Source organism: Abramis brama (genome assembly GCF_963993115.1).
Source record: "Abramis brama genome assembly, chromosome: 8".
Lineage (NCBI taxonomy): Eukaryota > Metazoa > Chordata > Actinopteri > Cypriniformes > Leuciscidae > Abramis > Abramis brama.
Genome location: NC_139970.1, coordinates 7,098,585 through 7,159,532, shown reverse-complemented (window position 1 = coordinate 7,159,532; position 60,948 = coordinate 7,098,585). Strand labels below are relative to the sequence as shown.

The window sequence follows — 60,948 nt, the reverse complement described above, 5'->3', positions numbered from 1 at the left end:
TTGTATCCTATTTTCCGTTATTACAGTTGACTACGCGAAGTGATATGGAACTGTAATGCGGTCAAGACCTGCCTGGAACTACTTTAGCCGTGCGTTTCCCTGAAAATAATGCACACCTTAGAACGTTTGTCAACCAATCAGATTCAAGCATTCAACGGCCCTGTAGTATAATATGCTTTAAGTCAAACCATGTGTAAATTCATAAGTCGACAGCATTGCTGAGTATTTTCTCCTTAAAACTGCAGTGAACCAAAGACAGTCTCAAAAACACGCTTTGAAATCGCTGGTGTTTCTGACGTCACAAACTACCTTGTAACCAATCAGATCAACGTGTGATCATCAACCAGTGGATCTCTGAGCTGAGTGAGTGAGTGGAGGCGGGGCTCATTTGCATATTCATAGAACCACGTATACCAAATGAGGCAAGGGCGTCGAGTTACATTCAAGCTATTTTAAGGCATGAAGAATTTTTTTCAAGGAAACAAATTTTAAATATGTAATTTAGGTGATTAAAGATGAGTTTTAAGGGATAAAATTATTGATTACAGGAGGATTTTAAGTCAATGGAGCTCAGAGAAGGCAAGAGAGAAGACTCCCGCTGTAACTTCACCTGCGGTTGTTGCTGTTGGACACTGTTACTTTATAAAAAAGAGTGACTTTATGGGCCCTATCATACACCCGGCACAATGCAGCCCCAGGCACGACACAAGTGTTTTTTTTGCTAGTTTCAGTCCGACGCAGTTCTCATTTTCACATCCTGCACCACGTTGTTTAAATAGCAAATGCATTGGCGCCCATCTGTTCACCCATGGGCTGCTGGTCTGAAAACGAGGTGTGTTCAGACGCATTGTTGCTATTTTGAGGAAACTGCAATAGACTGTGCCATTTACCAACTGAAACCTGGTCTAAAGTCAATGGTGCAGTATTTTGTTATTTAAAGAGCATGTTAGTAATGTGCACCTATAGGCGGGTCCACAACGCTCGTACACACTGCTGATTACACGCACAGGGTGTAAATTATGTGCAGCAGCAAACAAACTAGCCAAATATTGAAAATAAAAGGATTACAATGCAAGAGATTATTATTGTGTACATAAATAAATGGTGGAATCCAGCTTGTCCCGTAGATGGTCTGTTTGCACGCTTTAACCTCTCGCACGAGCAGATCCGTTTCCTAGCCAGAGAAGCGTTCAGTTTTTCCGCTTGCAAATTCCACCGTGTAAATAGCAATCCGACATGGCGCGAGTGCAACTTGCTTTTAAAGGGAATGGGAGATGAGTCTATGGTTATCACAGTTATGTTACACCCAAAACACACACATTACTCATTAAGAGAATAGGGACGACCATTTTAGATCATGTGCCTGGTGCTCTGACCATTTTTCCTGCCGTAAACTAGCAAACGTGGATTAAGATACTTGCGCTGTGCACTTTAGACCATGGGCTTAGATTGTTAAAATAGGGCCCTTACATTCCTTATTAAAATGTTTGATTCATGTATGAGCTTTTAGACTGTGCAGGATAGAAATCAGGGTAATAACAGTGAATAGATGAAGAGTCTTATTCAGGTAACTGTATGGCCATTCATGACTAGTTAATCTTATATTCCTGCAGAAGGTAACATTTTAGTTTCCTACATATTACTGATTCAAAATAAATAAATAATTTTTTTCCCCCTTACTTCGTTAAAACATAACAGATGGGACCGGTATTTCAGGAAAAACTGACCACTGCAGATGAGGGCTTTTGATTTTTCTTTTCATTACTGTGTTAAACAGTGATAATTGCTTGTATTTTCAGACGCACTGTACGCCGCGTTGGCCAGCACTGTATAGACCACTTCTAACAATGCTTGCTTTCTTTTATTGTGCTCACTACGTAAACGATAGGCGATATGCCTGCTGTAATTATGTACAGAATTTGTTTAATAAGTTATTACTGGGACACCAGAAACGTATGAATACGCTTGGCATGGTTTTTGCAGTGGCATGGAGGAAACCAGATGTTGCTCAAATCGAAGTTTCATTTCTTGATCAAACAGTAAGGAGAACAACATGAGTCACTATTCATGTAATATTTTATATTGCAATAGACTCAAGAAATGGTTTTGCTGCAAAGATTGTAAAGCACATACAGCATCTGTATCACAGGAGGATTGTGTGACTGGTAATATTCATTTTATTTGCAGTTCTGTCATTTAGTGAATATTTGGTTGACAGCTTTTGACTTCTATTAATATTTCTTAATAAAAACCATGCTTTTAAATGATTGGCATTGAAATGTTTATGCTATTGTCATTTTTAATACAGAGTTCACAGACATCTCTATCTAAAGTAATTTACATTGCATTCAAGATTTACATTTATTTCATGCTTTCCCTGGGAATCAAACCCATTACCTAGGCAGTGCTCTACTGTTTGCTACAAGAATGCCAAGTATACAATAATATAAATGTAAAATAGGCTATAATAGTAAGCAAGAAGAGAAGCAGACTTAGAATTATCAAAACATGATTACAAAGATATAAGAATTTCCAGTATGCATGGTAGCAGTAATAAACAGAAAAAAAAGAAGATAAGTATTGTTACTTGAAAAGATCCTCATGATCGTCTCAGAGGAACATAGTAATTTCAAGCTACTTCAAGAAATGTATTCTTCTATTTTTTCTAAAAGCTTTGTTGCAATATCCAGTGCACTTCTAGCATTATCGAAGCTGAACTGCTTGTTTGGAATGTGAGGAAATGGGTGATAGTTCGGATACTGAGTTTTTTTGCCATCAACACCAAGTTCAGTCAGTTGCCTCACAGTGTTTGGTAAAGAAGTCAACTGTGAGCTGTAATGGGACACCTGCTGAGCAAGGCTAGTTATTGAGCAGCTTTTGGGATGCTCTCCACTTCTCCTGTACATTGCTGCTATCAGGGCTTTTTCCACAGCCTGATGCACCTTAAACAGACACCACTCTGAGCAATCTCCTCCAGTGGCATTGTGAGCTGCACTGATGTCACATTGAGCCTGTTCATACCAGCGTTTTGCCTCTTCTGTGTTTGGCCTTGGTGTTTCTCTGTGGTATGACCAAAAGTTATAGTGGCTTCTAGAGTAGTTATGATAGAACCTCTCGCGTCCCCTCCTGTGTCTTCGTGCCTCTGTGTTCCACGTGTCATAGAAATGTTGAAAGTCTCTACAGGTTGAGGATGTGCTATGTACAGTTTTCCCTTGTTGTACTTCCTCAATTCTTTTCTGCAGGTATCTGAAAGCCTCATGGGCTAGTTCTTCGTTGCCTGAATTCTTGTCTGGATGCCAATGGAGGTAGAGACGTTTAATGGCTTTTTGTTTGTCCTCACTTGACATATTCCAGATTTCATTTAAGCTTTGATCAATTTCTCTTTTGATCTCTTCCAATGTCCCTGGAAATACTCTTTTGGGTGGAGGCCTGGACATCAAAAGACGTTCTATATCTGTGCAAGTGGACCCTGTGTTGGGTGGAGGCCTGGATGTTAAAAGACGTTCTATATCTGTGCAAGTGGACCCTGTTGACACAGTTGCCTTCTTTTCTCGTTTAAATTGGTAAAGGTCAAGGGAGCTTACTTCAACGAAGTCATCACTGCCAACTTGTATTATATATCTGGCAGGAAATTGTCTCAATTGTCCCAGTGAATTATCTAGTCGGTTGATAACAATGACATAGAAATATTCATCAGATTCGTCCTTGCTGAAGCCAACATACTCTCCACTTTCAAAGTTGTTGAGGAAGTTCATATCAAGGCAGTCATGCCATTCTTCAGGTATGAGACATCCAGGTTTCGGTAAGGCATCATGTCCTTCCTCCTGGCCACTGTTATGAATGCCATGATTTGCCAATTTTTTCTCAACATCCTCCATGTTATCACACAGCAGAAGATGCCCAAGGACTAAAAGGCTTGAGGTGGTCAGACAGTTCTTTAGAAGAGCATTGATTTCTTTAGTAAGACACACATTAACTTCATTGACTACTTTAGGGACCATGTCATCATTGTGTTTCAAGTAGAAACTGCATCCATCTTTATTTTTTTTTACAAAAACATCTGTTTCAACCTTACTACCTTCAAGTGGCTCATGGTTTAACAGAAGTTCAGTTTGAAGAGTTTTGCAACAGATAATTTGAATCTTAGAAAAGATTTCTTCACACTTTCTTGCAGCTTCAGACTGTGAAACCCCACCTTTGCTGTCTTCTCTGATGAGACAGACTAGACCATGAAGAAATGCAGCAGAAGACAAGTGTTTGTCAAACCAGCCCCTAAATTCACATCCCCCTTCATCACAATATTGGAAACTTGTTCCCTCCAGATTTTCAGAAACTATATCCGAGAGAAATTTGGGGCAAACTTGCTGAGGAAGGAACTGCAACAATGTTTGATGTTCATAGTGATCATTTCCAAGATGACAGTAGTTTAATTTTTCCAGCAGTTTTAGCTTGGTTTCCAAAGGACCCTCAAGTCTTGCAGGCTGGAAGACTGTGTCGTTGAAAAACAAAGTGTTGGATTCATAGAGTCTTCCATCTGTTGATGGAAGATAAAGCGGGTTGTTTCGGAAACAGGTTTTGTTCTGTTCCTCTTTCAGCAGGCAAAACAGCTGTTGTACAACACGCTTCACAGTTTTCTGCCGATTTGCCTGAAGGCTGTCTTTGTCAGAACTATCAGAATAGATTTCTTGAAGAACAGTGATATATTGATTGATGGTGGGTCTCTCCTTTACACCGATCTTCTTGAGGAAGTCTTCAAATTTCATATACTTTGATGGAATGCGGTACAAATAAGGCCTAAACTCAAGATCATCATGTAGCAAAAGTGCTGTCTACTTTGACTTCACAAGTTTTGTCCCGTTTTCCACCAAGATAATGGGGAGGTCTGCGAAAAAAGAGGCATCAAAATGTATTGACTGAAGGTATGCATATGATCTGCTAAATACTGCGTTTCTTGTTTCCAACAATGTGTCAGTGTCACACTGAGACCTACAGATGTTTTTCAAATTAGCAGCTATTTGTCCAAGGGGTGGAGTCTCCAAGGCTCCGACATCCTTCATTTTCTTTATGTGATGTGAAGAGCAGAGTTCTGAAGGTAGGATTGGCATAGATGTCCATATCAGATAATGGTGATCATTGTCTCTGTCAATTAATGATCCACTGATTGCAACAACTTCCCTCTCTTGAGCAAAGGCCTTGTGATAATCACAAAGTTTTTGCTGAATTTTCACAGGAAATGTGAATTTAATGTTAGCAACTCTGTTCAGTAATTTAGAGTTTTTGTCAATACTCTTTGACAAAACAGTCCTAAACAGGAGATTTGATCTTTCCTTAAGAACATCTAGAGGACTGTTGCCTCTAATTTCAGATTCAATTTGTTTTGCAAACTGAATGATTTCCTCATCAGACACTTCATGTTTCAATCCAAGGTCCTTTAAGAGACGATGTGCTTTAGTTTGTTTACCTTGGAAATTGTCCCAAAACTTTTTTGGCACAAATCTCTCTTTTGGAAGCATTACCCTGTAGAAGGATACACTGTCATCATAAAAGTATGAAGCCACCCGAAGAGAGCCATGGATGTCTCGAATAAATCTGACGTCTCTCAATGCAGAGACAATCCTGGGGTCCACTGGTATAAATTTCAGTAACAACTGCATTAAATCAAGCAACGTGGCCTCTTTCATCATGTGCACAGAAGGAATAATAAACTGTACACAGAACTCCAGATCATCTAGAATCTGAATGCTTTGAATTTCTGACAATTCTAGGTTTATCCAGGTGTGCTTAAGGAAAATACAGTCACATCCATCGACATGGTACAAGTTTGGGAAATCATTCTGATGCTCAAAATTTAGAATGAATATGATTCTGTGTAAATCAATCCTTTCCCGTTTTCCTGTTATTGACTCAAAGAGGGGCAAGGACTTGAGCATACCCACATGTCCACTCTTCTTTCTGGAATCTCTGATCCCATTCTGTAAGAAGTGTTGAAGATCTACACATTCATCTTTTGAGAGCTCCTCAAACTGTGAATGAGGTACATGATAAACCTGCCCCAAAACAGCATTGCTGTCTCCTGTTTGTAGGAGCTCTGGATTCATATACTTGAAAAGTAAGTTTTTGAAATCAATGAAAAAGCTGATGTTTAATTTCATGAAGCCCAGTTTTATGAGAATGGAAGCAATTTTTTCATCTGGCTTCAGAATCACTTTTGATATGTTTCCCAATGTTTGTAAGAAATGTGTATTATTTTGAATGGGGCAAATGACTGGTAAAATAGGACTTTCATCAAAGTGTTTTTTTATCTCACTGTAGACATTCATTTTTTCATTTTGGTAGAATTGCTCTTGATCCTCAAAGAAGCTCCATAAAGTTTTCAGCCATTTGATCGTCTCTGTCTCCGCTTTGTACAGCTGGCACCTTTGATCAGGTAATGACTGACTGAGCAGCTGCTCAAGTTCCGATTTCAAATATTCAGCTGCCATGGCAATTGTTAAGCCATTAATAAACTTTCCCTTGAGTAAAATCTGAATGTGTATTCCATTAACATCAATATTTGCAAACTTTTCCTGATGTCCTTGGAAAAGACTGCTAAATCTTGAAATCAGCTTTGGGCATTGAGAGTCAAATACTCTTAACATCTGATCTTCTGTGAGGAGAAGAGGCAGCCCATTGAGGTCATGAACATTTTTCTCATTGGCATTTGTCAAGCAGAAGCTCAAAAGTTGTGAACATCTTGTTTTGTTTTTGATCAAGGTCTGGTTGATGGGCAAAGGCAAACTACTAGTTGTCTGAGAGGGATCATTCAACGATCTTTGCTTCAAGAAGTCTATCACTGATGAAGCGCTGACTTCTGTCACATTCACACCAGCTGCTTTGAAATTCTCTTTTATTTCATTAATTTTCCAGGTGTTTGGCACTAATTTCATCCCAATGTCATCTAAAATTTGAAAAATTCCTTCATGGTCATCAGTTGAAAAATATGGACATTCTGCCGAATGTGGTTTAGATGGACAGCACCAGGTAACTGTGTATTTTTGTATTTTTGATGACTCAACAGAAACAGCGTTTACAGTGGGTATGACAGGAAGATCACGTTGGCTGATTGATCTATAGACCTCATGGATCATCTCATGCCAGACTTTGTCTACTTTCTGTGAAATGCTTGGAAAGTAATTAAGGCAAGACGTCTCTAGCTGTGACTTGAGGAATACAAGAGCTGTAGGTGTATCCTTCTTTATGAATGAACACAGACATAACAGGAGATCTGCATAGAGAGGTGAAATTATGTTTACTTTTAGTGAATGGTTCCACCCTGTCTTCAGACTATCACCATCCTCTTTCCACAAGCCCCTTCTAGAAGAATCTACTTCAAAATTTGCATTCACATGAACTGGTAAACCAGTTTGTCCAGGTAAAGGTAAAGAACAAAATGTTCTGCCAGTAAATGTGTGGTTAAATGAGCTTTTCCAACATGCAGCCAGAGCAGCTTGAGCAACTTTGAAATGTTCTTTCTTGGTTTTTCTCTCATGGATTTGTTTTGAGAAACCAAAGCACTCTGCAATGACCCACTGACTTTGTTCATTTTCAGATGAGATTTTCATGGTGTAGATGGTTTTGCAGGGTTCTGCTGTTCCTGACATCAGTGATTCTCGAACATGGCTGTGGAAGTTTTCCTTGCTTACCATGCTCATCTCTGTGTATGTCTTTTCAACTCCGAAAAGACATTTTGTTTGTGTTCCATCTTCACTGATTTCCAAGAACTGTATTTTTGTGACGTGTTTCAAGAAGAGAATTAGTCCTTCAGGATCTTCAATAAAGGCAGAGTAAAGTTCGTTCATGTCACGGTCTGTGACGGTCTTTCTAGATATTTCAGATTTTTCTGCCATTTCCTCTGTCCTGAGAGGGAGCCTGAACATGGTTCCAGAATTGAGTGCAAACATTTCTGGAAGAAAGGTATGATAAACATCCTCAAAAGACTTTTTAAATTCATCTTCCATTGAATATATGCAGCCTGGGGACTGTTTTGTTACATTTTCCACGTATTTTAGATTTGGATCAAAAATGCAGAGCAATTTGTCACCGGTCAGTAAAGATGGACAGTCTGTCAGATGATACACAGAATTGAAGCCAAGTCCATATTTTCCAGTTCTCCCTAAAGTCCCACGTTTTCCTCCTTCCCCCAGCTGCTGAATCCCCTGCAGATCATCATCAGAAAATGTTCTGTTGTTGTACACACAAAGAGCCGGGCCTTGAACCAGTTCCCATTCCTTTCCAAATATCTTTTCTGTCTTATGTTTTCTTTTGTCCCACACAAAGTGTATTTCTGTTGCCTCTGCATCATCAGCATTTTGAATGAGCTCTTTCAGAATATCCTTTTTAGATGGATATGCATCAATTATATTTTTTATTCGGACAGTTAGTTTCTCAGTTTGTCCAAACTCTTTGACATGAGGGGAAAACCCACGGACCAAATGATTCTTCAAAGTATGGTGTCTTGTTGTCATTACACCAAAATGACAGGCCACAGAACGAGGTATCAGATCATGGGTGAGCTTGACACCAGCTGAGACAGGCATCCATGGGCTGTCATTAAATCTCAGCTCTTTAGAAGATGTCAACACTCCTCTCTCATCAGGCATGAGACAGTTCGTAAGCTTTTCATCTTTGATTTTGTATAGCCCATTTATGAGTATTGCAACACACTTATGGAGGTCTGACATGGAAAGAGGTTGAGATCCATTTAAAGCCTTGATTTCATCAAGTGCAGCAAGATATTGCTCTTTTGTGAATTGTTTGTTGACACCAAGGCATTCCCAGAGCCTCTCAAATTTGGAGAAGATGACTGGAAGCACATAGAGATATGGTTTCTCTTCAAAATGTTCACTTCTGGCCACTGACCTCACATTTACAAAGTGATCCTCAATAAAAATGAATGGAAATAATTTTGCATGACCAATAATAGGATTGGGATCTTTTTGTTCTAACAAGTAATTGTTGAGATATTTATAGCAAGACTGGGCAATCTTGAAGAGAGCCGTCTTTTTAATTGCATTTGATTGTTGGTGTGCTTTTAACAGCTGCTGAAGCACCGTCTCAACTGGTGGATTTGTAAGTACTCTCAATTTATGGAGAACTAGATCATAATTGTGTATTTGAAGGTTTGAATGATCAACTGTGAATTCTGTCATGCTTACTAAATTGTGAAAACTGCCACTGTAAATTTCTTCAGGTTTTTTAAGAACAGTGGCGTTCTTGTTTAGCTGAACTAAAGGAACTAAGGCAGGAAGGAATGGAATTTGAGCCAGTGTGTGCCAGTGCAGAGAATTACCATCTTCTTTTATGGAGACTTTTATAAACTCCATGAGACACTGGAGACGTTTATAACATATAGATTGATCCTGTTGCCAAACACAGGATATCTTCTCTGCTCTTTCTATGATTTCCTCTAAAGGGAGGCGGTCACTCAGCATTCCCAAATCTGAAAGTCGATGAATCCTTTTTGGTGAGAGAAAGTCATTTTCTGTTCCTTTAAGAAAGCGTCCTTCCTTAAGTTCATACAAACAAGCCATTTTGCCTGTAGGATTTACAAGTTGCTTGATAAATTGAAGCTTCTTACAACTCTGTGTTGGAATACAAGGGTAACTTTGCAGTAGGTCATCAACAGCAGGATCATTCAAGTCAATGGCATTCAGCACAAGAGTATTTCTGCTGTGTGTGTCCACAGAACTCAAGTTCTCAAAAACAATGTTGTAAAACTCAGGCCAGTTGATTGTTCTTTGTTTGATCTCTGGCTCAAAGCCACAATCGATGAAACTCTGTCTTACCCATGATGGGAGAGAAACAACACTGGAATATGAAGCTCCCAAGCTCAAGAACACTTTCATTGCAATGTCTCCAACTGTTTGGTTCTCCTCAATTTTTGGATTCAGAAATCTCACCTTGTCTATAGAACACCAATTTTTTCCATTGCTGAAAAGCTCAAGAGATTTACCATTGGCATTCTGCACAACTGCTGAGTAGAATGACTCAACCATGGGTAAAAATGCTTTGCTTACTGTCTCTGTGTTAGGCCAAAATGTATAGAAGGAATAGTTTTGGGTATGTCCATTTTGGGCCATTTTTTTCAGCTCAAGCAGTGAAGTAATGTAAGCAGAGTTTACGGCATCTTTCAGTAAAGCTTTGTTCCACTCAGACTTCACTCCTTTTTCCCATAGACCTTTCCTATTTGATGTGACTGCAAAAGTTCCATTGACATGGACTGGAAGACCTGTCTCAATTGAGAGAGGAAGAAAGCAAAAAGCCTGGCCAAAGAGGCTTTCATCAGGGGACCATGCATTAGTTTTTGCCTCTCTATGCAAAGGTACAGCTATACCTCCAATTGGAAATGAAAACACAGGATCTTGTTCATTTCTTCTCTGGAACATTTGCAAAGACTCATGCATCCCAAAACATGAGTACAAAAGCCAGTATTGGGTGAAGGATTTCTCTGAGTGCTCCTGAACTATTTTAACAATGTGTGCTCTCTTGACATCAATAATTTTGGGGCATGTGATGTCATTATTTCTTAAGGTCTTCTCGATCTCTTGGAGAAGTGTGTCATTTGAGACAGGAAATGAATTCATGACTTCTCTGGATATTTTGAGAGGAATCTGATCATTTTTTGGAGGAGTAGATGTGTTTTCAGCTACAGTTTGAAGGGACATAGATGTAATGCTCTTCAGAAATAGTAGGTGTGTTTGTGATTTGTCAGTCAAATGATTTTTAAAACTCCTAATTCGCTCTTCATTAAATACCTTTGAACTGATTTCTGATTTGGCGGCCTCCTCCTGACTGCGAAATGGTAATTTAATCAAGGTGCCATTGTAAGCTTTCTTGCTGTTTTGCACTGACAAATCACAATCAAAAATTCCTTCATAAGATTTTAACTGTCCAGGAAACCTTTTGAACAGTCGTTCCTGGAATGGGTCAAGTCTAATTCCTGGGTTTCCTTTGCTGAGTATGTGCTTTTCCAAATGGGTGACATTTGGATCAAGTATGAGAAGGGTTTTCCCACTCAAAATCGAGGGAATATCACTCACATGGTAAACAGAATTAAATCCAAGCCCAAACTTTCCAATCATCTCAACTTTTTTTTCCTTTGATGCTGACCCCAGTTTGACAATGTTTCTCCAGTCTTCTTCTGTAAAAAGCTCGTTGTTGAAAATCCAAAGGCATGGTCCATTGCAGAGAGCCATTCCATGATCAAAGAGAGTTTCAGGGGGCTCTTTGTGTTTTCTGAAGTCAAGGAGGAATTTACATGTGGTTGCCCCAGCATCCTCAGCATTTTGTAGGAGTTCTTTGAAAATGTCACTTTCTTCATCATACTCTTTCAGAATGTTTTTAATTCTTTGAGTAATTGGCTCAGTTTGTCCACATTGTTCTATACCAAATGACTCTTGCTCTGCTTGTATGAACTGTGGTTTTAAGATGCGAGTACTTAAGAATGGGACTTTCAACCATCTTGCAGTGATGGGTAAAACTTCTTCATGAATGACATAGAACTCCTCATTGTCTTGTTTCAGGTCATCAAGTCCTTCGGCACTGATGTCACAGAAGACTGTTTTGGACAAAGACTGCAGAGTAAAGTTTTGACTTTGTGCATTGACAGGCACAGGGGTACTGTCCTTTAAAAGCTTCCCATTCTTTCGCATCCAGTCAAGAATAGCAATTGACACTTTAAGTTCTGTCAAGTCTCCATAAGGAGGATACCTGCAGTCAATTCTTTGTTTTATGTCATGGAGTATGTCTTCAATCTCTTCATCGGACAGTGATTTCTTCACACCAAATTTTGATAGCAGGTTTTCATATTGCAAAAACTCTTCAGGCACTTTCTTGATGTAGGGGCTTAGATCCAATTCAGGTGGATAGGCTAAAACTATATCTCCTGGACAGACAAACTCACTTTTATTCCATATCCAGGGGATGCTTTTTGTGTCTATTAAATCTGTGAAATTTCTCATGTTGTCTTGCATGAATTTGTAAATACTGTGCAGCTCGGTTTTAAACTGAAAATCTGAATTTGGGTTGACCATTGATCTCAGTGCAGAGAGGTTCTCCAAGACTTTTTCAGCAGGAGGGGGCTCATACAGTCCAAGATTTTTGCAGACATGTCCTGTTAGCTGAAAGGTAAGTGGCATTACATATCCAACAATTGAAGAATACTTTGAATCCCTTACTTCAGATGGCTTATACAGACCTCTCTTAAGATTTCTACAAATGCTTCCATTCAAGAACTTTGGATTATCACAGGGCAACCACTGCCTTTGCTTCAGCTCTTCTATCTGCGCCTTGGTGAATTTTGAAAGGAAATCATTCTCATTCAGGACTCGAACAAGAGTATGTGCTTTTTTGAATGCCTTATCGGGTGAGTGGACAAAAAGCTTTTCAGTATGATTTATGACTTGGAGTATGTTTTCTGTAGAAATTTCTTTTTGCTCTGTCTTTAGGCCAAGGCTTTTTAAACTCTGAAGCATTTCCTCTGTCTTTGTGTAAATAGGTGGGGGAAAGAATTCTGCCTCAAAAAGATCCTGAAATGTCCTATTTCTTGGATCAAAAACATTTGAGGCTTGTTTGTGTTCTCCATGAGTTGTCTCAATAAATTTGAGATTTTTAGTTTTCATGAGCAGCTGCTTACTTTGTGTCAGTAGAATTCTACCATTATTCAATATCCAGGTCATTACTGTCTGTTCCTCACCTTTTTGGAAAGAGGCTGCCTCAATGCAGTCAACCAAACGAACAGCCACCTTAGCGGCATCCAAGAGTTCAGTATTCAGAAGAGTCAAAAGTCTGCGATCAGCTTAATTTGCACACTGTACAATGGTCTCAGGCATTGGCAGATCATTTGGAATGGCTGGATTGGTAGTTGAAATAACTGCTTGCTTTGATTGAACTGCAACATATTTCCCAGACATCATTCTGAAGATTGGCAACATGGAAAGGAAGTTCTTTTCAGCATTTGATAAAGAGTCCAAAGAAGAGAGGTACACTTTCAACTCCTCTTTTTCCTGTGATGAAGCAGAGGCAATGCCTTTGATGACATTATCTCTGTGTGAGTTCACAAAGACTTGTAGAACACTTCTTGGTGAAGCAGGAAGAACATACCTCTCAATGTCATGATGTCTAAGACACCAATCTCTTTTTATGACTGTGCACCCCATCATTCCTAACACTTTCTGAACATGATCTGACAAGCTAGATGCTGTGCTACTCTGAAAAATCAAAGTTGTGTTACTCTGCAACCTTGCTAACAATATAGAATTGCCTGAACTCTGTAGTGGCTCCAGTGGTATTAAAGGAATGTCAATAAAGTCATTTAACTCATTCCATTCAGTGCTAAGAAACTTCCAGAATTCAGACAACCAGCTCTTTGGTGGATGATGATCTTCTGCTGTTTTCCATGTCACATGACCATGGGTCACCTTCCAGTCCATGGGTAAGTGCTTCTTGGTGAGTGCAACAACATGATTTGCATCCAAATTGATTATGTTGTATGTGCCTGAAAAAATAGTGAGACCAAATTTCACAAACATGCATGATATTAATTAAATATTTTATAAGCCCTCCCGATAAAATATATTAAACAATTGTCTTACTCTTTGTTGCTAGTTTCCTTAGTTGCTTAGTGCATACATGGCTCAGATCGTTGGGTATAAATCTTTCTTTACAAAATGGCAGCAATGTTCTAAACAAAGAAAAAACAGACTATTATTACTTTGAAAACACAATATAAACACACTAAAGAATTAAAGTAGGAAAGAGACAACTGTATCACACCTTACCTTGGAAACTTCCCATTGTCGATCAAAACAGTGTTCTGCAATTCATTGCTAAATGATGTGAAGGTTCCATCACTGAGAGGCAGAAGCTTAAGACCTTGTAGCTCTGTGTACTTCTCATCACTGAGAGCAAATTCAAGAAGAGAGTATTTGTCATCTTTACTAAGGTTTTCAGCCTCACTTCTGTGAAGGACATCTCTAACATAAGATGGAGTCACCCATGTCAAGGTATCACTTTCAGGGAAGATTTCTTGAACATCATTCAAAATATTTTCTGGGACTGTGACCAGATTCTCTCCTTCAGCAATCAATAATCTTGATATCGCAGACATTGTGTCACTACATATATTGTTGACTGGAAAAACCGCATCTGAGGGAGACACCCAGATTTTCTCATCTCTGGCAAGGTGAAAGATCTTGTATTCAATTAGACCCCTCAGAGTATCTGTTGCAACTTCATGCCATCTGTCTTTATGTACAGTCTTGGATAGGTCAGGCCAAAGATTGTACACAGTGGCAGCAGGCAGGGTTGAGTTTCTGGATAACTGAATGGCATCCAGGATCATCATAATATATACATGAGGAAGGATCTCTTTTATAAGTAGCTCATTCCACTTTGCAGACTCATCATTCTTCTGATCCTCCTCTTGCCACTTAATGAACCTCCGATTATCTGTCAGGCCAAAGCAAGCATTGATGTGAATGGGAAGCCCAGTTTTGTTTGAGTCATTATTTGGAAGTGGCAGAAAGCAACTTAGTCGCCCATTGCAAAGTGATCTGTCTTCATCTATTTGAAAAGCTGCATCAACTTGAGGGTAGAAGCTCAGCTTAATGGCTAGAGAGTCAATCTCTGGTTTATATCCATGTTTCAGAAGGCAAGGTGTCACAAGCCACTGGGACTTTGTTTCTTCCATTTTCTGGGAAATGTGTGATACTGTTTTGAAACAAGTGTTTCTGTCAAATAATTCCTGCTTGACATGAGACAGGTCAGTGTCAAATTGATTTGACGCTGAAACTTTTAACCTATTGTTGCAGAAACCATTGGTGTCAATATGCATCAAAGTAATGGATGATACATTTCTCAGGAAAAGAAGACTGATGTCTGCATCAGCAATGAAGCTGTCAAAAAGCTGTGTAACTTTTGTGGAGTCATACAAGTTATCGGAGATCTCAGAAGCATCATTACGCAGAGGGAAACGGAAAAGCGTTCCTTTGAAGTATTGCTCCTCGCTGATGACCTTCTCCCAGGAACAACTGATGACTTGACTGACTACATTTTGAAAAGGCTGGAACTGATCTCTCAAGTTCAAAAGGCTCTCTCTGTCCTCTTCATCATCTAAAGACCATCGATAGCCTTCTTCATCATCTCCAAACATCTTCTTTTGAGGGTCAAAGATGGCTAGGTGTTCAGAACTGAATACACATGGCAAGTCTGTAAATAAACAATAATAATTTTTAATATTGTTGTTCCAAATCCATGTCAGAATCCGACACACCAAGTACTAGGGATGCACTGATACCACTTTTTCCATAAGGAGGCCGCTACTTTTATTTTTGCCGATACCAATAATGATACCTTTATTTTCACTGCATTTGTCATTTTTAAATATATTAGGTAGAGAAACCAAAAGAATATGAATTATATTTGTTGAATATTCCCTTCAGTTATTTACATGCATAATTATGCCTGTTAAAATGAATTGTACAAGCATCTGTTACTTTCACTGTTCATTCTAATGCTCTGTCATATTTTATCTTTCATTTAATAGCACAGGGCATATTTAGAGCGGCTTCAACATGGCTCAATGCTAAGGATTTTTTTCTACTGACCTGTTTGAGTCAGTGGTTTAAATGTTTAGATACCAGTGAAATATCACAATTCTCTATTTACAATTCTGATACTACAACAAAAACTACTAGCCTAATTAATGTAAATTAATTTTTTTATTAAAGACAAGTAAACAGTCAGTAATAAACAAATAATCCAATTACAAAAAACACAAATAAATACAATAGAACAAAGATACAAATGAAATAAACAGTGATTTTCAGGTAGTTCCCTTTCAGTTGTTTACGTTCGACGTAGTCGATGTTCGACTGAATGGGATCACGCTAGGGAGCCTGTCATCTTTGAGTACTATTGAACGAGTCAATGTAATTGGCGTGCGTGATTCGCATCACACACTCCACCCCCGCGGTGCAGGTATAAATATGGAAGTGGATGCACGTGTAACGGGTTATTACTTATAAATTTGGACTTCACTTTATGAACCAATTAGGAGATCAGAAGATTGTTATGTTCGACTACGGAGATGGAGAGTTATTGCTGAGGGATGACAGGACACCACAGTTAAGGTAAGTATATAACTTTTATAAATGTTTGTTTGAACACACAGGCCTTTCCCCTTTTAAAGTAAACACAATAAAATAAAATAAATAAACAATTAGAAGTGAATTACTTAAATTCAATGAAAAGAAATAGAATAAGTCACTGAACAAATCACTGTCAGTTTTACACTAGAAATACATTAATAATGTACCCAACAGCAAATTGACAAAACCTGTTCAGACTCAACCACAATTTTGAAATATCACGCTCACGTCGACGATAGGTTCAATTTCCAAATACTCAATCACTGATATCAGTCTTTTCTATTAGATATCTCAGTTCTCAGTCCCGTATGGAGAAGAAAAAAAAACAGTCTCTGTGCAGGAAAAGTTTTACCTTGAGCAGGGAAAACAAAATATGAAATCAAGATACTCTCTTGGTCCTTTAAGATGAATTTTCTTCTTTTTCGTCCAGTATCCGATTAGGTTGGCTCGCCATCCATGAGAATCAACTCCACTCAGAAAAAAAACCTGACCTGTTCAAAAGGCCAGAAATGCACCACCGCATTTAGTCAACAATGGCATCACATAAGGTAAGTATCTCATCATCAGAGTAAATTAACATTTAACCATACAAATAAAAGTAATCAGTGTTTTACAATATTGTACCTTTTACAATATTACATTGCTAATAAACATTTCTCTTTTCAGGCACGCGCACGAGACATGCACGTGAAGCAATTTGACTCCAAGTGAAAATGACTGAACTCACTCAGCACAATGAAATTGTACAATAAATAAAAATACTCCAAAAATACAACATAAATCTTATGAACATAACAAATGAAATAAACTTCTGTTTTTCTCACAAAAGTAGTGTTGTGTTTCTTATTTAAACATTAAATTCAGCATACACACATAAATGAACTCACCACATCCAGATATTCACTTTCCAGCAATACGACGATGTAATTAACCCATCGATCGTCACAGGAGTAAAACAACTACAGAATCCACTCAATATCTTCCTCTTTTAACAATCCTGAAGAGATGTAAAGACTATTTTTATAGTTTTACTCAATTATTTCTCAATTTTCTTTATGACTAAACTAGACGAATTTCTCTCAGACTTCTCCACTCTCCGGTCTCGCGCATCTGCTCAGTGGGCGGATCACATCAACAGTATTCTGATTGGCTGAACCAATAACCCTAAATGTTACAAATTATTTTTCCCACATAATTTATTCAACGAAAAGGGTTTGTTGACATCACCAATCTTTAATTATTTACGTTTTTGTGAACCCCATTCATTTACAAAAATATATTTTATAATACTGAATTAGTCTGGGTTACATCCTCCCCTCCTAACTGTGCACGTCCCGTGACACAATAAAGAGTGACTCACATTTTATACATCCTGTATTGAGGATATCTCAGCTAAACTATTCAGACTTTCAGTGCCGCTCAATGCATTAGCGAAAGCAGTGTTTAACCCTTGAAACAAGGACTGCACTACATGTATCAAGGGGTTTCCAAGCTGTGGATAGGTAAGTATTTTAGGCCTCTCTCTTCGTCGAACAGATCGTCTGGGTAAGTCTCCTGAATGCTCATTTTTCTCCACATCGGAACTCTGGTTGTGTCCACTACATTCATCTTCAGCATTTACTTGGTCATTAACTGGTGTTACATCAGGTAAATGACTTGCCTCTACATATTCCGCAACATCAGGTAAGTATTCCACTGGAACTTCAACAGGTAAGTGTTCCCCTACAGCTCCAGTAGGTGAAGCTTGCTCTTGAACATCTACAGGTAAGTCACTACTCTGAACCTTCAGAGCTGCATCATCTGCTGAGGATGAATGGACAACCTCAAGATTAGGAGAATCTTCCTTCAGATTGTTCGGCTTAAGAACTTTATGAACAGTAGTAAACCTTGTTTCATTGACTGGATATATACTTTGTACAGGATCAGGAATTTCATCATCTGTCTCAAGAGCAGAATCCAGACCATCAGGGCCTTGTGAATCAGGATTCAGCCGAGTCCTGCGCCTTGTGGTAGGTTTACTCACAGCTGGTTCTAAGGTTTCAGAAACAGGTAGGAACCCGCAAGGAAGCAAAAGATCTCTATGAAGAGTGCGAAGCGGACCATCCTTTGTCTCTGGACGAACCGTGTAAACTGGTAAGTCAGAAACGCGTTTCACAACGACGTAGACTTCAGATTCCCATCTGTCTGCTAACTTGTGCTTCCCGCGGATACGGACATTCCTGACTAACACACGATCTCCAACTTCCAAAGAAGAATTGGTCACATTTTTGTCAAATCGAATTTTGTTCTTTTCAGCAATTTTCTGTGCATTTCGTGAAGCAACCTCATAACTCTCTTTTAAGTGAGACTTAAGATGTTGAACATACTGTGAATGAGATACTTGTGAACTGTCTTTACCAGGTAATCCCAAAGCAATATCAAGTGGCAACCGAGGTTGACGGCCAAACATCAGTTCATACGGGGAAAATCCTGTGGCTTCATGCTTGGTGCAATTATATGCATGGACCAAAGGTTTAACAAAATCCTTCCAATGGATTTTATCCTTTTCTTCCAATGTTCCGAGCATGTTTAACAAAGTCCGGTTAAATCGTTCCACAGGATTCCCCCTAGGATGATATGGTGTTGTTCTGATTTTTTGGATCCCAGCAATTGCACAAAGTTCCTTGATGGTATGTGACTCAAAGTCTCGTCCTTGGTCACTATGTAACCTCTCAGGGAAACCGTAATGCACAATGAATTGATCCCATAGGCACTTTGCAACGGTTCTTGCTCTTTGATTTGGTGTTGGTACAGCCACAGCATACTTGGTAAAAAAATCAGTAATCACCAAGATATCACGAGTGTTGCTCTTGTCTGGTTCAAGAGAAAGAAAATCCATACAGACAAGCTGTAAGGGTCTTGTGGCTTGGATGTTTACCAAAGGTGCACTTTTTTGTGGCAAAGTTTTCCTGCGGACACAACGATTGCAGGTCTTAACTTTTTGCTCTACTTCAGCTCCCGTCCTTGGCCAATAGAATCTGGAGCGGACCAGATCCAGCGTCCTTTCCATTCCCATATGACCCATTTGATCATGCAAACTGCTCATAGCAAAACTTCTGAGATCTTCTGGCAAAACCAATTGATGACTGACAGAGTCCCCATCTCGTCGCCGCCTATACAGAACTCCGTCCATCAACTCAAGACGGTCCCATTCTCGTAAGTAAAAGGGAAAATCTGGATATTCCTTCCTTAATGCAGGTGGAGGTTTTTCACCTGATTCCAGACACATTATCACCTCATGAATGATTGGATCAGATCTCTGCTTTTCTATTAATTCTCCCTTCGTCAAATCAGGTAAAGCAGGTAACCCACTTAAGTTATTTTCTTGCTCAAAACACTCAGGCACTGCTTCAGGATGAAACGCAAGGGACTCAACCAAGGTAACACCAGAATCATCAGCCTGTTGGATAGAATGTTTATCGCAGATGGCTCTGATTGCATCATTATCAGTACTCTGTAAGGTTTCAGCACCCGTTGTATGGTACTGCACAAACTTCTGGATCCTCTCATACTCTTTTGACGACAATTGATCCTCTGACTGCTCTTTGTGTGGTCGCCTTGACAAGCTGTCTGCATCAATGTTTTGTTTACCAGCCCGGTACTGCAGCTTAAATGAGAATGTGGAAAGTGCAGCGAGCCACCGGTAGCTAGTAGCATCAAGCTTAGCGGTTGTCAGAAGATAAGTCAATGGGTTACTATCTGTTACGGCAGTAAATGTGCTGCCATAAAGATAGTCATGAAACTTCTCCGTTACAGCCCATTTAAGGGCAAGAAACTCAAGTTTATGAGCTGGGTAACGGGACTCGCTTCGCGATAAACCTCTGCTGGCAAATGAAATCACACGTTGTTTCCCATCCTGCTCTTGGTACAGTGCAGCCCCCAGTCCTGTGGTGCTGGCATCTGTATGAACAACATAAGGAAGTTTGGGGTCCGCAAAACCCAAGACAGGAGCGGTGGAAAGCTTTTCAATGAGGGTCTTGAATGCTTCTTGGCAAGCAGTCGTCCAACGACCACCAAAAGGCTCTTTGGGATCGTAATACTGACGTTCTTTATCAGCCTTCTTACAACTTTTCCTCAGTGGTGGATAACCAGAAGTCAGGTCATTCAGGGGTTTTACTATTTGTGAGTAGGCTTTAATAAACCTACGATAGTAGCCTGAAAAACCAAGAAACGACCTTAACTCCTTAAGGTTTCTTGGACATGGCCAGGTTTTTATAGCCTCAATCTTTTCAGGATCCGTTTCCACCCCACGCTCGGATACCACATGCCCTAAGTATCTGACAGAAGTCTGGAAAAAACGGCACTTCTCTGGCGAAAGTTTGAGCCCGTATTCCTTCAGGCGAGCTAAGACTTGCAGCAGCCGCCTCTCTTGTTCCTCTAGGGTTTTGGAGAACACAATCAAGTCATCCAAAAACACAAGCACTTCTTTTAGATTGATGTCTCCCATACACTTTTCCATCAGCCTTTGGAAAGTGCTTGGTGCATTGGTTACCCCCTGTGGCATCCGATTAAATTCCCAAAACCCCAACGGACACACAAAAGCAGTTTTGGGCTTGTCCACTTCTGCAACTTCAATCTGGTAATACCCAGATTTCAAGTCTAAAACAGTAAACCACTTCGAACCATTTAAAGCTGAAAATGTTTCTTCAAGGTTCGGTAAGGCATAAGCGTCCTTGACTGTTTGAAGATTTAACTTCCGATAATCTATACAGAGTCGTACATCGCCATTTTTCTTCCTGACCACCACTATTGGCGATGAGAAAGGGGATTCCGACTCACGTATGACTCCGCTTGACAAAAGCTCCTGAAGGTGTTTTCTTACTGCTCCAAGGTCTCGTGGATGGATTGGTCTAGCGCGATGTTTAAACGGGGTCTCATCATGTAATTTGATGGAATGTTTCACTTTCTGTGTATGTCCAAAGTCCAGATTGTGTTGAGCAAAGACTTCTGGCATCTCACATAGCTTTTTGGTGATTCGGTCCTTCCACTCCTGTGATAGTGGAGAATCACCAAAATTCAAAGTGAACATTTCCTCTTTGACCGCCGTGTGCTCATTACTTTGAGAAGCTGACTTAGACACAGCACTGTCAGAAGAAAGTACCGACTCCAACGCATGGATTTCTGCAATAACACACCTCTGCGGAATAGTGATGTCATGATCGGTTTCATTTGTAAGAACTACAGGAAGATGGCAGGATTTCTTAGAAGGAAGGGTAAGTAAGCAGTTTTTTACAACAACTCCTCCAGGTAGGGAAGATATGGAGGGGTGTTCCACTACAACCCACTTATCAGTTGAAACTCCACTCACATGGGCAATCCCTTCTAAAACGACAGTTTGGCCAGCAGCCATGACTTCAGGCACCCTACCCCTCAACCCAACATGACCGAGAACACCAGTTGTGCCATATTCATGCCGCAATCTGAGGGTATTCAGAACAGACCTGTAGCCAAACAATGAAGGTTGGAATGGGGTAGAACTCACTTTCAAGTGTTCCTCATAAAGGGTGTCCAAAGTATTTGTCCCAATCAGGACTAAAGGCATGGTGTGGGACTTTGGATCTGGAACCACCAAAGCAACGGTGGGTACATCAACACTTGTACCAATGAAGTCTGCCGGGAAGGTCACAATCAATTCTATGTACCCAATGTAGGGTACAGAAAGACCATTCGCACCTTCAACCTCCAACAAATCAGAGAGGGAATTGATAGGATATTCTGAAAGACATTGCTCATAAAAAGACAAAGGAATAGTGGTAACTTGTGAGCCAGTGTCTATCAAACAATTGCATTCCTGCCCTGAAATAGTAACTTGTGCTATACATTTTTCGCCAATCAAACCCTTGGGCAATCTGGAAATGTTCATCTTGGAGCAATGGTTTTGTGTGGAGACTTTGGTTTGAAGGGGACAGTTCAATATTTCAGTCCCTGGTTGTCCCACAACAGGAACTGATTCTAGTTTAAAGTGCCTTTTGTGATGTTGTTTTGAATTTCCCACTGGGATTGTTTCTCCCTCAAAAGTTTCCGCTTTTCAGCCACCAGGGTTGGGTTGGACTCTGACTCACAGGAGGAGGCAATGTGGCCATCCTCCCCACATTTAAAGCAATACCACGGCCTGGGTTTGTCAGTTTGTTTATGATTCACAGGTATTGTGGCTACAGCACTCTGTTTGCTTGATCTTTTCTCTGTGGAAAAAGTTTTCCGATCCACTGCTTGCGATGAAGATTTCTTTGGGGCATCAGCTTTAGAGGTAAGTTTTGCTAGTTGGCTCTGGAGAGTCGCTATCTGTTTTCTTAGCTCTTTAGCTTCTGTAGCCAACGACAGCACATTGGTGGATGAAGTTGGGTCAGTTTCATCAGACACCCAGGTTCTTTGGGTATGCATCAGTGCGCGCTGCTTAGTACCACCTAGATGTTGTTTCATACGCATGGTTTTTGCAGCATGTTTATCTTCCTCAGTCCGTAGCATCAACAACAACTGTGCAAAGGGTGGAGGATCATCACGTTTTTGTGCCAGTCGCAGATCAGTAATCAAGCCATCATCCCAGCAGCCCCGGCAGAACTGCTTCAAGAGATGCCGGTCTGCTTCACTGGGTGAAACACCACCACGCTTAATTGTTACACCCAAGGCTGCCTGAAGCCTAGACAGGTAAGCTGAAGGTCTCTCCCCTGCATCCTGCAAGGTATTCATAAATCTAGCAAAGAGCTCGTCACCGTCTTCTACTGTGCCGAAAGCAGAATCCAGTAACTGCAGGTAAACTGATGGAGAAGAATCAGGGCTCAAGTGTTTAATAACATCAGCAGCTGGAGACAAAAGACTGTCCAGGATCTTTCTTGACGTATGAAGATCAGATATTGCAGGATCTTTCAGAACAAGATCAACACTAGAACGCCATGAGTCATAATCCGTTTCATTGGCAGGTCTAGGTTTTCTCCCAGAAAATAATCTGAGTCGCATAGGCGCGTGCACCTGAGTAATAGCTTCTCCACTCCTCACCACGTGTTCAACAACCAACCTCTGGACTTCAGGTGGGTTAAGTATTGTGGGAGAGGTAAGAACTGAGGTGTCAGCCACATAAGAAGCAGCAGGTTGGGTCTGCTGGGTTCCTCCTTTGTAAGGCTGAGCGGTGAATGGAGTTGCTTTGCCTTCAAGCGGTTCTTGACCAGATAGTCTAATCGGGTCTTTGTCAGCAGCTTCAGATGTAGTGCTTGCTGGGAGAACCACAGAACTCATTTCTGTCAGCATTTCACTTAGCATCACTTCAAAATTTGCCCCACTGAGTTTTGCAATTTCTTTTAACCCTTTGAGGTAAGATCTAGTAGCACTACCCCCCAATTGTCGGGTGTAAACACTAGATAATGATCTCACTATGTAAGTGACATTTGGATCACTGGTTAGTTGGTAAGTAAATGGCAGCATGGGCTCTAACGACTGTAAAGCACTGCCACTGTCAAACTCAATAATTAAGTCATGATAAAACTCAGATTCAGGGTCCTGAATTTTCACTGACCTATCAATAGAACCATGTTCTTGCAGAAGTTTTATCAGTTCGTCATCCTCTGTTGTTCCAGTTACCCCACTAACTATTACAGCATTTGGGATTTTGATACCTTCTTGGTCAATTACATCCATTTTGACAGTGAACTGGTTGATTTGTCTGAGCACTAAAATGGGTTTAAATTTCAGCTGCCTGTCCTCAGCAACACATCGCCATCTCCTGGCTGGCTCGCCAATGTTATGTAACGGGTTATTACTTATAAATTTGGACTTCACTTTATGAACCAATTAGGAGATCAGAAGATTGTTATGTTCGACTACGGAGATGGAGAGTTATTGCTGAGGGATGACAGGACACCACAGTTAAGGTAAGTATATAACTTTTATAAATGTTTGTTTGAACACACAGGCCTTTCCCCTTTTAAAGTAAACACAATAAAATAAAATAAATAAACAATTAGAAGTGAATTACTTAAATTCAATGAAAAGAAATAGAATAAGTCACTGAACAAATCACTGTCAGTTTTACACTAGAAATACATTAATAATGTACCCAACAGCAAATTGACAAAACCTGTTCAGACTCAACCACAATTTTGAAATATCACGCTCACGTCGACGATAGGTTCAATTTCCAAATACTCAATCACTGATATCAGTCTTTTCTATTAGATATCTCAGTTCTCAGTCCCGTATGGAGAAGAAAAAAAAACAGTCTCTGTGCAGGAAAAGTTTTACCTTGAGCAGGGAAAACAAAATATGAAATCAAGATACTCTCTTGGTCCTTTAAGATGAATTTTCTTCTTTTTCGTCCAGTATCCGATTAGGTTGGCTCGCCATCCATGAGAATCAACTCCACTCAGAAAAAAAACCTGACCTGTTCAAAAGGCCAGAAATGCACCACCGCATTTAGTCAACAATGGCATCACATAAGGTAAGTATCTCATCATCAGAGTAAATTAACATTTAACCATACAAATAAAAGTAATCAGTGTTTTACAATATTGTACCTTTTACAATATTACATTGCTAATAAACATTTCTCTTTTCAGGCACGCGCACGAGACATGCACGTGAAGCAATTTGACTCCAAGTGAAAATGACTGAACTCACTCAGCACAATGAAATTGTACAATAAATAAAAATACTCCAAAAATACAACATAAATCTTATGAACATAACAAATGAAATAAACTTCTGTTTTTCTCACAAAAGTAGTGTTGTGTTTCTTATTTAAACATTAAATTCAGCATACACACATAAATGAACTCACCACATCCAGATATTCACTTTCCAGCAATACGACGATGTAATTAACCCATCGATCGTCACAGGAGTAAAACAACTACAGAATCCACTCAATATCTTCCTCTTTTAACAATCCTGAAGAGATGTAAAGACTATTTTTATAGTTTTACTCAATTATTTCTCAATTTTCTTTATGACTAAACTAGACGAATTTCTCTCAGACTTCTCCACTCTCCGGTCTCGCGCATCTGCTCAGTGGGCGGATCACATCAACAGTATTCTGATTGGCTGAACCAATAACCCTAAATATTACAAATTATTTTTCCCACATAATTTATTCAACGAAAAGGGTTTGTTGACATCACCAATCTTTAATTATTTACGTTTTTGTGAACCCCATTCATTTACAAAAATATATTTTATAATACTGAATTAGTCTGGGTTACACACGCACTAGTTGCTTTTTGTTTCGGAGCCGATCGTTTTTGATGTCTCTGAAGAGTATTGTTGTATTGTTGTAACGAGCGAGTGTGTCGGTGTTCTTCTAGGAAGACTCTCCCAGTTGCTGGTGGTTGTACAGCGCGAGTGCAGCGGTGATCGCGAGCTTTGAGCTCTCAACTGCTGTTTTAACAGCATCAAATTTCTGTGTTTGTTGACAGCTGGTTAGAGGGCAGAAAAAGGAGTGCTTCACTATTTCAGTTCACTGTTCAGTGTTGAACAGGCGTCATTCCCCTGTGTGCTCCGGCACTGGTGATGGGTCCCATTTCCTGAAAGAGCAACAAGGGTGCGTTTGCGTCTTTTTCAAGATGCCATTCCACCCATGCGTTTCTGGATGCGATCGTTCCCTGTCCCCCCAAATGGACGGTCACAATAGTGTATCACGTGTTTGTAGAATGTATATGTATATATGTATAATATATATGTGTATATATAATGTATGTGCATATATGCAGCACGTTGAAGCAGCTTTTGTGGATAGTTTGTGTTCTCATTGCGAGGATATTACTATCGCGGTGTTGAGATCGAGACTCATCTTCATGCGTGAAGGTGGAGTACCCATTACCACGCCCCGCTGCGGCGCCGTGTGGGATGGGTGATCAGAGGATCATAGTGAGGCTTCCCCGCCCAGTGACCAATCCCTGTGGGCCCCTCACTCCTCTATCACATCGCAGCCGGTGGAGCCCCCCGTTGAGCGCACTAGTCCCTCTGTAATGGACCGACCAGCCGTTTCATTCGGGGCCTCTCCAGAGGACAGGATGCCAATTGCAGCATTGGAGGATGAGCTGACCTCTGGAAATGATGACTCGGCTGCGTTATCTCCCTCTGGGAGTGTAACGTTGTCCGAGCCAGATCCAGAAACATCAGCTATGCTAAATCGGGCCGCCGAGGCTGTCGGGCTCGAGTGGAATACTCCACCGTGTCCCGAACAGTCTCGGTTGGATGATTGGCATCTTGGGACGGGCCGCGCTGGTTCTCTGCTCATGGACATGCACGAGGTTAGCCCAGACTGTGCGCTCTTAGTTGAGCTCCGCACCACACCCGACCTCGCCCTCTGGGGCACGAGTGTCGTGGCGTGCGTGATCGGTCTGGCGATGTCCACATTAGTGGTCCAGGAGAGCCTGGTTGTTATGGCGGATGCGGACAAGGTTCGGTTCCTGGTCTCCCCAATTCCCAGGTTGGGCTGGTCGGCGATGCGGCGGAGAACTGCACCCAGCAGTTTTCTGCTGCCCAAGCACAGACGGAGGCCATCTGGCCATCTGGCCCGCTGGTGCCTCTACCCCGCCGCTGGTGGCAGTTCCTCCGCCTGCTCGTCGCCGAGGGTGTTCCCCTGCCACTGCTCCCGCTGGGCCTCCGCAGCAGCCTCCAGCCAGGCCTCAGCATAGAGCCGGCCGCCGTAGGGTCACCCAGCCCGCTCTAGGAGCTGCCAAGCTAGGTGGCAAGCGACAGCGAAAGCATTCCTGAGCGGGCCGCTCAGGGATGGAGGAGGGTGCTTTAGGAGTTGGTCACCGAACCACTCCCTCCCCCTGGATGAGGCCCGGGTGGAGTCTTTGTGTGTGTGTCTGTTCCACCGCTGGCTCCCAAAAAAGGCGGAGCAAGCGGTACCCACACTTGAAAGAAAGAGCAAATTCCTCTGTTCCTGGGTTCCAAGAGGGCAAGTCTGGCGGTGTGCGACCCTGTAAAGCCTTGCACCCCTCAGCCCCATCTTGTTCGCCAGCACAGCAGCTGGGTGCAGTTCGAGGACCCGGTCATCCGCCTTTTTACGCATCCCTGGCCGTCTTGTGGAGACAGGTAAGTGTTGCATTGCACACTCAGACCCCAGTTCGGGCCTCTCGAGCCGGGTCCCTGTCCTCCACCTCGCTGCCCCATCTTGTGGTCTGTGGTTCCCTGGCCCCTGGCCCGGTCTTATGGAATCCTAAAATGCTTCCAACTGGTCCAGCCTGGCCCCAAAAGGTACCTTCAGAGTTTGCTTGTGATTCATTTCGCCTTGCTTCCGCCCAGGCTCAGTGATATTCATCATACCTAGGTGTTGAGCAGAGATGCTCCTAAAAATTTGTGAGATTCATCACACCTAGGTGTTGAGCAGTGCTCCTGTCCTGTGTTTGTACGTCGCAGTCCTACTGGCGAAGGACGCGAGCTTGCCTTCCTTCCAGCCGATATGAAGTCTGGCTTCCATGATCCTGTACTTCATTGTACCCTAAATGTGTAGTGGGTTACGACCATCTGTGTCAACTGAAACAGGCCCTTTTTCGTAAGCCTCCATTCACTTGCTAAACACAGAGATGCATTTTTAAAAATGCCCTGTCCCCAAGCTTGGTCTGCAGCGTTCAACCTGAAAGACATGTACTTCAGATCTCTATCCTCCCACTCCACAGGCCTCCTGTGTTCTTGCGTTCGAAGATACGAAGTATCAGTACATGGTCCTACCCTTTGAGTGCTCCATAGCCAGTTGGGTCTTCAGGTCAACTGGGAAAGAGTAAACTCGCCCAAGGGTTGAGGATCTCTTTTCTAGTATGGAGATGGTCTCGGTCCAACGCATCTCTTAGATAGAGGTGTGTCAGCTCAGTGCTATTCAAGAAGTGAGAAAGGGTCCCACTGAAACTTTTTCAGAGGCTCCTGGGGCATATGGCAGATGCAGCCACACAGCTTCCTCCATATGAAGACCGCTTCAGCACTGGCTTCACGGCAGAGTCCCGATGTGGCCCTGGCAGAGCGACACGCTCCGTGTGATAAACACTCTGGCCTGACGCCAAACCCTCAACCTTGGAGAGTTCCAGGTCTGGTTCTAAAAAGAACAGGATGTGGAGGTTCTGGTTACTACCGCAAGAATTGTTAATGCCGTAGAAATCATCACTTCTGTGAGAGCACCTCTTAAAAAAGAGGCTCGCTCCCCCTTAGAAGTTGAACCTATTCGTTGAAATGAGTCTTCTCTCCGTCAGGAGATCCCGAAGACTGTTCGATCACTTCAGTGCTTCCTTCCTGCTAACGGTTGGAGTGGAGCTGTCTCCTCCACCTCAAATGCTGGGCGACACCTATAGACGTTCGCTAGAGAACTAGCCTATGTGTCGAACCGTTGCTTCCCATGGGCTCCCTTCACATGAAGCCAGTTTCACTGTAAGAACGGTTCGAAGTGTCGGTTTGCTGCGCCATTCCCCTCCTATGGACTGGATACGTGCGCAATTCTTGCTCCAGTGAGTTCCTCTTATAAGCCGAACCCTGTCAAGTTCCTCCATACCCTTCGGCAACGAATGTGGCGGAACGTCCGAAGCTAGGCCTATCACTCGTGTGCACTGGTGGAACCTGTGTTAGGCTGGGTCCATATGTTGTGATCCCCACAGCGATCCCATGTGTGTATTCTTCCACGGTACGGCTCCCTGCGGCAAACCCGTGTCTTCCCTCGGCAGAGTCTGTTCTGCCGTCACTGTTTGGTTGATCCTCCCCCCTGTTATAGGCAGTGACATCCCAGTGACATTCCATATGTTGTACTGCCAGTCATCCGCTCAGTCCATATGTGTATTCTCCACATGTTACCTCCCTTCGGCAGGATGTGGTTTCCGTAGCGTACCTTCCTTCCTTGATAGGGTACGCTTTCCCAGTGGTCCTATGGAACAGCAGTTGACTTCCCTGGCCTAAGCCTTGCCCTTCTCCGCCTCAAAATAGCGGGGGGTCACGAGGCTTTCGTCCAGGCTAGGGATGCTCATATTGACCGTTTAACCGTTAACCGAAAGTAAAAATTTTGACCGATTAATACTATCAGTTAAATGGTTTAAAACGGGTTTTTTTTTAAGCTTCTTTTTTTTTTTCTTTTTTTTTTTGCTGCATGGTTTAAAAATAAAATACTATAGCTTATATTTATTAACTCATGGAGCGCGTCGACACGCGCAACCACACACGTCTCTAGCGAGACGTTACCTGTGTATTCCCGGGACATTCGTCCCATCGGAGAGGGTGTTTTCTGCCGCGGGTCTAATGGCGTGTTCACACCAAACACGAATTTAATTATTTGCGCGAGTAGATTACATACAAAGTCAATGCAAAGATGCGAATAGACGCGAATTCGCGCCGGGAAAAGCTCGATAATCGCCTCAATCGTGTCTTCCGCGCAAGTTGAAAAATTTCAACTCGAGCGGAAAATTCGCGTGAAGACGGTGAAATTCACCGAGTTGAGTGCGCCTCTGGATGGTGCTGTGAACCCAGACACGTCGGCGTTTGGCTTTCCTCCGTATTTGGGACTTCCATAACAAGTACAGAGCAGCAATATCATTTATTTCAGACATGACGGAAAAATTATGGCAGAAAGAAATTGTGTTGTTGTTGATGATGACACACTCCTTTTCGCGGGATGTTTTTATTCGCGAGTGACGTGAAAAACATCCCACGAGTAATCTAGAGCGAGTAAATAACGCGATGCGAATATACACTTTGTGTTTGACTGTCAACAGGCTGCGCTCCAGACTGACCCCACATCACGTTGATATGTTGCTTTTTTAAAATAAAAATTAGACAAGGTGTTGAGGACGTGTTGAGGTAGGGCTGCTATTTTTATTTAACGAAAAATCTTAGTCTAACGGAAAAAAATTGCCGGTTTTTGAAAGCTTTGTTCAAACGGATTCAGTGTTTTCTTTTTGTCATCTTAATTTGTTAATTATTTAAGTTTAAAAAATATATTTAGTGTAGGCCTATTTTGTTTTTTATTTGTATTATTTTATTCTGTTTTTCTCTCACTGTCAGAAATGCTGCAGGTGCGTGAACATTTAAACTGAATCCAGGTTCTGTTGTTGATCTGTTCTGTATGCTGCTGTTTGCACTTTGCACGTTAAAATAAACCCATTGATAATTTTTTAAAGGGTCGCAGATACACGTCAATTTTATTTGTATTTAATGCCAATTCAATATTATAATCTTATCAGTTAACGGTTAATAATCGATTAACGAGTGGCGGTTGAGCATCCCTAGTCCAGGCACTGGAAGGTGGCAGCTCTAGTGGCGCTTTCCATAGTAGAACGTGAACGACTGAAAGGGAACGTCTCGGTTGCGTATGCAGCCCTCGTTCCCTGAAGGAGGGAACGGAGACGTAGTCCCTTAGCCACAATAGCTGGACCACCGCTGACTCCGAGTTACTCTCGGCTCCTCAGCGAAAAGCAACAAGTGCGTGCATCCACTTCCATATTTATTACCGCTGTCGTACATAATTTAGCCTACTGCAACCTACTGTTGCCCACACGGTCGCTGTTTATCCAGCACCGGCTTTGGAATGAATGATGTTCACAGACAAGGTGGAGTATGTTGCATGATTTTATGAAAGTATGATGCATTGCGACATCAGAAACAAAGAAAAACTAAATAATGACTATTGTAACGCTTGCCGTAAAGCAAGTCAAATTTGTAGTTTCTTATGTCTCATTCGAACTACAGAAATGCTACCCGATCTGGCAAACTTGCATAGTGCAGTTATAGCAGATATATGGACGCAAAGCGAATGCAGAAGTGCCTTTCACCCTGTTATGACTTGATGAACCACTGAAACGATTTTGGAAACATTATTTTAAGGTAAAAAATAATCTTTAGTGTTGCTTTAATGCGTTTAATGCTTGATTGGTTGTGTCCTTTCGTGATCGTGATGCGCATAGGTGAAGCTATCTCTTTAATTGCTCACTTGGTTGCATGTTGTGTGTGCGTCCCGCTCAGGAAATTCATTAGCTGACTTTGAGAGACAGGACTTCACAGTAGTCTAGCCTAAAATATTAATTGTTGATGTTGCACTACCATATGTAACTAGCTCAAGATGACGGTAGGCTGGAGAGCAGTTCTGAGCAGAGTGGAGTGGGAGCGGAGCGAGGAGTGGAGTGGTGTGATTTTGAATGGAGTGTGGAGTGGATTTTTTAAAAGTCGGAGCGTCGTGGTTTTCAGTCGCTCCGAAAGCTCCACTACCGCTCCTTCACGAGTACAATTCATGCCAACGGCTCATTATAGAACTGCATTTTTAGTAAGGATTAGCTAGCATGATACAGATGGATCACTCAAATCAGAAAATGTTTTGAAGGTTATGATGGCGCCGATGGACATGAGTGGCTGCGGGAGGTTATAGTTCTCAAGCCTACTGAATATGATCGGGCAACACGATCTCATGAAAGTGCGTAATCTATAGCACAAACTTTATTTCTCGTGCCATTTATATGCCAAAAATAGTTTGTACGTGCAAATGATATGCACTAAACCCCTTGGGTAGGATTAGGGGTGTGGAGTGCGTGCACGCCATAAAGTGCGTATCATATGCACGCGAAAACTGCGTATCATATGCTATGCAAGCAAAAAATATTTTTGCCGTATAAACGAATCAGCCATGTGAACAATTCATTTTAATGTGACTCAATAGTGACTTGCCGCCACCTACTGGTAGTTTTAGTATCATAGTATCATATTTAAAGTAATCTTTAAGTAATCTTTAAATATTTTCATTTAAATAAATTCTTCTTATCGTTAACCATTACAACTAATAGTTGTTTTAAATATATTCAACATTTTATAAAAAAAATAAAATAAATGTATGCATTTGTAACTGTAGGTTAATGAGCTGCATTAAACAGCCTGTGTAAATGCATCTAAATGGCACTTCAGATGCAGCTTCTGTTATCTGCATTGGAAAAACTAATTTTGTTGAGACTGGTTTGCTTGCTAACAGCCCTATAATGTCTTATTCCAAAATGTATTAATTAAATGTAAGAAGATGTATACATTTAATTAGGATAGAAAAATTGCCCTTAAAAAGGTACAAATGCCCATATAAAGTATAAAAAAATCAATTAAAACTTGTTGGTAAAGTTTATTCTGTTACTGCTGGGAACCAACCACACAGAATATGAAGAATATCTACCTTTTGGAGTCAGCTGTCAAGGTACCAGAATAATAACATACTCGAAAATATTGCATAATTATTGTTATTGGCAAAATATATTTTTTATTTATTAATTATTTTGTGTCAGTATTGCATTGCACAGACCTACGAAGTTTCTTTTTTATTTACATATCACCTGAGATTCATCAAAATAAAAAAATCTCATAAAATTATGCAACAGCATTTCTTAAATATTATACAGGGTGCAAACTTCTCACAGACTAAGTATAACATAATATAAAAGTATGAAAATAAACATTATTAGAGAATGAAGACAGATTTCTCCATTTGTCTTTTGGTGTTAACCATTACAACTAATAATTGTTTTAAATATATGCGTGTTTCATGGTGACGCGCATCGCTGTGATCAGAGCGGTTCACACTTCGCAGTAAATGATGCTCCATCTCTGCAAGCTGAGTTCGAGTCACATATAACATGCAACATGTGCCAAACCTCTTTCCAAACTTGAAATGAGAAGCATCTATAAACCTTTTGACCATCAAAGAGAACATTTAATAATGTCTTTACTCCAAACTTACTTCATATCGTCAGTCGAGTGTTTGAAATAACTTCCTTTTGTGATCTGACAGAATGAGGCAGAAATTATATTATTTAATACTATTTTTTACAGTGATAAAGGCTATGTTGATTAGCACTGAATTTTAAATATACTTTGTTCTAATGAAAATATCCAAGATGTCTAGAAGACAGATAAACCATATACTGTTGCTTTCGTATGTTTATTGTCTTCATGTTTCATAGGTCAATATGTCTCTATTTGCATTTTATTCTGCTACAGCGATATCCGAATGCTTTTGTCCATATAAAAGATTTCCTGGAATGTCATAAGTTTTATGACTTCTATGAGTCTCACTTGTGGACTTTCTGCGTGAGGGCGCTCTCCAGCTACGAGTATGAATGAAACAAACATTATACATGCGTGTACTCACTAATGCTCACAACACCCTATTTTCGATTAAAACAAATAAAAAAAAGGGGAAAATAATACTTATCTCTAAAGAATTTTGAAGCAAACATATGGAAATCCACAAGTTTATTTCTAGTGTAGAGAAGTGTACAGTTTTTTTTTTCTTTTTCTCAGTGGATGCATAAGATTTCCTGACAAAAAATAAGAAATTACCCTCACAGATTTTTAGCATTATAATTTAATATTTTATAATACAGTATAACTTTGGACATTTCTGATGATTTGTAGGAAAATTAAGCTTTATTTTCAACCAAAACTGATGGATGTTGTTTGGCTTGTGATTAGTAATGTTGGGCTATATTATTGACTTAATGTTAAGCAAGAGGTGTTATGTTCCTGCAGTCTGCCATTTTTTGGCAAATAAAGAAAATGTTTGTCTGAAAACATTTCTTGTTGGGGTGCTGCAGTCACCAAACAATGTATATCACACTGGATTACAGATACCCTTTCTGAGGTGTGCGGGTTACTTTGTGGTAGTCAGTGGTCAGTGGCTTCTTCTACGACAGTATCTAAGGGTGTCCCCCTTAACAAGATCTTCTCTGCACACATTCATAAGGTTTTAAAGTCTGGATATGGATCACAACCCCAGGCTCACAGGTCCTTTATTGGTCCTCCATTGATCCATCCTCTTGAGCCTATAAGATCTGTGACTTGCGCTAATCGCTCCAGCCTTCTTCTCTTTCACAAGATGTGTGTTGCGGCAGGTCTTTTATTAGACAGTAGAATCTGATCACGTAAAATGCCTGCGCCGTTTTATATAGTCTTGATGACGCGCTACGCTACGTCAGCTGAACTCACGGGCGTCAATGAACACACAAAGCATTCCCATAGTGTCTACAACATGACACAGCATCTTGTTCCCTTCTAAGGGAACATAACAAACATAACGTAACCCACAGATGCTTTAAATGCTTTAAGTGAATTTAAGAATCAGAACAACATTACAATGTACAGTTTTGATTCGTAAAATATTATATTTAACAGTGTCATTAAATGTATGTTTTTTGGTGTTATTTTAAGATTAACTGTGTTAGACGATAGAAAGGATATCTAAATGTAAAAAAATGGTAAATAAACACGCACATTATAATATTAATAATAGACTAACCATTAGAAAAATGTAACCGTAATCTGCAACAGTATCTTTCTGTTGTGATACTTGCAGTAATAATACTGAAAACATATAGCCTACCCTGTGGCAAATTTAACATTGCAGAATTGAAAAAGAAAATGAATTATTACAATATGAGCACATCATTCTACGAAGATTTGCTTTAGTAGTAACTTGTGTAGGATGTGCTAATTCAGCAAGTTAATCTAGAGAATACATAAAATTATAAATGTTTAATTTGATAATTAGTAGTGTTGGTTACATATTGTAATGTATACTGTAATTTGAAAATACATTAACCTTTTCCCTGCTGGTGTTTTCTAAAATAGTTGCGAGCCTATTCACAAAACTTTCATGGCCCCCAGAATATTTTGTTGTTGGAATATGTTAAAAAAACAAACAAAAAATGTTTAAAAAATCTAGCTACATTAATTTTTATCAACATTCCAAATGTGGGTACGTTTTGTTAAAAAGCAAAAAAATTAATATTTGAACTGAGAAAATTGTGTTTTTGTCAAAGACTACATCTGGATCGGATTCAGAACAATGATCAAAACATAAAGGGAGTAGATCGAGTCCATCAACACCCCTAAAGCTTCACAGTCATTACCTCTTCATGGGTTCCACATTTCATTTGTTAATGTTAGGCAGTTTTGATTTATATGCTGTTGAATGTTTGATGATCATGTTAGCTTATATGTACGTAAGCAATCTTCTACCCCCTCCTTCTGGGGTGCTTCTCAATACTCAAATTGATGCTTCCTTGTTTCCTCGCTCCTCCGTCCTCCAGCCCTTGACCCGGAAACCGATCGAATTCAGCCATCTTGAAGAACATCTAAATTCTCTAATTGCATCGCAAGGAGGTGAGGAACGAGAAGCGAGGAAGCTTCCAGAGGAGTTGTGAGCAAGGATACACAGGTGTATCTTTCCCTCATATCCGAAGGTGCTGGAGCTGAGAAGCGAGGAAAGGAAGCAAGGATGTTCAAATAAGAAATGAGAAGCACCCCAGATCTTCTCCTTTGCTTATTTTTGGATCAGGAGATTCTGTACTATTTCAGAAGATGCATAGTAGCGCCCCCTACTATATTACAGTGAAAACAGGTATTGCCAGAAAAAAACTTGTCAATGGCAGGAAAGCGTTGTGTCATAAATGATGGAAAATCTCGTCATTGGCAGGGAAAGAGTTAACTGGCATATTGTGATGTTAACACTACATAAATCAACAAGCGATATTGTAGGATTCAGCAGGCACTTAGTAGAATACCCAAAAAGGTTATAAGAGCCAATCTGTTAATGTAGTGAATTTCACCTGTAATATGATAAACAGAGTTGAAGCCGATCCCAAATCTCCCGACTTTTGTTGGGTCATCCTGCTTGATGCTTCTGCCAACTCTCTGGATTCCCTCCCAGTCATCCTCTGTGAAGACTGCATCATTGAAGGCATAGAGAGCCGGTCCTGCCAAATCAAAGATGCAAACAGATGATCAAACAAATAAAGAGTAGTCTTTTGCCTATAATAAATACTTTCAGTATTGTCAAAGACTACTCCTAATGAATCATGTCTCCCATACTGTATATGTACTATATGCACATATTTGCAGCAAAGATTTTGACCTAGATTTAGATATCTGAGATACAAACAGTTTAAGATACAACAGTTGTGACTGGTGCTTTTCAAAAGAGGAAAACAGATGTCAGTTATTAATGGAAAAGTGTGTCTAATTTATTATTTTGGTTGCTCCCAAAGTAGCTAAAGCTGGGGACACACTTAACGACTATAAACCTATAATCTATGGAAGCATATGGGTAGCAAATTTCAATTTGAAATGTAATATGCAAAATGACAATGCAATATGTAAAATGGCAATGCATTTCTGTAATTAAATTTAAATTTTCCCATCATTTGTGCAACGTTTGGTGCAAAATGAAAATGAAAATTCAATTATAAAATTTACATTTGCCATTTCATACACTAGTTTTAATATGTAAATTGAATACATATTTTAACGCTTTCTAAGTTGCAAAATTAAAATTAAAATGTATTACAGAAATGATTATATATGTTTAACATGTTCAAGCAAAAACTGTAGCAAAATTGTAATTTAAATGTTATTTTTTCTTAATTGCATTTACACTCACAGTTAAGACACTTGCGATTGCATTGCCATTAAGTGTCACGCAATGAATGTAGCAAAATTCAATGTGCAACTTGAAAATGCATTCTGAGCCGATCACGTGTCCACCCCGCGTGAAGTTGGCCCCGCCCCCAGCACAAAATAGGCGCAATCGTTTTTACTTCGTTTGTGCTGTAATTTTTGTTTGTTTGTGCTGCTTCTGTTTTTTAGATAGTAAAATAATATTTATAGGTAATTCAGTCACCCAGGCCGCCACATGCTCCAAATAAAATAGATCTTGTTCAGTTTGTGCCGGTTTTGTTTGTGCTGCTTCAGTTTTTGAAATATTAGACCGAATTATAGACGATGACGTCACCTGCTCAACGTTCACCCAAAATTCTCATATGTTTGTGCTAATTTTCGCTGATAAACGTTTATTTTGTGCTGCTTCGGTTTCTTAAATATTAAAATAATATTTATTGGTCATTCTGAGGTCACTCAGCTCCCCGACCTGCTCCACATTCACCAAAATAGTCTCGTTTGTTTGTGCGATCGTTTGTGCCGGTTAAAGTTTTGTTTGTGCTGCTTCGTTGTTTAAAATATTAGACACTGAATTATAGACGATGACGTCACCAGCCCTCGACCTGCTCCACATTCACCCAAAAAGGGCTAGGTCGATGAATTTGACCCGTCAGATTCCGTGACCCTGTGTATTAATACCTTCAATATGCTTTATAAAATAGAAAGGGGATCATATTTTAGTCTGCCTCATATTTTATGATTATACAGATGCAAACAGAGATGGTCACACACATCACATTCGTCACTTTATTGAACATTACAGTCAGTTATTAAAGAGCGGTCACGTTTTTCGGTAGCTATTAATACCGAATACCAATGGAGCTTTGTCATATTATGTGATCACAGAGTAATAGGCCTATGTATTTGTAAGGAAAAACTATAGGATCTCATTATTGGGTATTAAAATTAATAGTAATAAGAATAAAGATAAGCATGTATCAGACAATGAGAATATTTTATACAAAACGAAACCAGCCAGCATCAGTCCAGCATCAGACAACAGCAGCTCAGCATAATGTTGACGCCTGACAAGGCAGAACATTCTCCCAGACGGTCCAACATCGTACTGGTTCTATCACCTGCAGACGCGTAATAATCTTCACAAACACTACAAAACACTCGTATCAGATCTGCCGCCGCCGTGTTTCCTTCCAACACCTCAAATGCACCATAGCGTATGTTTACCTGTTGCCGAGCAACGCTGTTGATTGACAGGGCGGGGTGGACACGTGATCGGCTCAGAATGCATTTTCAAGTTGCACATTTTATTTTGCTACATTCATTGCGGGACACTTAATGGAAATGCAATCGCAAGTGTCTTAACTGTGAGTGTAAATGCAATTAAGAAAAAATAACATTTAAATTACAATTTTGCTACAGTTTTTGCTTGAACATGTTAAACATATATAATCATTTATGTAATACATTTTAATTTTAATTTTGCAACTTATAAAGCGTTAAAAAAGTATTCAATTTCCATATTAAAACTAGTGTATGAAATGGCAAATGTAAATTTTATAATTGAATTTTCATTTTCATTTTGCACCAAACGTTGCACAAATGATGGGAAAATTTAAATTTAATTACAGAAATGCATTGCCATTTTACATATTGCATTGTCATTTTGCATATTACATTTCAAATTGAAATTTGCTACCCATATGCTTCCATAAGGATAGAGAAACATAGTATTTATAGTCATATGGACAATCACTTGATGCCTTTCCCACAAGTTTCTATTAGGTTAACAGTACAGAAAATTGTATCTGACCATGGTATTCTGTTCTTTCCGCAAATTAGTTCATTTAAAGTCATTATCTTTGACACATTGAGGCTGATTTTTTGTCAGGACTTCACTGCAACAGAACATGAAAACTACATCCACACAGGGCACAGAGCACTGATACAACTTCTACACATGATTCACTGTAATAGTTTAACAACAGAGAGCATTTTTGTGTTCATACTGTGAATCGTGTCTCTTTTCCTAAACAGGTGTGAAGATGAGAAAGAAAAACGCAGAGACAATAGCATTAATTCTCACCGGTGTTGTGTGTCTTTTCATTATTATGAACAAAAACGACACTGAAAATGACGTGAAATCAAATAGCAAAGACACATATGAGATGCTCCGTCATCAAATCCATTTGCCCAGATCCAAAACTCCCCAGCCTTTGTCTTCACGTTGTCAGCAGAATATGTCGGCTTATACTGTGACTGGATTTTCTACTCTGCCAGGTCATATCCAAGATTTCCTGCTTTACCGACACTGTAGGAATTTTCCCATGCTGCTCGACCTGCCTAATAAGTGTGGCGGACCCCTGAACTCTGCAGATGTCTTCCTTCTGCTGGTCATCAAGAGTTCTCCAGAAAACTACGAGCGGCGAGAAGTCCTGCGGAAAACATGGGCTAAGGAACGACTGCACAAAGGTGTGTGGATCCGTAGAGTCTTCATAATCGGAACAACTAAAACTGGCTTCGAGAAGCGCAGGTTGAATAAGTTATTGAAGCTGGAGAACAATGAGAACAAGGACATTTTACAGTGGGACTTCAATGATTCATTCTTTAACCTCACACTGAAGCAGATCCTTTTCTTAGAGTGGATGGAAAGATGGTGCCCACACCCTAGATTTCTCTTAAACGGGGACGACGACATCTTTGCCAATGCGTTTAACATGGTTGAGTATCTTCAAGGTCAAGAGGACAATGATGGAAGTAAACATCTCTTTACCATGCTGATCACCTCATCCAGAACGTAGGGCCTATTAGATACTCTTCAAGTAAATACTTTGTCCCGGTGCAGGTTCAGGAGTCTGAGAGCTATCCTCCTTACTGTGGTGGAGGAGGCTTTCTTCTCTCAGGCTTCACGGCCAGAACAATCTACAACATGTCTCACTCTATAATTATACTGCCCATTGATGATGTTTACATGGGAATGTGTTTAGAAAAGGCTGGCCTCAAACCTACATCCCACTTTGGTGTAAGAACCGCTGGTCTGCATGTCCCAGCTGAGAACGTTGACTTTTTGTGATGTGGGATGAAATACAAAACCCACATTTGCAATGTGGAAAGACAAATTCCTCTCTTCAGGGAAGCCCGTAAACAAAAGAAAGGGAAGCATAATTGCTAGAATTGATGTAATCAGTTTTGTTTTTAATCAACGAATTAACTTTTTTTCTACAACATGTTTTACCATGTCACTTCTCAAGAAAATGATTTGGTGTATTGTATTGCACTTTAACGGAAATGAAAAGGGTGGTTGATTCCTTTCTCAGCAAAAGAAGTTGTAGTCTTTATGGTTTTTATTCTTTTTTTTTAAATAATTAGAGAGTGCTTATGGAGATCTATAATCTATATATTTCCTTTTTTAAATCTAATTGTATCAGGATAGTTAATTACGTGTAATATGAAGTGGAATTCTCTTACACAGTCTATGCATTAAATTATTGCTGCAAAAAAGTTGTTACACCTCTGAATGTTTTAATACAGTGCTGTAACAAAGTAGAGCAGGATAGAATCTTTCCATCATTTCAGTTCTTTTGAATCAAAAAGGGTTCGCAAATTAAGATGGTTCATCTGAATTATTCATTTTGTGAATCACGAATCTGAATCGCTTGATTCACTGGACTGCAAGTTATTTTAAGAGAAGTGTCTGTTCAAGTCAGCTTTAATGTGTGTTTTCAAATTATAATTAGGACATAAATTATTTTGATAGGCTACGTTTTGACTTGTGATAAAGTTTGTTAATGTGACAACTCTCCTGTTCTCTAGAAATGTTTGTATTAATAAAAGGCAAATACCAACTTCAAAATGCTGTATCATTTGCATGTTTTCATGGTGTTGTGTACACAGTAAAAAACGTTGGGTTATTTGTTTAACCCAACATTTTTAAGTGAGCAGATATGGCGTTATTTTCCTGTCAAATGTCGAGAGCGCATTATTGTAGCGCGAAAGTACATTAATATAATGCGTGAGTGCGAATCTCTCTGCTCGCGCGCGGGAACTGGGCGCGTGCTCTCAGATACTCGCTGCTCTTGTAAGAATTTTCTCTGCGCTCCCTCAGAGAATATGCCTGCACTTAAAACGTGTTCAGTGCAATTGCGAATCTCTCATCTTCGCTTAAAGTAAGCGTGTATGTGCTTAGACTGTGTCCCGTGTGTTCGCGCATGCCTAAGTACTCTTCTCTTCAATTTCTTTTTTTTATTAATGCCAAGGTATCAAAAATATAACTTACATAGCAAAAATGTACAAATTACATACAACGTAATAAATAAAGCAAAGCAGCATATATATATATATATATATATATATATATATATATATATATATATATATATATAATATGACAAAATGATTTGAATTTGAATTGTGTAAATTTGAATTATTTGCAAGTGTAATCTAACAAAATTGAATTTTAGGTGGTAGTTTAAATAGTTCTGAATTTGATTTTTTTTAAACGAATATTGAACATTTGAAATTTAACAAATTGAAATGTTTTTATGGCTGAATTTTATAGACATGTATTTTCAAACAGCTAGTTTTTTTTGTTCTGAATTCGTATACTGCAAATATTCAGTTTAAAAAAATACAGATTCAAGTTTTCAAGATGAAGAAATTCGGAACTTCAAATTCAGTTTTCTAAAATTCAAGTTCAAAAATTCAAGTTCAAAAATTCAGATCTTACAGAAAGTAGGTCACAGGTCATCCACAGGGAAGAGTAAAGGATCTCAGATAAGTCGAACAGAGCATTTTGGCTGCAGTGCAGTAGTTTTCTGCCGCAAACGCGGTGGTGGTTCAAGAGAATCAGTGTATCTTTCGTTCAGTCGTTTTTTTTATTTAATATTAAGAGTAGAAAAATTAGAAAACAGCTTGAGTATTAGATTTCTAATATTCTAGTAATAATAGTCCGCTGCAGCAGTTGCACGGAGCTATAGTGTATTGCAACTATAGGCTACATTTAATTTTCTCATCAAACAACTAGACTAACGAATGGCTCGGTACAACAGAAGAGCCTAGAAAGGGCTTTTTCTCTGTGTAGACCAGCAGTTGGTCTGAATTTGCTATAACCTCCCAGCTAACAAAAATAAGTTGTCAGAACATTTTGCTAACATTCCCATTAGGGTAGGAAAACGTTATTTCGGAATGTTTTTTAAACATTGAAAACGTCCAGTTTTTTTAATGTATAAAGAACGTTTTTTCTTGGTTAATGTGAACGTTAAAGTAACATTCCATTCACTCATTTTGAAAATGTTATTAAAACGTTATTTCTGAATGTTTTGTAAATGTTGGAAACGTCCAGTTTTTTTAATGTATTAAGAACGTTTTTTCTTGGTTAATGTGAACGTTAAAGTAACATTCCATTCACTCATTTTGAAAATGTTATTAAAACGTTTTGGGGATGTTCACATCACCCTGATGTGGTTGGCCCATCCATCACCAGGCTTACTCACAGACACTTGAGTATCGCTAATTAACCTATGCTGCATGGGTTTGAACTGTGGTTGAAACTGTTGTAGCTTACCTGAAGGATATCACAGAGAACCTGCTAACTCCTGGCTCAGCCGGGACTCGAACCGGGGACCTTCTTGCTGCGGGGTGAGATTGCTACTCACTGAGCCGCTGTGCTGCCCTGTTTTTATTTATGTCCAGAGTGTTTACATTTTTCCAGAGTATAAAGTTTCTAAGTGAATTAAATATTTGAATTACAAAAATAACAGAAAAAACTTTACTTCAAGATTCACATTTTACTGTGTAGTACACAAAATTTTGTACGAGTCTCTGGGTAGTACACAGTCCAAACAATGGAATCATAAAGAAGAAAAATTACATTTTCTAAACCAAAAATACAAACCCACCACAAAGGAAAAAGAACACAAACTCAAACATACAACTAGACAAGTCAAATCTTACAAGACATGTGGAGAACAACACAATAGAAACCAAGCTAACAGGGAACGTTCCCAGAACTTTCACTAACGTTCTTTAAAAGTTGTGTAAATGTTAGTACAAAACGTTATTAAAATAATGTTTTCGGAACGTTCATATAACATTATTAACGTTCTTGTAACGTTGAGAAAAAAAACGATCTTAGAACAACGTTCTTGGAACGTCTTTATGACGTTATTTGTGATTGATGAAAGTTCTCATAACGTTGATATAAAACGTTCTTAGAACAAGGTTCTTGGAACGTCTTTTTGACGTTATTTGTGATTGATTAAAGTTCTCATAACGTTGATAGAAAACGTTCTTAGAATAAGGTTCTTGGAATGTCTTTTTGACGTTATTTGTGATTGATGAACGTTCTCATAACGTTGATAGAAAACGTTCTTAGAACAAGGTTCTTGGAACATCTTTATGATGTTATTTGTGATTGATGAACGTTCTCATAACGTTGATAGAAAACGTTCTTAGAACAAGGTTCTTGGAACATCTTTATGACGTTATTTGTGATTGAAGAACTTTCTCATCATAACGTTGATAGAAAACGTTCTTAGAACAAGGTTCTTGGAACGTCTTTATGACGTTATTTGTGATGGATGAACGTTATCATAACGTTGATAGAAAACGTTCTTAGAACAAGTTTCTTGGAACGTCTTTATGACGTTATTTGTGATTGATGAACGTTCTCATAACGTTGATAGAAAACGCTCTTAGAACAAGGTTCTTGGAACGTCTTTATGACGTTATTTGTGATTGATGAACGTTCTCATAACGTTGATAGAAAACGTTCTTAGAACAAGGTTCTTGGAACGTCTTTTTGATGTTATTTGTGATTGATGAACGTTCTCATAACGTTGATAGAAAACGTTCTTAGAACAAGGTTCTTGGAACGTCTTTTTGACGTTATTTGTGATTGATGAAAGTTCTCATAACGTTGATAGAAAACGTTCTTAGAACAAGTTTCTTGGAAAATCTTTATGACGTTATTTGTGATTGATGAATTTTCTCATCATAACGTTGATAGAAAACGTTCTTAGAACAAGGTTCTTGGAACATCTTTATGATGTTATTTGTGATTGATGAATGTTCTCATAACGTTGATAGAAAACGTTCTTAGAACAAGGTTCTTGGAACGTCTTTTTGACGTTATTTGTGATTGATGAAAGTTCTCATAACGTTGATAGAAAACGTTCTTAGAACAAAGTTTTTAGAACGTCCTTGTGATGTTATTTGTTCTTGACTGATGTTCTCATAATGTTGAGTGAAAACGTTCTTATAACAACGTTCATGGAACGTCCTTGTGATGTTCTCATAATGTTGAGTGAAAACGTTCTCATAACAACGTTCATGGAACGTGCTTGTAATGTTATTTGTTCTTGACTGATGTTCTCATAACGTTGAGTGAAAACGTTCTCATAACAACGTTCATGGAACGTGCTTGTAATGTTATTTGTTCTTGACTGATGTTCTCATAACGTTGAGTGAAGACGTTCTTAGAACAACGATCATGGAACGTCCTTGTGATGTTCTCATAATGTTAAGTAAAAATGTTCTTATAACAACGTTCATGGAACGTCCTTGAGATGTTCTAATAATGTTAAATGAAAACGTTCTTAGAACGAAGTTTTTAGAACGTCCTTGTGATGTTATTTGTTCTTGACTGATGTTCTCATACTGTTGAGTGAAAACGTTCTTATAACAATGTGCTTGTGATGTTATTTGTACTTGACTGATGTTCTCATACTATTAAGAGTTCTTAGAACTTTTGATACTATTGAGAACATACTATTGAGAACGTTCTTAGAACAACATTCTCAGATACAAAAATATGTTCTTAGAATGTTTTTCTAACATTCCCATTAAGTTATGAAAATGTTATTTCTGAATGTTTTCTTAATGTTTCAAACATCCAGGTTTTTTTAAGTATTAAAGAACGTTTTTTTCTTTGTTTATGTGAACATTAGAAGAACATTCCATTCTATAATTTTGGAAATTTTATGAAAGCGTTATTTCTGAATTTTTTCTTAACGTTCCAAACATCCTTTTTTTTTTTAAGTATTAAGAACGTTTTATCATTTTGGAAATCAAAACATCCAGTTTTTTAAAAATGTTTTAAGAACGTTTTGTCTAAACATTTATACATAACTTTTAAAGAACGTTAGTGAACGTTATGGGAACGCTCTCTTAAGGTTATAAAAAAAAATAACTTGCAGGGAACGTTCTGGAAAGCTCTCTTTAAAATATACTGTAAAATAAAACCTAAAAATAACCTGCTAGGAGAGATCTTGAAAGTTCTCTTTAGGTTATAAAAAAAGAACCTACAGAGAACGTTCCTAGAACGTTCTTATTTGGTTCCCAAAACAATAACCAAATGGAAACCATATGGGAACATTAGGGGGGAAGTTCTGTGTTTGTTGGGTTCTAATGCATTACACTAATCAGTCAGAACTTTGAATTTCCATTCGGTAACAGCATTTCATCTGATTCTGAACTAAATTCTCTCATTGTCTTTCTATCACTCACAACTCTGTGCATGCGCTCCATTCCATGCCATCTTTACACCAAATATCCAGCGTCTCCAGGCAACCATTAACCATTAATCCAGCTAACAAAAATAAGTTGTCAGAACGTTTTGCTAACATTCCCATTAAGTTAGGAAAAAGTTATTTCTGAATGTTTTTTAATCATTGAAAATGTCCAGTTTTTTTAATTGAGAACGTTCCCTGCAGGTTATTTTTAGGTTTTATTTTATAACCCAAGGAAAACCTTCCCAGAACGCTCCCTGCAGGTTATTTTTAGGTTTTATTTTACAGTATATTTTAAAGAGAGCTTTCCAGAACGTTCTCTGCATGTTATAGTTTTTTATAACCAAAAGAGAGCGTTCCCATAACATTCACTAACATTCTTTAAAAGTTATGTATAAATGTTTAGACAAAACATTCTTAAAACATTTTTTAAAAAAACTGAATGTTTTGAACGTTTAGAAAACATTAAAAAAATGATGTTTTCATAACATTTCCAAAATGACAAAACTTTAATACTTTAAAAAAAAAAACGGTTGTTTTGGAATGTTCAGAAAACATTCAGAAACTTAATGGGAATGTTAGAAAAACATTCTAAGAACATATTTTTGTATCTGAGAATGTTGTTCTATGAATCTTTTCTCTCAATAGTATGAGAACATCAGTCAAGTACAAATAACATCACAAGGACGTTCCATGAACGGTGTTATAAGAACGTTTCCACTCAACATTATGAGAACATCACAAGGACGTTCCATGATCGTTGTTCTAAGAACGTTTTCACTCAACGTTATGAGAACATCAGTCAAGAACAAATAACATTACAAGCACGTTCCATGAACGTTGTTATGAGAACGTTTTCACTCAACATTATGAGAACATCACAAGGACGTTCCATGAACGTTGTTATAAGAACGTTTTCACTCAACATTATGAGAACATCAGTCAAGAACAAATAACATCACAAGGACGTTCTAAAAACTTTGTTCTAAGAACGTTTTCTATCAACGTTATGAGAACGTTCATCAATCACAAATAACGTCATAAAGACGTTCCAAGAAACTTGTTCTAAGAACGTTTTCTATCAACGTTATAATGAGAAAGTTCATCAATCACAAATAACATCATAAAGACGTTCCAAGAAACTTGTTCTAAGAACGGTTTCTATAAACGTTATGAGAACGTTCATCAATCACAAATAACATCATAAAGACGTTCCAAGAACCTTGTTCTAAGAACGGTTTCTATAAACGTTATGAGAACGTTCATCAATCACAAATAACGTCATAAAGACGTTCCAAGAAACTTGTTCTAAGAACGTTTTCTATCAACGTTATGAGAACGTTCATCCATCACAAATAACGTCATAAAGACGTTCCAAGAACCTTGTTCTAAGAACGTTTTCTATCAATGTTATGAGAACGTTCATCAATCACAAATAACGTCATAAAGACGTTCCAAGAAACTTGTTCTAAGAACGTTTTCTATCAACGTTATAATGAGAAAGTTCATCAATCACAAATAACATCATAAAGACGTTCCAAGAACCTTGTTCTAAGAACGGTTTCTATAAACGTTATGAGAACGTTCATCAATCACAAATAACGTCATAAAGACGTTCCAAGAAACTTGTTCTAAGAACGTTTTCTATCAACGTTATGAGAACGTTCATCAATCACAAATAACGTCATAAAGACGTTCCAAGAACCTTGTTCTAAGAACGTTTTCTATCAACGTTATGAGAACGTTCATCCATCACAAATAACGTCATAAAGACGTTCCAAGAAACTTGTTCTAAGAACGTTTTCTATCAACGTTATGAGAACGTTCATCCATCACAAATAACGTCATAAAGACGTTCCAAGAACCTTGTTCTAAGAACGTTTTCTATCAACGTTATGAGAACGTTCATCAATCACAAATAACGTCAAAAAGACGTTCCATGAACCTTGTTCTAAGAACGTTTTCTATCAACGTTATGAGAACGTTCATCAATCACAAATAACGTCATAAAGACGTTCCAAGAACCTTGTTCTAAGAACGTTTTCTATCAACGTTATGAGAACGTTCATCAATCACAAATAACGTCATAAAGACGTTCCAAGAAACTTGTTCTAAGAACGTTTTCTATCAACGTTATGAGAACGTTCATCCATCACAAATAACGTCATAAAGACGTTCCAAGAACCTTGTTCTAAGAACGTTTTCTATCAACGTTATGAGAACGTTCATCAATCACAAATAACGTCAAAAAGACGTTCCATGAACCTTGTTCTAAGAACGTTTTCTATCAACGTTATGAGAACTTTCATCAATCACAAATAACATCAAAAAGACGTTCCAAGAAACTTGTTCTAAGAACGTTTTCTATCAACGTTATGAGAACGTTCATCCATCACAAATAACGTCATAAAGACGTTCCAAGAACCTTGTTCTAAGAACGTTTTCTATCAACGTTATGAGAACGTTCATCAATCACAAATAACGTCAAAAAGACGTTCCATGAACCTTGTTCTAAGAACGTTTTCTATCAACGTTATGAGAACTTTCATCAATCACAAATAACGTCAAAAAGACGTTCCAAGAACCTTGTTCTAAGGGACTGTTCGTTTTTTATTTAAGGGGCCACCGGAGGAGTTTTGAGATCTGTTGTCAAAAAAGACATGACCCTCCCTTCGCCAGCAATAAATTTTTCTATGACCCTCCAAAATGATTGTGAAAAAAGGCATGACCCTCCCCAATAATTTATGCCTACTTCTGTACTGTTTTGCGCTTGGCAAAGATGTTCAGATAGCCATTTGGTTTTTAAACCATAAACTCTTGGTTTCTCATCTTACTAGGGCTGTAACGATAGACCAAACCTACGATTCGGTTCGTATCACGATTTTTGATTTTAGATTTGAAAAAAATCATGTTTTCGGTGCTGATGCGGTGTGACTTGTTCAACATGTGGGTGGCGTTGCGAATAAAGCATCTAAAAGCTGTCACAAAGAACCGGCAAACGTAATGATTATTAATGTCAAATATAGCAAGGAGACATTTTAATTGTTTATTAATAAACAAGTGTTTTCTGTGTCGACTGCAAAGATGAAGTTGACGATGCGTCGCGATCTTCTCAAAACGCGCCAGAGAGATATGCAAATTTCATAAGCAGAAAGCAGTCTGTTTTCCTTCGTTATGAATTGTTCTTTTTAAAAGTAGACATTTCAAGCTTTCTATAGCCTATATTTCTCAGGTATGTGAGGCAAGTAGCATAGGCTACCTTACGCTGAGTTTCGGTTCATTTATGAGACGAGTCCAGTTCACTCGCCTGCGCCTCCGTGTCAAGATTATCTATTTTCTACTATATTTACTTCTTATTTATTAAATCCAGATGAAACATTGATTAAAATTAAGATACAATTAATAAAAAAACGAAATTCACTTTAAAGAAAGGCTTTGTGCTTTCTGTTTGAGGTCTCTGTGAAATTTGTAAAGTCGCTTTCAGAGCAGTCATGTCCGTAATGGAGAACTGTCACGCCCGTAACATTGTTTTTTTTTTTTTTTTTTTTTTTTTTTTCACATAAATGCGAACACGAAAATAAAAATAATATAATATTTTATGTTCTGTGGAGGCCGATCTTTATTCATCCGGTGGGTATATATCTTTTGGTTTGCACAGTGTAATTTATAGAATTACTAAAAAATATTTTGCCACCTAAAAGTTAAAGATTTTTTGTGTCACGTCACATGTGTATTTCCCTCATATTAAATATAAAACGCATGTGTAGACTGATATTTTTCTAATGTCTTGACTCCTTTCAGACGTTTCAAAATATTGGTATTAAATGCATTTTCTGAGAATTTATATTTCAAGTTTTGACTGCAAATGTCAGGTCCATAACACTGGAATCGCCCAATTTTAACGAATTTATCCTCAACTAGTTTTTGTGGTGTAGGTCTACGTATTTTATTATGTTAATTTAAATAATACTAATAGTAATTTAAAGATGTGGTAGCCCTACATCTTACACATCGTGGAAACAAAATAAGAATGGAAACTAAAATATGGTAGTATCGCGCTACAGCGCACATTCTATCAGCTGCAGTTCTGGCACCTCAGTCCCAATATTGTAAAACTCGACGTACGTTCACATCACATGTTAATGCAGCGGTAGAGTTACACTCACTGGACACTGTGCACTTATTTGCACAAAAGTTCATTATTTGCTGAATTTTGCTCTTGCTTTAAAGCTTTGCCGGGTAAACATTTCTTTGGCATTCTGTTCTGACATAATGCACTTTTTCTAAGCGCGAACTGAAGTGCGCGCGCAGTCGCGCAGTCAAACAGCGCCAAACTGGATTTTTGTTGGGTCAGACCCATCTGATATCGAAGGGGGGCTGATAAAGCGAGATCAACATGGAGCTAAATGGAAAAAAAAAAAATAGCACCAAACAAGCCACTTTGAAATGTTGCTGTTTTCATGAATTTAAAAGTTGGGTGACCCTCCCCCTAGACTAAAAAAAGTTGGATGACCCTCCCCTCAACAAAGAATAAAAAGACATGACCCTCCCCTATTTTCCTCCGGCGGCCCCTTCCATAAATACCGAACGGTCCCTAAGAACGTTTTATATCAACGTTCTGAGAACTTTCATCAATCACAAATAACGTCATAAAGACGTTCCAAGAACGTTGTTCTAAGAACGTTTTTTCTCAACGTTACAAGAACGTTAATAATGTTATATGAACGTTCCGAAAACATTATTTTAATAACGTTTTGTACTAACATTTACACAACTTTTAAAGAACGTTAGTGAAAGTTCTGGGAATGTTCCCTGTTAGCTGGGGGGGGGGGGGCATTTTCAGATTTTGATTAAAGATTATGAAGCCAACATTTTTTTTTGTGTGGATTGACTTGCATGGATGAATTGTTCACCACAAAACGATCAATTTAGGCAAACAAAGTAAATATGGTCAATTTTGATTTCATGTGGACTTTAATCAAACACCTATAGCCTACTGACGTAATTGTGGCACAAAATCCTAAATAAATAGCCTAATTTTGTGATATTTAAAATATCAATTAAACGAATTAAAGTGCATTAATATTTTTTCAAACGTGTTATTTGAGTCACGTCTATATTTGATTGGTATGTGCCACTGAATGTTTTGTAATACCAGTGCTACTTTATGTTGTTTATCTCAAAAGTCACAAACTGCCCATTCTAGGAAAGACACAAAATAAATCTATCATGGGTCACTACGAATAACGTATTAACAGTTTCCGTTACTGTAAACCTTAATTTTTGCGTGATGCTGCACAGACGCACGCCAGTAGGTGTCAGTATAAGTGAGTGTAACACTGGCCAGCGCAAGATTCTCATCTATGGCTTTAATATTTCAAGTCCTTCCAAAAAGTGTAAAAAAAAATTAATTATTAAAAAATAATTTGTTTGTTAGGCTATGTAGGCCTATCTGAAAAGGAGTATACCAAGCTACTAGCAATATTCTTTATTTATACAAGTGCAAAAAAGTGCTCAGTGCATTTTAAAAATTCAACAAACTTTCGGTCGCACAGGACCTTCCTCAGTACCTTTAATATTTCAAAAATAATTTGATGGAATTATTCAATAAATCAAATACATTTTTGTTGTACAAATTAACTATGTGCATATGTCACATAATCTATATTATACTCCGGCAGACAGCTGCAGGTGTCACTACTGGAGGTGCCACTTCTGGAGGTGCCACAACATAAAGAGACATGTCAGTTTTAGTGACACAGGCCAACTGGCATGTACCAGTGGATATTGGCATGTGTCACTAAAACGTGAGATGTGCCAAGATCTGCGTCATAATGCCACTTGCATAACAATTTGCTTTATGCTGTCAAAAAATATGATTGATAACATCGCTAAGTTAATGTGTAGCCAACAACATACTTAATTCGATACAATTATTTTTGAAATATTAAAGCCATAGATGAGAATCTTGCGCTGGCCAGTGTTACACTCACTTATACTGACACCTACTGGCGTGCGTCTGTGCAGCATCACGCAAAAATAAAGGTTTACAGTAACGGGCGCGACTGTTAATACGTTATTCGTAGTGACCCATGATAGATTTATTTCGTGTCTTTCCTAGAATGGGCAGTTTGTGACTTTTGGATGTGCCACCGGAAGTGCCAATACGCATAGTGACATGTGCCATTGGCTTCTGTGCGTCAGATGCCATGTCACTTAATGTTAATACCGCCTCTCCAAACAGGGCTACCATAATATGTGATCAACATGCATGTATATGTTTGAATTTTTAAGAGAATAATGTTTATGCGTGGTTATTGAAAAAAATAAAAATGAAAGTTGCTGAAATAAGACCACAAAACACATACTAAATATGTGTCAACAAGACTTTTGACTAATGAATGTTGTCGCTTCGAGTTCTGGCATCAAAATGATGTGAAAATCATCCTGCCTAATCGTTCACATAAAACAATACATTGATTTAAACTTTGTAAAACAGTTTTTTTTGTCAGAAGAGGTTTATGCATGGGAGTGGTAATAGCCTATCAATATTAATGAGATTCAGACCAGGGGTGTGACATAGACACTCCCCCAATGGCTAATGGGCCATCAAGTGAGGCAGCCTGAACAAAGAAGTAGAGGAGATTCAAAGGTTTTGTTTTTCAATCTGTTTTATTGTAATTCCTCTATGTGGAGGAACTAAATGTTCTAAATTTGCTCTAAGCAAATAAAATGTGAGCAAAATAAAAAAATAATCAGTCTGCTATAAACAAAGCAATTGTGAGCGATAAACAAAAGTAAAGGCAGGTATCTCACAGTAAATGCTTATGCCCCGTTGATGCGGGCTCTAAGCAAATCAAATGTGAGCAAAATAAAGAACTGAACGACACCTGCGTGCCCCTCTGCGAGGTGCTGGAGAAGGAGAGCTTGATGCAGACACATTCCTAAAAAAACAACAACAACAAAATACAACTGTTAGCATATATTATTCAAAGTAAACTGATGAGCAATTGATGGTTATGGACGCACAATGTCTGTTGATGGGCCATAGGACGGAGAAATATCTATTTATGAGCCATAGACGCGTCACCGCGAGTATTGATGGGCCATAAAGACCGCACACATTTAGTGACGCACGCAATAAACGGATCGTTCGCGAACGACACATCACTAAAACATTTACACAGTCTGTATTCACAAACATCTGTGCATAAGGCAGCATGATAAATACTGTCATAGGCCAACCAAAACCAGAACATTTATATACAAATATAATGTATTTAGACAGTATCACATATTTTACCGGAGGCTGAAATATATTTGCACTAAACCACATTATATAACCTATAAGCAGATATTCGCAAACAATCTACATTACGCATAAGGCAGTATTTTAGCATGAAACAGTGTCATAAGCTAATCAAAACTGAGTGAAATATATTTAATATACAAATGTTTAAAGAGCAATATCACATTTAAAAAAGTTTACACTTGAGCATATAAGTTACACGAATGTTAGGGATATTGTAAGGCAATCGTTCCTGTAAGGTGTCAAAAGCTAGCCAAAACTAGGGAAAATATAGTCTGAAAATTCAGAAATTAAATATATATAAAGTTCTATATTATCCGAAAAGGAATTATATAACAGTAAACAACTTACTCCGAACTTGTATCCTCGGCGGGATCAATTCGCTCTTGAAAATGCTGCCGTTCGTCATCTGAGTTACAATCTTCCTCTGAGGAAAAGGTGAATTCTTCTTCGCTGTCCAGAATCATCTGAAGGGCGTCTTTACCGGAGAAACGAGCCATCCTCTCTAAACGCGATGAACTATCAGTGAATCTGATCTGATGAAACTTTGTGTTTTTAAGGCATTGATCGGGGGGCGGGTGCGATGCATAGATCACCTAAACTATTTACCATGTGAATAGCGCCGGGGGCGGGGCGGCCTCAGCTCATTAGAGATAATGAAGGGAGAAGGAAAAAACGGTACCTCTCCTTGCTTTCAAACGGATTACATGAGTTGAAAACATTTGTTTTTTATATTAATTAATTCACTTAAAAGAAGAGAATTCAAGCTTCATAAAGACATATCTCACATGTCTGTGTGAGAAGTATTCGCTGAGTTACAGTTCATTTTCGGACGCGTTTCAGAATGGACTTCACTGACAGAGAGGAGGCAGAACTCGCATCATGTTTATTTTTCTTCATTTGGCACTTTGTTTTTATTATGAGTATACACAGAAAAAATACACACTTAACAGGATTGATTGATGTATAACGCAAGCATATAAGATAAAAATTAATATTAGTATTTTGATTCTTTTTTGCACTGATAAGGAAAAAAACGAGCCTATCGCGCCGGCGCGATAGCCGACCTCAGGGGGTTAAACATTGTACATCAGCAAGGAAAGAGAGGGCACTTGCATGACATTATATTGTTTATTGGTGGTTTTGTAGAGTGGAAACCCAACATCCTTTACAAAAACATTGTGGCCCTTTACAAGCTCCCGTTCAAGATGATAGTACTCAAGGACATATGCAGATGTGTCCGTCCAGGAGATTGGTTTGCAGCCGTAGACCTGAAAGATGCGTACTTTCACGTCTCCATCCTGCCGCGACACAGGCCATTCCTGAGGTTCGCGTTCGAGGGTCAGGCGTATCAGTACAAAGTCCTACCCTTTGGACTGTCTCTGTACCCCCGCGTCTTTACGAAGCTCGCGGAGGCGGCCATTTCTCCCTTGAGAGAACAGGGCGTTCGTGTTCTCAACTACCTCGACGACTGGCTGATACTGGCTCAGTCGCGGGAACAGTTGAAGAGCAGGAAGGTGGTTCCACTGAAATACTTTCAGAGGCTCCTGGGGCATATGGCTTCCGCAGTGGCAGTCACGCCACTGGGGTTGTTACATATGAGACCACTTCAGCATTGGCTTCTTGGCCGGGTCCCATGGAGGGCGTGGAAAGACGGCAGGTTCCCGGTTGCGATTTCTCAAACTTGCCGGAAAACCTTCCAACCTTGGTTAGACGCTGTGTTTCTCCGGTCCGGTGTGTCCATGATACAAGCGTCCAGGCATGCGGTGGTGTTCACAGATGCCTCCAAAACAGGTTGGGGGGCCATGCACGATGGGTATGCAGTAGCAGGACGCTGGACAGGTACATATCAATTGGCATATCAATTGCCTCGAGTTGTTAGCGGTACTACTTGCTTTGAGAAGCCTCAAAACACCGCTGCTCGACAAGCATGTACTGGTCAGATCGGACAATACCACGACCATGTCGTACATCAACAAGCAAGGTGGTGCACGTTCACGTCATCTGACACAACTCGCCCGTCTCCTCCTTTGGTGGAGTCAGAAGCATCTGAGGTCGCTTCGTGCCATTCATATTCCAGGTCTGCTCAATCGTTGTTTTATTCACTAACCAAGGACTCTCTCGGTGTGGATGCACTGGCACACAGCTGGCAGACGGGTCTACACAAGTATGCGTTTCCCCCGGTGAGCCTAATTCCACATTTACTGTGCAGAGTCAGGGAGGAAGAGGAGCAGATCTTGCTAGTTGCCCTTTATTGGCCCAACCGGACCTGGTTCTCTGAACTCATACTCCTCTCTTCCCTGGCCCATCCCCCTGAGGGAGGACTTTCTCTCTCAGGGGCAGGGCACCATTTGGCACCCACGTCCAGACCTGTGGAGACTCCAGGTCTGGTCCCTGGACGGGAAGTAGAGGTTCTGAGGGGTCTACCACAAGCTGTCGTAGACACTATCACCTCTGCTAGAGCCCCCTCCACGAGACTGGCTTCTGCATCGAGGTAGAACCTGTTCGTCGATTGGTGTTCTTCTCACGGAGAAAACCCCCGAGTTTGTTCGGTCGGATCAGTGCTTTCTTTCCTGCAAGAGGGGTTGGAGTGAGGGCTGTCTCCCTCCACCCTCAAAGTGTATGTTGCCTCTTCTTTTTCTCTGGTGAGAAATCCCTGGAGAAGCACGATCTGATCGTCAGGTTCCTTAAGGGAGCAAGGAGGTTGAACCCTCCTCGCATCTCTTCCATACCCTCTTGGGACCTATCTCTGGTGTTAACAGCACTTCAGAGACCTCCCTTTGAGCCCCTGCAGACAGTGGAGTTAAAAATTTTGTCTCTCAAGACAGTTATCTTGCTTGCACTGGCTTCTATCATAAGGGTAGGGGACCTGCACGCTTTCTGGATGACTCTCAGGTGACACTGAGACCTCGGACCGGATATGTGCCGAAAGCTCCCACTACTCCCTTTCGAAATCAAGTGGTGAACTTGCAAGTGCTGCCCCTGGAGGAGGCAGACTCAACCTTAGCTTTTCTCTGTCCAGTCCGTGCCTTACGGACTTATCTGGACAGAACGCAAAGCTTTAGAACCTCAGATCAGCTCTTCATCTGTTTCGGAGGCCTGCAGAAAGGGAAGGCAGTCTCTAAGCAAAGGCTGGCCCACTGGATAGTGGATGCCATCATCTTGGCGTACGATACCCAAGGTGTACCTTGTCCCCCAAGGTTGCATGCCCACTCCACCCGGAGTGTTGCTGCTTCCTGGGCGCTGGTGCAGGGTGCCTCGCTGGCAGATGTTTGTAGAGCTGCGGGTTGGGCGACACCTAATACGTTTGCTAGGTTTTATAGCTTACGTGTTGAGCCAGTAGCTTCTCAGGTGCTCTCTTCAAATAGAGGGCACCCTTGAGTCAAGCACGCTCATGTCAGCTTGCTAGAGGAGGTGGGTGCAGGATTTGTCAGGCTGAGAGGCTCTCCTGTTTTCAGTGTGGCAGTCAGAGCCATTAGGGGCTTTTGCATATTGCATATTGTGATAGATGGTCCTCTTAACCGTTACGCTGAGGAGAAAATCCAACGCAACTTTGAGGAGACCAAGAGAAACATGATTATGTATTTCTGCTCAACTAGCGAGAATATCAACTACACGGCATACGCTAATACCTTTTCATTACTGTCTTCTTTTTGTCAGCTGTAACATTTGGCAGCACACTTTAACCATATTTTAAAGACAAAATAATTATGAAATGATTTACATATTATATATCATATATATATATGTACTTAAGTCCTGCTTAATTGGGTCAAAACACACTCTAAAGTTCAGCTATTTGCATTTAATATAAAATTAAACAATAAAAGATTTTAATTTAATTTCAATTAAGCCCCCATCAGTCACCTCTGTTACTTCAACAATAAACTCTTCTTTTCAGTACAGAGCCAGGCTGTGTGTGACCACCAATGAAAGTTATTGGATGTCTGTAGGCTTTCCTGGTTCTGAGCATGACTCAAGGGTCCTGCAATAACTGTACCCACCTATGGGGGGTGTACCTGTGCCTGATATCTGCATTGTTGTGTTTTTATCATGGATAGGTCAGATGACACACAGGAGGTTACTGGACTGACATGCTTTATCTAGCACTCACTCAACACGTGTATATCACGTACTTCCTTATTACATACTTCGGTACTACGTACAGCTTACATTATCACGTAATACATATTACAGTAGAATACATACATCCACCTTTTTTAATTTTTATTTTTTTAAATTCAACTATTATCTCAACATTCTATAATGCATTCACCAACATAAGCATTATTTCTCAACTATGTCAATAAACATTTACTCTGATGCATTTTACTCAGCAACTAATCTAGTGCATTTTATAGTCTCTAAAACGTGAGGGAATTTGAACCTCTCTTCCTGATCTTGTGGTGATGATGATTGGCTTGCTCTGACTCTTCTTGACATGTTTGCTTTACCACAACAGGTGAGTCTGGGTTCAATTCTCTCTCTAGTGTTGCATTTGTGTTTGACTCAGTGTTTAAGTCATCTTGATCACTTGTTAATGGAAATTCTTGTTCTTTTAACAGATGTTTTCTGTTCCTTCTGTAGATATTTCCATCTGGTGTGCAAAGAATGTGTGATCTTGACGAATCATGTTTCTTCAGAACTGGTGCAGGGTTTCAAATTAGTACTGGCTGTACTCTCTCTTTGTCTTCTGGCGATATTTCCGACAACTGTTTGGTGTTTTTGTCATAGTACATTTTTTGCTTTGACTGTCTCTGTTTGAGTTTTTTTTTTTTTTTTTGTCTCAATTGTTCCTCTTCCTTTTCGACTCAACAATTTTGTTAGAAGTTGGCAGTTTGGTTTTCAACCTTGTTCCCATAAGAAGTTTTGCCAGTGACATTCCAGTGCTATCTAGTGGAGTATTGTTGTCACAACCACCAGCTGAAGTGCCCTTGATATCCACCAGAAAGCACTTCCCTCTTGTTCATTGTCATTCTAACATGGACTACATTTCCCAGAACTCACTACTCATCATCTCTGATTGCTGTCAGCTGTGTATCATTGACCTTGTTAACTCTGCCTATATAAGCCCAGTTTATTCAAGCTATCATCATTAAAGGTAGTGGTTGGCAGATCAAGGCTTTGTGGAACACTGAAACAGTTGAATTAACTACCATTATTCATTTTAATTATACTAATGTCTAATTAAAATTTCTACAAATGTATAAAACTGATCAGAGATCAGATAAATACCCACAGACACTTGTTCATTGGTTCTCAGTGACTCCTCATGATTCATGGCTTGACAGAGATCATCGCCCAAAGAAAGTCAAAACATGCTAAGTGGGACATGCGTTAGTCTGAAGTCCAGTCCCTGCCATTTAGAGCACCGGGTGTGATCGCAAAGTGACGGAAGAATACGCAGCCTGCTTTACGCAGTCAACACACACACATACACACGCACACTCACCAATCGCTTGTTGGATATTTTTTTTTTTTTTTTTTTTTTCCCTCTTTCTTTTTGTTGAAATTTAATAAACTGAGTTTGAAAAAAAGGCATTTCATTTGTGTTGAGACATATTGTGAATCAAGGACTCTTTTTGGTGAAATCAAATGAAAGTATGAACTAAACTTAAGGAGCAATATCAATGGTACTGTTTGTTTTGTCATTTGAGAAAAAATAAAATAAAATGCTGTTTGTAAAGTGAACATTGTGAAACAGTTGTTTTGTTTCCTTAAATAAAGCCAAAGTCTTCCAATAAAGAGTACTAATACATTGCTTTGACATGACTTTTCATCCCACTCAGTGTCTCCAGATATATTAGAAATAAATTTAAAAAACAATAATCGTGGAGGAATTTTGAAAAATGTACATTTGTGTATGTAAAATTTCAATAGATTATTTATTACATAAGATACCTTTTTATCCTTAATTAACAAACCGAATTTAACAATTTCCCATGACAGTATCAGTCTTACAGGTATTTTTTGTTGCATCCAGCTAAATGCATCATTCCAGAATGCATTTACCTAATTACACACAAAAAAAAAGTGTTCAACCGTTTCAATCTCTAACTTGAATATTTGACATATATTTGAAACCCCAACATTAAATCTTATTCTTAAAAATTATTTTGCAGCGTATATATGATTCAATTTCAAAAATTTAAAGTGCACCTCTTTACATTTAGGGTTAAAGATTTCCTGTTCACTGTTATACATCTATTGTTCCAGATTGACAAGTTATGTGGACTAATATTTTGCTTGAAAATCAATTTCCAGTGTAATAATACTTGTTGATGAAAAGCAGATAGTTTTACAGGGAGTTTAGAAAGTTCGAAGTCACATTGCAACAAAAAACTTGTGCCACCACATTTTTGAATACAGCAGTAGGAATCTCAAACCAGAACGAGGACTCATTATTTATGAAAGATTGTAACCATTTAAGTTTGATGACCCCATTCATAATATCAAAGTCAATCTTTTTAAGACCACCTTCTTCATAATTTTCACTTTTACGTATATAATGACTCTTCCTTTACCATATCAAATCAAAATTTAACTTGTTAATTGCTTTTATCTTTTTAGCAGAAACTGCTAGAGCCTTTCTGTAGCTCAAACAGTAGAGCGTTGGTGCTAACAACGCCAAGGTCATGGGTTCGATTCCCAGGGGAAGCAAGAACTGACAAAAATGTAAAATGTGTACCTTGAATGCAATGTAAGTCGCTTTGGATAAAAGCGTCTGCCAAATGCATGAATGTAAATGTAATGTAAATGTAGAGAGAAACATGGATAGATTAATCTAGAAAGATTTTCTACTTTGGTTAATAAAATTCTTCTAAAAATCGTTATGTCTCTCTGCAGCCAAGTATTCATTATTAATCCACATTTCTCTTTTTTTCATAAGTTTTATCAATATTAAAAGTTTCTAAATTATCCTGCATCTTAGATAATCAGATACCTAAATATTTAACTTAATTTTTAACTGGGATAATGTACAATGTTATATTAGGATGATCATGAATGCCCAATAGCTCACATTTTGACATATTTAGCATTAAGCCTGAAGCTTATTTTGATGAAGTGCTAGGTGTAATTGCCATTCGAATCTTGGACATGTATCTTGAGTAAGAGCTACAGAGCTGTTTATGTCTTTATAAAGCATTCCAACAATATTTATAAACGTAGGACCACAACCAAAGTGTTTAAGAGTTTGAAAAATAAAAGAGTGTTCCACCATGTCAAAGGCCTAATAGAAATCCAAAAATAAAATGAAACCATCTTCTTCAATTAGATGACCATAATCAATTAAATCAAAAATTAGCCTGATATTGTTATGAATTGACCTATCCTTTAAGAATCCTGATTGAGACACACTAATAATTTGCGATATTCCAGTATTCAATCGAGAAACCAGTGCTTTAGTAAGCGCTTAGGGTTATGGGTCGTAGGTTGTCTAATAACATCTTATCTTTTCCTGGCTTTGGTATCAAAATTATAAGCCCTTGTTTCATAGTTGGTAATAATTAATTATTATTTATACCGTCTTATAAGGCTTTAAATAAAATATATTTTAGGTCATCCCAAAATAATAATTTATAAAAATCTATGGTTAAACTATCAGGACCCAGTGATTTTCTAGGTTTACTCTGCTTAATAGCCGCATCAAGCTCATGAATGGTTATGTCTGATTCACAAAGATCTTTAAATATACTATATATTTCTTGTATATACTATAATATTTCTTGTAGTCTTTTCTCCAAATTAATGAAGTATGAGCTATACCTGTAGCTCTCTGTAGGCATGTTTACATTAGCAGATAATTAGTTGCCATGAGAACGACTAACATCTCTATCTTTTAATACAGATTACATAAACAGAGAATATTTGTTTTCATTTTGAATTGGATAATTTAATAGCAGAGACTTAAATGTTTATAACAATATAACAATATTTACACAGAAATTACACAGTGTAGCTTTAAGTTTTGAGACTAGAAAAAAAAGTTCACGGAGACGGAGAGGCAGAAAGCACACCCTGTTTATTTTCTTTATTTTACAAAAGCACAATGTTTTGTTTCGACTATAAGTAGACACATAAAAAAGTAGACATTTAACAGTTTATTTTTTTCATATTTCTAAAGTCTGTTTGACCATAAATGAGTATTTTAAGTCTAATTTGCTGCTATGTGACACTGACAAAATCCAGCAAAAAAAATGTTGTCGACCCCAGAGGGTTAACTTTAGCCTAATAGGAAGGAACATAAATTGTGATAAAAAATATATGCCCACTCACATCAAGACGCCGCTGCAGTGATGGAGTCCATGCAGGAGGAGCAGCGTTTGGCACTGCGTCGCTTTACAGCGCTAGCTGTTTGGAGAAGCCCATTTTACCTAGGCTACACGAAATAATCTAAATAACTATATAAATGCTATGCTAACTAGATGCTAATATACGCTATCCTGATCGTTTTCAATACTCGCAATTCCAACTCCTGACTCGCTACAGTGGTTTTGACGTAACAAGATGCTTTTAT

At 39.0% G+C, this 60,948-nt stretch overlaps 1 protein-coding gene and 1 pseudogene across 2 annotated transcripts; one reads left to right on the top strand and one right to left on the bottom strand.

Moving 5' to 3' along the window:
• Positions 1-2,390: 2,390 nt before the first annotated feature.
• Positions 2,391-37,905, bottom strand: LOC311087817 (sacsin-like; the record flags this gene model as incomplete). The annotated part of the gene is given in 7 exon segments (XM_084121288.1): positions 2,391-4,829; positions 4,833-12,836; positions 12,840-13,534; positions 13,632-13,720; positions 13,818-15,246; positions 35,771-35,917; positions 37,842-37,905. Coding segments are annotated over 7 exon segments (12,618 nt in total). The 3' UTR covers positions 2,391-2,639.
• An 820-nt stretch (positions 37,906-38,725) lies between these two features.
• LOC311087816 (N-acetyllactosaminide beta-1,3-N-acetylglucosaminyltransferase 3-like) lies at positions 38,726-39,687 on the top strand (annotated as a pseudogene). The gene has a single exon. The product of its transcript is annotated as an N-acetyllactosaminide beta-1,3-N-acetylglucosaminyltransferase 3-like (transcript).
• The last annotated feature ends 21,261 nt before the right edge of the window (positions 39,688-60,948 follow it).